Consider the following 72089-nt stretch of genomic DNA (forward strand, 5'->3'; position numbering starts at 1 on the left):
CCATACTGAAAGCTTTGTCCAGCGTAAGGTCCTTTTCTGATAGAAGCCGTTTCTGGGTTCCTTCACTTTGTAGCCCACACACAAACTTGTCCCTTAACGTGTCTGCTAGTCCCGCTCCAAACTGGCAGTATTTCGATAGCTTGCGCAGTTCCGTTAGGTACTCAGCATTGCTTTCGTCTTTGTGTTGGTTCCTTTTATGGAACTTAAATCGTTCTGCTATCAGCAGCGGTGTGGGGTTTAAGTGGTCCTGTAGGATTTCTACTATGCTTTCAAAATTCTTGTTTACCGGCTTCTCTGGGGTTATTAGATTTTGCAGTAACCCATAAGTTTTTGCACCCATGGAATTTAACAGAACCAGTGCTTTATTAGCACCTGGCACTTCATTCGCCCTGCAGTACACCTCAATACGTTCCACATATGTCGCCCAATCTTCGACTTCATTGTCGAACGTAGAGATACTGCCACTCTTCGGCATCCTTGGTTGTGCGTTAACTATCAACAATGGCGCCTCCCGCGCTTCCCCTTCTTCTCCGCTGGCACAAAATGGCGTCTCCCGTGCTTTCCTTGCTTCCCGCGCTCGCCCGTCTTCTCCGCTGTGGCTTCGCAAAATGGCGTCTCCCGCGCTCTTCCTTCTCCGCGGCTCAATGGCGCCTCCCGCGCTCTCCCTGCTTCTCCGCGGCTCAATGGCGTCTCCCGCGCTCTCCCTGCTTCTCCGCGGCTCAATGGCGTCTCCCCTTGCTTCGTCCCGCGGACCCTGATCAGCCCGTGATCCCTGGCTGTGCTCTGCACGTTCTTTTGATATTTGTCGACGCCGCTCAGTCTAGAACCCGGCTGTTTCTTACCCTCTCTCCGGTTTTGCAGTATTTTTCCTCGACGCCGCTCGGTGATCAACCCCCGGCTGCGCCCTGCTTTCTTCACCCTTTTTCTTACCCCGTCGACGCTGCCCGGCTCTCTCTCTCTGCCGTCGGTCGGCTCCAGCCGCCGCTGCTCGGGAAGGGTCTGCTCTGGACCTGTCGTCGGTCTCTTACTGCTCGTTGTGGCTGGGGAACCAAGCCCGGCTCTCCACAGCCTCCCCAGTGAAGTTGGATCTCTGCCTGACTGCTGGGCGGTTGCTCGCGGTCGACGCCCGTGTTCCTGGACTCGACAATTTTTAAATTTATTTTTTGTTTAAAATTGCAGTTAGATTCGCATCAACACTCGTCGCCACTGTTAGATCCGTGGTTCAGTGGATAAATAATTACACGGATGCTGTACATAAACAAATAACAGGTCTTTACTGGAGGAGGGCAATCTCTAGACTGGGGTACAGAGGCATGCGCACAGCTTATATACCGGTGTGGTTACTGCCGGTACTACAGTATACAGGAGCTGTAAAAAGTAGTTCTGACTTAAAGCACATACACTACAGTCCTCAGTATAGACACTGTGATCCTGACCAATCACTGTCCTCAGTGTAGACATGTCCTCTGTGTAGACTTTGTCACACTGAGCTATCACTTAACACACTGTAGACATTGTGATACTGAGCTATAACTGTACTCAGTGCAGACATTGTGATACTGAGCTATCACTGCCCTCAGTGTAGACAATGTGATACTGAGGTGTCACTGTCCTCAGTATAGACATTGTGATGTTGATCTTTCACTGTCCTCAGTGTAGACATGGCGATACTGAGATATCACTGCCTTAAGTGTTGACATTGTGATACTGAGCTATCACTGTCCTCAGTGTAGACATTGTGATACTGAGCTATCACTGTCCTCAGTGTAGACATTCTGATACTGAGCGATCACTGTCCTCAGTGTAGACATTGTGATACTGAGCTATCACTGACCTCAGTGTCGACATTGTGACACTGAGTTATCACTGTCCTCAGTGTTGACATTGTGATACTGAGCTTTCACTGTCCTCAGTGTAGACATTGTGATACTGAGCTATCACTGTCCTCAGTGTAGACATTGTTATACTGAGTTATCACTCTCCTCAGTGTAGACATTGTGATACTGAGCTATCACTGTCCTCAGTGTAGACATTGTGATACTGAGTTATCACTGACCTCAGTTTATATTTTGTCTTACTGAGCTATCACTGTCCTCAGTGTAGACATTGTGATACTGATCTATCACTGTCCTCTGTGTAGACATTGTGATACTGAGCTATCACTGTCCTCAGTGTGGGCATTGTGATACTGAGTTATCACTGACCGCAGTGTATACATTGTGATATTGAGCTATAATTGTCCTCTGTGTAGACTTTGTGATATTGAGCTATCACTTAACTCACTGTAGACATTGTGATACTCAGCTATCACTGTCCTCAGTGCAGACATTGTGATACTGAGCTATCAATGTCTTCTGTCTAGATATTGTGATGCGCAGCTAGCACTGTCCTCAGTGTAAACATTGCAATACTGAGCTATCACTGTCCTCAGTGTAGATATTGTGATACTCAGCTATCACTGCCCTCACTGTAGAAAATTGTGATACTGAGTTGTCACTGTCCTCAGTCTAGATATAGTGATGCTGAGCTATTACTGGTGTGTCCATCAGTAGTAAGACACAAGACTGCAGGAGAACGGTACAACAGGTGTTTACTCAACGTGGCTCACTCTGGAACTGAACTGTACAGATTACTACTCTGTGCTATATACAGGTGTGGTCACTGCCGGTACTACAGTATACATGAGCTGTAAAAAGTAGTTCCCCCCCCTTAAAGGTATATACAATACAATTCCTCCCCTTTTAGATTAACAGTACCATAACATTCATTTAACAATTAAATATCAAACTAATTACAATTAACACTTTTAACATACAATGTTAGCTGAAAATAGTCCATTGAAATATTCAGTCTTTGGGGAGGCTTCCTGATCCTTTCTGGATAGCACCTTTCCCAAGCGTCTCGCTCTTGGTGCGGAGGCGATTCTGGCACCCTGTCATCGGTTGGGTCATCAGCTTCCGATGCTACTGTTTCTGGGGTAGATGCGACCTGTACGTCGGGTTCCTCACCAGATACGTATGGGCGAGGCATGGGGTTGACTTGTTCCTGTGACTCTAGGATCTGGTCAGCATGGCGTCTCACGATGTTCTCCCCAACGTCCACTGTGTACATTAGTGGGCCCTGCCGTGTGCATATCGTTCCTGGCTGCCATTTTTCTGTTCGATAGTCGCGGGCCAAGACTGGTTGCCCTACATTGAAGCTCCTTGTTGGCTTCTCATGGATGTGCTTGAATTGCTTACTCTCAACATCTCTTCGTATGTTTGGTCTGAGCAAATCCAGGCGAGATCTTAACCTTCGGTTAAAGAACATCATGGCCGGGGCCTGGTTGGTGACTGCATGTGTCGCATTCTGGTGGGCGAAGAGGAAATTGTCCACCTTATGCTGCAGCGGAATGTTGTCATTGTACATAGCCTTTATTGCCTTCTTAAAGGTTTGTACGAACCTCTCAGCCAATCCATTTGTGGCTGGATGATACGGGCCGGATGTGTAATGGCTTACCCCATTCTTCTTCATAAACCTACGAAAATCTTCGGACACAAACTGTGGTCCGTTATTGGAGCAAATCTCTTCTGGCAAGCCGTTCCTGGCAAAAATGGTCTGTAGGACTGCAATAGTTTTCTCCGTGGTGGTGGAGGACATTTTGATGACCTCAGGCCATTTCGAGTGCGCATCCATGGCTATTAAAAACATTGAGTCCATGAATGGACCAGCAAAATCAATATGCACCCGTTGCCATGGAGATGAGGGCCACTCCCATGGGTGTAGAGGGGCATGTGGTGGTGCATTTTGGACTTTCTGGCATCCTGAGCAGCTCTTGGTCGGGTCCTCAATTTGTTTATCGATTCCCGGTCACCACACAAGCCCTGGCAAGGCTTTTCATTTTTACCCCTCCCAGATGACCCTCATGAAGCTCATTGAACACTCTATCCCTTAACTTGGTGGAATTACCACTCGGGATCCACACATCAAGGTCCCCCGGCACACTGACAGCTGTTCTCTTCTTGTCGAGAATGCTGGCAACAGTGAGTCGCCATGTGCTGGCCATCCCTTCACCGTCAAATCATATACCCGAGACAGTGTCGGGTCATTTCGGGTCTCCTTTTCTATACGAGCGTTAGTTACCGGTAGGTATTCAACTATAGTCGAATGAAATATTTCGACAGGATCCACTGCTGGTGCTTCCTCCGCAGTAGGCAGTGGCAGGCGTGATAGCCCATCAGCATTTCCGTGCTGTTTCATGCCCTGATGTTCAATCTCATAGTGGTGCGCCCCTAGAAAGAGTGACCATCTTTGTAGTCGTTGCGCAGTCATCACCGGAACGCCCTTCTTCGGATTAAAAATGGAGACAAGAGGCTGGTGGTCAGTCAGCAAGGTGAATTTCTGCCCGTGCAGATAGTGATTGAACTTTTTCACTCCCCACACTAGGCTGAGGGCCTCCCTGTCAATCTGGGCGTAGTTACGCTCAGCTGAGGTTCGTGATCGTGACGCAAAGGCTATTGGCCTCTCTGAGCCGTCCGAGAATTTGTGCAACAGCACTGCTCCAATGCCGTAGGGTGACGCATCACATGCCAACCGAATTGGTAGTGCTGGGTTGAAATGGGCCAATACCTCTTTCGATGTGATTAGTGTTTTGCTCTTCTGGAAAGCTCGTTTACATTCGTCACTCCACTTCCATGGCACTCCAGTTTGCAGTAGGGTGTTCAGTGGGTGTAGTATTGTAGACAAATTTGGCAAGAACTTATGGTAGTAGTTTACCAGCCCGAGGAACGACCTCAGTTGTGACACGTTTTCCGGTGCTGGAGCCTTGACTACTGCCTCAATCTTTTCTGGGGACTTATGTAACCCCTCTTTATCGATAACGTGGCCACAATACGAGATCTGTTTTTTTAAAAACTCGCATTTGGGGCGGTTAGCTCGGAGCCCATATTCCTGCAATCTAGTGAGCACCTGCTCCAGGTTGGCAAGGTGACCACTGTCATTTTTGCCCATGACCAGGATGTCGTCCAAATAACACTGGGTCCCTGGGATCCCTTGCAGGACTTGTTCCATTGCCCTTTGCCAAATAGCCGGAGCTGATGCTACCCCGAATACCAGCCGGTTGTATTGGTAGAGACCTTTATGGGTGTTGATTGTGAGGTATTTTTTTGATGCTTCTTCTACCTCCATTTGCAGATACGCCTGGGCCAGATCAATCTTAGTGAAGCGTTTCCCTCCAGATAGCGAGGCAAAAATATCTTCAATTCGCGGAAGTGGATATTGCACGCTGTGAAGGACTGGGTTCACTGTTACCTTAAAATCCCCACAGATGCGAACCTTCCTTGGTTCCCCAGGCGTGCTGCTCAACGACTTTTTCATCACAGGGACGATGGGTGTAGCCCACTCGCTCCAGTCTACCTTGGACAGTACTCCTGAACGTTCCAAACTCTCCAGCTCTGCTTCGACGGCTGGGCGGATCGCATAAGGTACCGGTCTGTCCTTAAAAAATTTTGGGCTTGCGTTTTCTTCGATTTTAATTGTTGCTGTCATGCCTTTTTGTGTTCCAAGTCCTTGCTAGAACACTTCTTGCGTGTCGGTTAGGATCTTTGACAGTCGCCCAGGTGTGACGTCGTCATCCTTTTTGGCAGCCACAGTCAGTGCTTGTATGGAATGCCAATCCAGCTGTATTTTCCAGATCCATTCACGTCCCAGTAATGGTGGTCCTCCATCTGTAAATACATACAGGTCTAGTTTTGGTGTTTCCTTACCGTTATATGTAACAGTCACCCTTATTTTTCCTTTGGGGTAGACTTTTTGCCCCGTGTACGTCTTCAAAATAATTTTTGTGTCGCTCAAGGGTATGTGTGAAAATAGCCACTCGTAGTCCCATCGGTTTATGCCTGTTAGGGCTGATCCTGTGTCCAATTCCATTTTTACCTGGACTCCTGCTATCTTGAGAGTGACCCAAATGGTTCGGTGATCATCCGTTTTGATCACATTATGTTGTTTCAGACAACTCAGCTCGGTATCACTCTTTTGTTCATCTGAACTATTCTCCGTCACCTTATGTACCTTCTTGTACTTTTCTTTTGGAGATTTCTTATTGCTGGTTTTCTTTCCCGACCTGCAGACTCGTGCTATGTGTCCTACTTTTCCACACTGTCTGCACACTTTGTCTTTGAACCAACAATCATTGTGGTCATGTGTTGTTCTGCCGCAGCGATAGCACTTCTCTGTTCTGTATGACATTTCGTTTGTGCCATATTCTTGCGGTCTCTGTTGTATCTCTGCAGCGCCCCGTGCTGCTGCTTCATACGATACCACAATGCTGAAAGCCTTGTCCAGCGTAAGGTCCTTTTCAGATAAAAGCCGTTTCTGGGTTCCTTCACTTAGAAGCCCACACACAAACTAGTCCCTTAAGGTATCTGCCAGTCCCATTCCAAACTGGCAGTGTTTCGATAGTTTGCGCAGTTCTGTTAAATATTCAGCATTGCTTTCATCCTTATGCTGGTAACGTTTGGAAACTTGAATCTTTCTGCTATCAGCAGTGGTGTGGGGTTTAAATGTTCCTGTAGTATCGTCACTGTGTCTCCAAAACTCTTTTCCACTGGCTTCGCTGGGGTTACTAGATTTCGTAATAAGCCATACGCCTTTGCACCCATTAAATTTAACAATACCGGCGCTTTCTTGTCATCTGACACCTCATTTGCCTTGCAGTTTACCTCTTCGTTCGGCAGATGTATTCCAATCTTCGACTTCATTGTCAAATGCGGTGATACTGCCACTCTTCGGCATTTTGGGTGTGGTTTAAAATGGCGTCTCCCGCGCTTTCCTTCCTCCCCCGCTGCTGCCAACGCCGCTCTCGGCGGTCCTCGTGGCAATGGCGGTGCCTCGCGGGTTTCTGCGCGTCTCTCTCCCTCTCCTCGACGTTGCTCGGCCCCTGAACACCGGCTGCGCCCTGTGCGCTCTGCCCTCTCTCTCTCCCGTCGACGCTGCTCGGCCCTTTGCTGTGCCGCTCAGTCGGGCTCTAGCCCGCCGCTGTCCGGGAAGGGTCTGCGCACTACCTGTTGCCAGCCCGTTTCGCTGGACCACCGCAACTGGAAAGCCAAGCCTGGCTCTCAACAGCCTCCCCCGCAATTCTCGAGTCTCTGCTGGATGACTGGGCGGTTGCCCGTGGTCGACGCCCATGTCTCTGGCCTTGACCTCCAATCTACTGGTCTCCAGGAACGAATCCCTGGGAGGCGATGCAGAGTTGCAGGTAGGATCGAATTTGCCTCGTCGCCAATGTTGTTTCCGTCAGTAGTAAGACACAAGACTGCAGGAGAACGGTACAACAGGTGTTTACTCAACGTGGCTCACTCTGGAACTGAACTATACAGATTATTACTCTGTGCTATATACAGGTGTGGTCACTGCCGGTACTACAGTATACATGAGCTGTAAAAAGTAGTTCCCCCCTTAAAGGTATATACATTACAATCACTATCCTCAGAGTTGATTTTGTGATACTGAGCTATCACTGTCCTCAGTGTAGACATTGTGATGCTGAGCTATCACTGTCCTCAGTGTAGACATTGTGATACTAAGCTATCACTGTCCTCAATGTAGACATTGCGAGACTGAGCTATCACTCTCCTCAGTGTAGACATTGTGATACTGAGCGATCACTGTCCTCACTCCAGATATTATGATACTGAGCTATCACTGTCCTCAGTGTTGACATTGTGATATTGAGATATCACTGTCCTCCGTGTGGTCACTGCCGGTACTACAGTATACATGAGCTGCAAAAAGTAGTTCCCCCCTTAAAGGTATATACATTACAATCACTATCCTCAGAGTTGATTTTGTGATACTGAGCTATCACTGTCCTCAGTGTAGACGTTGTGATACTGAGCTATCACTGTCCTCAGTGTAGAGATTGTGATACTGAGCTATCACTGTCCTCAATGTAGACATTGCGAGACTGAGCTATCACTCTCCTCAGTGTAGAAATTGTGATACTGAGCTATCACTGTCCTCACTCCAGATATTGTGATACTGAGCTATCACTGTCCTCAGTGTTGACATTGTGATAATGAGCTATCACTGTCCTCAGTGTGGGCATGGTGATATTGAGCTATCACTGCATTCAGTGTAGACATTGTGATACTGAGCTATCACTGTCCTCAGTCTACACATTGTGATACTGAGCTATCACTGTCCTCAGTGTAGACATTGTGATACGGAGCTATCAGTGTCCCCAGTGTAGACAATCTGATACTGAGCTATCACTGACGTCAGTGTAGACATTGTGATATTGAGCAATCACTGTCCATGTGTAGACTTTGTGATATTGAGCTATCACTTAACTCACTACAGACATTGTGATAGTGAGCTATCACTGTCCTCAGTGCAGACATTGTGATACTGAGCTATCACTGTCCTCAGTGCAGACATTGTGATACTGAGCTCTCAATGTCTTCTGTCTAGATATTGTGATACTGAGCTATCACTGTCCTCAGTGTAGACATTGTGGTAATGAACTAGCACTGTCCTCAGTGTAAACATTGCGATACTGAGCTATCACTGTCCTCATTGTAGACATTGTGATACTGACCTATCACTGTCCTCAGTGTAAACATTGTGATACAGAGCTTTCACTGTCCTCAGTGTAGACATTGGGCCAGTAATTCCGGTCCCAACGCATGAGTATGGACAGTGTACTCACGCGTGGGCCAGTTGGAAGTGCCGGATTTCAGCATGCACAGCGCATGCGCGGGAAACCGGCATTTCCTCCAAGGGTTTTAGAGGTCCAACGCGTGCGCGCAGGACTCTGCGCGCACGCGTTGAACTTCCTTCTTTTTGACAGGTTTGCCCGTGTGCAAGGGCCTGAACTTTTTAGACATATAAAAAGGAGGCGTAAGGACTGGATCCTTGAAGGTAAGTGGTCTATTATTTAAAATTATAACATTTTTTCCACAGCTTTATTGTTTTTAAGGACTTTACAGTAAGGTAAGTTTATTTTTAGACCCAATTTCTTAAAAAATTATATTTTGCAAAAATTTGATTAATTGTTTAAAATAGTTTTTAAAAATTATTTATAGTTTATATAATTATTGGGATGTTTTTTTAAATTTTATTTAAAGTTAAACTAGTCTTTTGGGCGCCCGTACTTTTCATGAGTTTGACAGTTCTTACTATCAAGCTCATGAATGAAGTTTCCCCTCCCCTGATTGGCTGCACAGTGCTCACCTCATCCCAGCCGGCACATCGCACTAACTACGCCGCTGGATCAGGCAAGCACATCGCACCGACATCTGAACCGGGCCAGTGACAGGAATTCCAAGCAGGCCCAGGCTTCAGATGTCGGCGCGGCGGGTGAGTGCACATCGGGGGCTTGCACGCGCGGCAAGCCCCCGATCATAATTTCTGGCCCAATGTGATACTGAGCTATCACTGTCCTCAGTGTAGACATTGTGATACTGATCTATCACTGTCCTCTGTGTAGACATTGTGGTACTGAGCTATCACTGTCCTCAGTGTAGACAAAGTGATACTGAGCTATTATTGCCCCAGTGTAGACATTGTGGTACTGAGCTATCAATGTCCTCAGTGTAGACATTGTGATACTGAGCTATCACTGTCCTCAGTGTAGACATTGTGATGTTGAGCTATCACTGTCCTCAGTGTAGACATTGTGATGTTGAGCTATCACTGTCCTCAGTGTAGACATTGTGATGTTGAGCTATCACTGACCTCAGTGTAGACATTGTGATGTTGAGCTATCACTGACCTCAGTGTAGACATTGTGATGTTGAGCTATCACTGTCCTCAGTGTAGACATTGTGATACTGAGCAATCACTGTCCTCAGTGTAAACATTGTGATACTGATCTATCACTGTCCTCTGTGTAGACTTTATGATACTGAGCTATCATTTAACACACTGTCGACATTGTGATACTGAGCTATAACTGTCCTCAGTGCAGACATTGTGATACTGAGCTAACAATGTCCTCTGTCTAGATATTGTGATACGCAGCTATCATTGTCCTCAGTGTAGAAAATTGTGATACTGAGTTGTCACTGTCCTCAGTCTAGATATTGTGATGCTGAGCTATCACTATCCTCAGAGTTGATTTTGTGATACTGAGCTATCACTGTCCTCAGTGTAGACATTGTGATACTGAGCTATCACTGTCCTCAGTGTAGACATTCTGATACTGAGGTATCACAGTCCTCAGTGTAGACATTGTGATACTGAGCTATCACTGAGCTCAGTGTATACATTGTCTTACTGAGCTATCACTGTCCTCAGTGTAGACATTGTGATACTGATCTATCACTGCCCTCAGTGTAGACATTGTGATACTGAGTTATCACTGACCTCACTGTATACGTTGTGATATTGAGCTATCATTGGCTTCAGTACAGCTAATATGATACTGAGCACATCACTGTCCTCAGTGCAGATATTGTGATAATGAGCTATCACTGTCCTCAGTGTTGGCATGGTGATACTGAGCTATCACTGCCTTCAGTGTTGACATTGTGATACTGAGCTATCACTGTCCTCAATGTAGACATTGCGATACTGAGCTATCACTCTCCTCAGTGTAGACATTGTGATACTGAGCTATCACTGTCCTCACTCCAGATATTATGATACTGAGCTATCACTGTCCTCAGTGTACACATTGTGATACTGAGCTATCACTGCCCTCAGTGTAGACAATGTGACACTGACGTGTCACTGTCCTCAGTATAGACATTGTGATGTTGATCTTTCACTGTCCTCAGTGTAGACATGGCGATACTGAGATATCACTGTCCTCATTGTAGACATTGTGAAGCTGAGCTATCACTGTCCTCAGTGTAGACATTGTGATACTGAATTATCACTGTCCTCAGTGTAGACATTGTGATACTGAGCTATCACTGTCCTCAGTGTAGACATTGTGATACTGAGCTATCACTGTCCTCAGTGTAGACATTGTGATACTGAGCTATCACTGTCCTCAGTGTAGACATTGTGATACTGAGCTATCACTGTCCTCATTGTAGACATTGTGATACTGAGCTATCACTGTCCTCAGTGTAGACATTGTGATACTGAGCTATCAGTGGCTTCAGTATAGCTAATATGATACTGAGCTATTACTGTCCTCAGTGTAGACATTGTGACACTGAATTATAATTGACCTCAGCGTATACATTGCGATACTGAGCTATCACTGTCCTCAGTGTAGATATTGTGATACTCAGCTATCACTGCCCTCAGTGTAGAAAATTGTGATACTGAGTTGTCACTGTCCTCAGTCTAGATATTGTGATGCTGAGCTATCACTATCCTCAGAGTTGATTTTGCGATACTGAGCTATCACTGTCCTCAGTGTTGACATTGTGATATTGAGATATCACTGTCCTCAGAGTAGAAATTGTGATACTGATCTTTCACTGTCCTCAGTGTAGACATGGCGATACTGAGCTATCACTGCCTTCAGTGTTGACATTGTGATACTGAGCTATCACTGTCCTCAGTGTAGGCATGGCAATACTGAGCTATCACTGTCCTCAGTGTAGATATTGTGATACTGAGCTATCACTGTCCTCAGTGTAGACATTTTGATACTGAGCTATCACTGTCCTCAGTGTAGACAATTTGATATTGAGCTATCACTGTCCTCAGTGTTCACATTGTGATACTGAGCTATCACTGTCCTCAGTGCAGACATTTTGATACTGAGCTATCACTGTCCTCAGTGTAGACATTTTGATACTGAGCTATCACTGTCCTCAGTGTAGACATTGTGATACTGAGCTATCACTGTCCTCAGTGTAGACATTTTGATACTGAGCTATCACTGTCCTCAGTGTAGACAATTTGATATTGAGCTATCACTGTCATCAGTGCACACATTGTGATACTGAGCTATCACTGTACTCAGTTTAGATATTGTGATACTCAGCTATCACTGCCCTCACCGTAGAAAATTGTGATACTGAGTTGTCACTGTCCTCATTCTGGATATTGTGATACTGTGCTATTACTGACCCCAGTATAGTTATTGTGATAATGACCAATCATTGCCCTCACTGTAGACATTGTGGTAATGAGCTATCACTATATTGAGTGTAGACATTGTGGTACTGAGCTATCACTGTCCTCAGTGTAGACATTGTGATATTGATCTATCACTGTCCTCTGTGTAGACTTTATGATACTGAGCTATCATTTAACACACTGTCGACATTGTGATACTGAGCTATAACTGTGCTCAGTGCAGACATTGTGATACTGAGCTATCAATGTCCTCTGTCTACATATTTTGATACGCAGCTATCATTGTCCTCAGTGTAGAAAATTGTGATACTGAGTTGTCACTGTCCTCAGTCTAGATATTGTGATGCTGAGCTATCACTATCCTCAGAGTTGATTTTGTGATACTGAGCTATAACTGTCCTCAGTGTAGACATTCTGATACTGAGCTATCACTGAGCTCAGTGTATACATTGTCTTACTGAGCTGTCCTCAGTGTAGACATTGTGATACTGATCTATCACTGCCCTCAGAGTAGACATTGTGATACTGAGTTATCACTGACCTCACTGTATACGTTGTGATATTGAGCTATCATTGGCTTCAGTACAGCTAATATGATACTGAGCACATCACTGTCCTCAGTGCAGATATTGTGATAATGAGCTATCACTGTCCTCAGTGTTGGCATGGTGATACTGAGATATCACTGCCTTCAGTGTTGACATTGTGATACTGAGCTATCACTGTCCTCAATGTCGACATTGCGATACTGAGCTATCACTCTCCTCAGTGTAGATATTGTGATACTGAGCTATCACTGTCCTCACTCCAGATATTATGATACTGAGCTATCACTGTCCTCAGTGTACACATTGTGATACTGAGCTATCACTGTCCTCAGTGCAGACATTGTTATACTGAGTTATCACTGTCCTCAGTGTAAACATTGTGATACTGAGCTATCACTCTCCTCAGTACAGACATTGTGATACTGATCTACCACTGTCTTCTGTGTAGACATTGTGATACTGAGCTATCACTGTCCTCAGTGTAGACATTGTGATACTGAGCTATCACTGACCTCAGTGTAGAAACGGTGAACCTGATCAATCAGTGTCCTCAGTGTAGACATTGTGATATTGAGCTATCATTGGCTTCAGTATAGCTAATATGATACTGAGCTATCACTGTCCTCAGTGTAGATATTGTGATGATGAGGTATCACTGTCCTCAGTGTTGGCATGGCGATACTGAGCTATCACTGTCCTCAGTGTAGACATTATGATACTGAGCTATCACTGTCCTCAGTGTAGACATTGTGATACTGAGCTATCACTGACCTCAGTGTAGACATTGTGATACTGAGCTATCACTGTCCTCAGTGTAGACATTGCGATACTGAGCTGTCACTGTCCTCAGTGTAGACATTGTGATACTGAGCTATCACTGTCCTCAGTGTAGACATTGTGATACTAAGCTATCACTGTCCTCAATGTAGACATTGCGATACTGAGCTATCACTCTCCTCAGTGTAGACATTGTGATACTGAGCGATCACTGTCCTCACTCCAGATATTATGATACTGAGCTATCACTGTCCTCAGTGTTGACATTGTGATATTGAGATATCACTGTCCTCCATGTAGATATTGTGATAATGAGCTATCACTGTCCTCAGTGTGGGCATGGCGATATTGAGCTATCACTGCATTAAGTGTAGACATTGTGATACTGAGCTATCACTGTCCTCAGTCTACACATTGTGATACTGAGCTATCACTGTCCTCAGTGTAGACATTGTGATACGGAGCTATCAGTGTCCCCAGTGTAGACAATCTGATACTGAGCTATCACTGACCTCAGTGTAGACATTGTGATATTGAGCAATCACTGTCCTCTGTGTAGACTTTGTGATATTGAGCTATCACTTAACTCACTGCAGACATTGTGATAGTGAGCTATCACTGTCCTCAGTGCAGACATTGTGATACTGAGCTCTCAATGTCTTCTGTCTAGATATTGTGATACTGAGCTATCACTGTCCTCAGTGTAGACATTGTGGTAATGAACTAGCACTGTCCTCATGTAAACATTGCGATACTGAGCTATCACTGTCCTCATTGTAGACATTGTGATACTGAGCTATCACTCTCCTCAGTGTAGACATTGCGAGACTGAGCTATCACTCTCCTCAGTGTAGACATTGTGATACTGAGCTATCACTGTCCTCACTCCAGACATTGTGATACTGAGCTATCACTGTCCTCAGTGTTGACATTGTGATATTGAGATATCACTGTCCTCCGTGTAGATATTGTGATAATGAGCTATCACTGTCCTCCGTGTGGGCATGGCGATATTGAGCTATCACTGCATTCAGTGTAGACATTGTGATACTGAGCTATCGCTGTCCTCAGTCTACACATTGTGATACTGAGCTATCACTGTCCTCAGTGTAGACATTGTGATACTGATCTATCACTGTCCTCTGTGTAGACATTGTGATACTGAGCTATCACTGTCCTCAGTGTAGACAAAGTGATACTGAGCTATTATTGCCCCAGTGTAGACATTGTGATACTGATCTATCAATGTCCTCAGTGTAGACATTGTGATACTGAGCAATCACTGTCCTCCGTGTAGACATTGTGATGTTGAGCTATCACTGTCCTCAGTGTAGACATTGTGATGTTGAGCTATCACTGACCTCAGTGTAGACATTGTGATGTTGAGCTATCACTGACCTCAGTGTAGACATTGTGATGTTGAGCTATCACTGTCCTCAGTGTAGACATTGTGATACTGAGTAATCACTGTCCTCAGTGTAAACATTGTGATACTGATCTATCACTGTCCTCTGTGTAGACTTTATGATACTGAGCTATCATTTAACACACTGTCGACATTGTGATACTGAGCTATAACTGTCCTCAGTGCAGACATTGTGATACTGAGCTAACAATGTCCTCTGTCTAGATATTGTGATACGCAGCTATCATTGTCCTCAGTGTAGAAAATTGTGATACTGAGTTGTCACTGTCCTCAGTCTAGATATTGTGATGCTGAGCTATCACTATCCTCAGAGTTGATTTTGTGATACTGAGCTATCACTGTCCTCAGTGTAGACATTGTGATACTGAGCTATCACTGTCCTCAGTGTAGACATTCTGATACTGAGGTATCACAGTCCTCAGTGTAGACATTGTGATACTGAGCTATCACTGAGCTCAGTGTATACATTGTCTTACTGAGCTATCACTGTCCTCAGTGTAGACATTGTGATACTGATCTATCACTGCCCTCAGTGTAGACATTGTGATACTGAGTTATCACTGACCTCACTGTATACGTTGTGATATCGAGCTATCATTGGCTTCAGTACAGCTAATATGATACTGAGCACATCACTGTCCTCAGTGCAGATATTGTGATAATGAGCTATCACTGTCCTCAGTGTTGGCATGGTGATACTGAGCTATCACTGCCTTCAGTGTTGACATTGTGATACTGAGCTATCACTGTCCTCAATGTAGACATTGCGATACTGAGCTATCACTCTCCTCAGTGTAGACATTGTGATACTGAGCTATCACTGTCCTCACTCCAGATATTATGATACTGAGCTATCACTGTCCTCAGTGTACACATTGTGATACTGAGCTATCACTGCCCTCAGTGTAGACAATGTGACACTGAGGTGTCACTGTCCTCAGTATAGACATTGTGATGTTGATCTTTCACTGTCCTCAGTGTAGACATGGCGATACTGAGATATCACTGTCCTCATTGTAGACATTGTGATACTGAATTATCACTGTCCTCAGTGTAGACATTGTGATACTGAGCTATCACTGTCCTCAGTGTAGACATTGTGATACTGAGCTATCACTGTCCTCAGTGTAGACATTGTGATACTGAGCTATCACTGTCCTCAGTGTAGAAATTGTGATACTGAGCTATCACTGTCCTCATTGTAGACATTGTGATACTGAGCTATCACTGTCCTCAGTGTAGACATTGTGATACTGAGCTATCAGTGGCTTCAGTATAGCTAATATGATACTGAGCTATTACTGTCCTCAGTGCAGACATTGTGACACTGAATTATAATTGACCTCAGCGTATACATTGCGATACTGAGCTATCACTGTCCTCAGTGTAGATATTGTGATACTGAGTTGTCACTGTCCTCAGTCTAGATATTGTGATGCTGAGCTATCACTATCCTCAGAGTTGATTTTGCGATACTGAGCTATCACTGTCCTCAGTGTTGACATTGTGATATTGAGATATCACTGTCCTCAGAGTAGAAATTGTGATACTGATCTTTCACTGTCCTCAGTGTAGACATGGCGATACTGAGCTATCACTGCCTTCAGTGTTGACATTGTGATACTGAGCTATCATTGGCTTCAGTATAGCTAATATGAGACTGAGCTATTACTGTCCTCAGTGTAGATATTGTGATACTGAGCTATCACTGTCCTCAGTGTAGGCATGGCAATACTGAGCTATCACTGTCCTCAGTGTAGCTATTGTGATACTGAGCTATCACTGTCCTCAGTGTAGACATTTTGATACTGAGCTATCACTGTCCTCAGTGTAGACAATTTGATATTGAGCTATCACTGTCCTCAGTGTTCACATTGTGATACTGAGCTATCACTGTCCTCAGTGTAGACATTTTGATACTGAGCTATCACTGTCCTCAGTGTAGACATTTTGATACTGAGCTATCACTGTCCTCAGTGTAGACATTGTGATACTGAGCTATCACTGTCCTCAGTGTAGACATTTTGATACTGAGCTATCACTGTCCTCAGTGTAGACAATTTGATATTGAGCTATCACTGTCATCAGTGCACACATTGTGATACTGAGCTATCACTGTACTCAGTTTAGATATTGTGATACTCAGCTATCACTGCCCTCACCGTAGAAAATTGTGATACTGAGTTGTCACTGTCCTCATTCTGGATATTGTGATACTGTGCTATTACTGACCCCAGTATAGTTATTGTGATAATGACCAATCATTGCCCTCACTGTAGACATTGTGGTAATGAGCTATCACTATATTGAGTGTAGACATTGTGGTACTGAGCTATCACTGTCCTCAGTGTAGACATTGTGATATTGATCTATCACTGTCCTCTGTGTAGACTTTATGATACTGAGCTATCATTTAACACACTGTCGACATTGTGATACTGAGCTATAACTGTCCTCAGTGTAGGCATTGTGATATTGATCTCTCACTGTCCTCTGTGTAGACTTTATGATACTGAGCTATCATTTAACACACTGTCGACATTGTGATACTGAGCTATAACTGTCCTCAGTGCAGACATTGTGATACTGAGCTATCAATGTCCTCTGTCTACATATTTTGATACGCAGCTATCATTGTCCTCAGTGTAGAAAATTGTGATACTGAGTTGTCACTGTCCTCAGTCTAGATATTGTGATGCTGAGCTATCACTATCCTCAGAGTTGATTTTGTGATACTGAGCTATCACTGTCCTCAGTGTAGACATTCTGATACTGAGCTATCACAGTCCTCAGTGTAGACATTGTGATACTGAGCTATCACTGCCTTCAGTGTTGACATTGCGATACTGAGCTATCACTCTCCTCAGTGTAGACATTGCGATACTGAGCTATCACTGTCCTCAGTGTACACATTGTGATACTGAGCTATCACTGCCCTCAGTGTAGACAATGTGACACTGAGCTGTCACTGTCCTCAGTATAGACATTGTGATGTTGATCTTTCACTGTCCTCAGTGTAGACATGGCGATACTGAGATATCACTGTCCTCATTGTAGACATTGTGAAGCTGAGCTATCACTGTCCTCAGTGTAGACATTTTGATACTGAATTATCACTGTCCTCAGTGTAGACATTGTGATACTGAGCTATCACTGTCCTCAGTGTAGACATTGTGATACTGAGCTATCACTGTCCTCAGTGTAGACATTGTGATACTGAGCTATCACTGTCCTCAGTGTAGACATTGTGATACTGAGCTATCACTGTCCTCATTGTAGACATTGTGATACTGAGCTATCAGTGGCTTCAGTATAGCTAATATGATACTGAGCTATTACTGTCCTCAGTGTAGACATTGTGACACTGAATTATAATTGACCTCAGCGTATACATTGCGATACTGAGCTATCACTGTCCTCAGTGTAGATATTGTGATACTCAGCTATCACTGCCCTCAGTGTAGAAAATTGTGATACTGAGTTGTCACTGTCCTCAGTCTAGATATTGTGATACTGATCTTTCACTGTCCTCAGTGTAGACATGGCGATACTGAGCTATCACTGCCTTCAGTGTTGACATTGTGATACTGAGCTATCATTGGCTTCAGTATAGCTAATATGATACTGAGCTATTACTGTCCTCAGTGTAGATATTGTGATAACGAGCTATCACTGTCCTCAGTGTAGGAATGGCAATACTGAGCTATCACTGTCCTCAGTGTAGATATTGTGATACTGAGCTATCACTGTCCTCAGTGTAGACATTGTGATACTGAATTATCACTGTCCTCAGTGTAGACATTGTGATACTGAGCTATCACTGTCCTCAGTGTAGACATTGTGATACTGAGCTATCACTGTCCTCAGTGTAGACATTTTGATACTGAGCTATCACTGTCCTCAGTGTAGACATTGTGATACTGAGCTATCACTGTCCTCATTGTAGACATTGTGATACTGAGCTATCACTGTCCTCAGTGTAGACATTGTGATACTGAGCTATCACTGTCCTCAGTGTAGATATTGTGATACTGAGCTATCACTGTCCTCAGTGTAGACAATTTGATATTGAGCTATCACTGTCCTCATTCTGGATATTGTGATACTGTGCTATTACTGACCCCAGTATAGTTATTGTGATAATGACCAATCATTGCCCTCACTGTAGACATTGTGGTAATGAGCTATCACTATATTGAGTGTAGACATTGTGGTACTGAGCTATCACTGTCCTCAGTGTAGGCATTGTGATATTGATCTATCACTGTCCTCTGTGTAGACCTTATGATACTGAGCTATCATTTAACACACTGTCGACATTGTGATACTGAGCTATAACTGTCCTCAGTGCAGACATTGTGATACTGAGCTATCAATGTCCTCTGTCTACATATTTTGATACGCAGCTATCATTGTCCTCAGTGTAGAAAATTGTGATACTGAGTTGTCACTGTCCTCAGTCTAGATATTGTGATGCTGAGCTATCACTATCCTCAGAGTTGATTTTGTGATACTGAGCTATCACTGTCCTCAGTGTAGACATTCTGATACTGAGCTATCACAGTCCTCAGTGTAGACATTGTGATACTGAGCTATCACTGCCTTCAGTGTTGACATTGCGATACTGAGCTATCACTCTCCTCAGTGTAGACATTGTGATACTGAGCTATCACTGTCCTCACTCCAGATATTATGATACTGAGCTATCACTGTCCTCAGTGTACACATTGTGATACTGAGCTATCACTGCCCTCAGTGTAGACAATGTGACACTGAGCTGTCACTGTCCTCAGTATAGACATTGTGATGTTGATCTTTCACTGTCCTCAGTGTAGACATGGCGATACTGAGATATCACTGTCCTCATTGTAGACATTGTGAAGCTGAGCTATCACTGTCCTCAGTGTAGACATTGTGATACTGAATTATCACTGTCCTCAGTGTAGACATTGTGATACTGAGCTATCACTGTCCTCAGTGTAGACATTGTGATACTGAGCTATCACTGTCCTCAGTGTAGACATTGTGATACTGAGCTATCACTGTCCTCATTGTAGACATTGTGATACTGAGCTATCACTGTCCTCAGTGTAGACATTGTGATACTGAGCTATCACTGTCCTCAGTATAGACATTGTGATACTGAGCTATCACTGTCCTCAGTGTAGACATGGCGATACTGAGATATCACTGTCCTCATTGTAGACATTGTGAAGCTGAGCTATCACTGTCCTCAGTGTAGACATTGTGATACTGAGCTATCACTGTCCTCATTGTAGACATTGTGATACTGAGCTATCACTGTCCTCAGTGTAGACATTGTGATACTGAGCTATCACTGTCCTCAGTGTAGACATTTTGATACTGAGCTATCACTGTCCTCAGTGTAGACAATTTGATATTGAGCTATCACTGTCCTCAGTGTTCACATTGTGATATTGAGATATCACTGTCATCAGTGTACACATTGTGATACTGAGCTATCACTGTACTCAGTTTAGATATTGTGATACTCAGCTATCACTGCCCTCACTGTAGAAAATTGTGATACTGAGTTGTCACTGTCCTCATTCTGGATATTGTGATACTGTGCTATTACTGACCCCAGTATAGTTATTGTGATAATGACCAATCATTGCCCTCACTGTAGACATTGTGGTAATGAGCTATCACTATATTGAGTGTAGACATTGTGGTACTGAGCTATCACTGTCCTCAGTGTAGACATTGTGATATTGATCTATCACTGTCCTCTGTGTAGACTTTATGATACTGAGCTATCATTTAACACACTGTCGACATTGTGATACTGAGCTATAACTGTCCTCAGTGTAGGCATTGTGATATTGATCTATCACTGTCCTCTGTGTAGACTTTGTGATACTGAGCTATCATTATCACACTGTCGACATTGTGATACTGAGCTATCACTATACTCAGTGTAGACATTGTGGTACTGAGCTATCACTGTCCTCAGTGTAGGCATTGTGATATTGATCTATCACTGTCCTCTGTGTAGACCTTATGATACTGAGCTATCATTTAACACACTGTCGACATTGTGATACTGAGCTATAACTGTCCTCAGTGCAGACATTGTGATACTGAGCTATCAATGTCCTCTGTCTACATATTTTGATACGCAGCTATCATTGTCCTCAGTGTAGAAAATTGTGATACTGAGTTGTCACTGTCCTCAGTCTAGATATTGTGATGCTGAGCTATCACTATCCTCAGAGTTGATTTTGTGATACTGAGCTATCACTGTCCTCAGTGTAGACATTCTGATACTGAGCTATCACAGTCCTCAGTGTAGACATTGTGATACTGAGCTATCACTGCCTTCAGTGTTGACATTGCGATACTGAGCTATCACTCTCCTCAGTGTAGACATTGTGATACTGAGCTATCACTGTCCTCACTCCAGATATTATGATACTGAGCTATCACTGTCCTCAGTGTACACATTGTGATACTGAGCTATCACTGCCCTCAGTGTAGACAATGTGACACTGAGCTGTCACTGTCCTCAGTATAGACATTGTGATGTTGATCTTTCACTGTCCTCAGTGTAGACATGGCGATACTGAGATATCACTGTCCTCATTGTAGACATTGTGAAGCTGAGCTATCACTGTCCTCAGTGTAGACATTGTGATACTGAATTATCACTGTCCTCAGTGTAGACATTGTGATACTGAGCTATCACTGTCCTCAGTGCAGACATTGTGATACTGAGCTATCACTGTCCTCAGTGTAGACATTGTGATACTGAGCTATCACTGTCCTCAGTGTAGACATTGTGATACTGAGCTATCACTGTCCTCATTGTAGACATTGTGATACTGAGCTATCACTGTCCTCAGTGTAGACATTGTGATACTGAGCTATCAGTGGCTTCAGTATAGCTAATATGATACTGAGCTATTACTGTCCTCAGTGTAGACATTGTGACACTGAATTATTATTGACCTCAGCGTATACATTGCGATACTGAGCTATCACTGTCCTCAGTGTAGATATTGTGATACTCAGCTATCACTGCCCTCAGTGTAGAAAATTGTGATACTGAGTTGTCACTGTCCTCAGTCTAGATATTGTGATACTGATCTTTCACTGTCCTCAGTGTAGACATGGCGATACTGAGCTATCACTGCCTTCAGTGTTGACATTGTGATACTGAGCTATCATTGGCTTCAGTATAGCTAATATGATACTGAGCTATTACTGTCCTCAGTGTAGATATTGTGATAACGAGCTATCACTGTCCTCAGTGTAGGAATGGCAATACTGAGCTATCACTGTCCTCAGTGTAGATATTGTGATACTGAGCTATCACTGTCCTCAGTGTAGACATTGTGATACTGAATTATCACTGTCCTCAGTGTAGACATTGTGATACTGAGCTATCACTGTCCTCAGTGTAGACATTGTGATACTGAGCTATCACTGTCCTCAGTGTAGACATTTTGATACTCAGCTATCACTGTCCTCAGTGTAGACATTGTGATACTGAGCTATCACTGTCCTCATTGTAGACATTGTGATACTGAGCTATCACTGTCCTCAGTGTAGACATTGTGATACTGAGCTATCACTGTCCTCAGTGTAGACATTTTGATACTGAGCTATCACTGTCCTCAGTGTAGACAATTTGATATTGAGCTATCACTGTCCTCAGTGTTCACATTGTGATATTGAGATATCACTGTCATCAGTGTACACATTGTGATACTGAGCTATCACTGTACTCAGTTTAGATATTGTGATACTCAGCTATCACTGCCCTCACTGTAGAAAATTGTGATACTGAGTTGTCACTGTCCTCATTCTGGATATTGTGATACTGTGCTATTACTGACCCCAGTATAGTTATTGTGATAATGACCAATCATTGCCCTCACTGTAGACATTGTGGTAATGAGCTATCACTATATTGAGTGTAGACATTGTGGTACTGAGCTATCACTGTCCTCAGTGTAGACATTGTGATATTGATCTATCACTGTCCTCTGTGTAGACTTTGTGATACTGAGCTATCATTATCACACTGTCGACATTGTGATACTGAGCTATCACTATACTCAGTGTAGACATTGTGGTACTGAGCTATCACTGTCCTCAGTGTAGGCATTGTGATATTGATCTATCACTGTCCTCTGTGTAGACTTTATGATACTGAGCTATCATTTAACACACTGTCGACATTGTGATACTGAGCTATAACTGTCCTCAGTGCAGACATTGTGATACTGAGCTATCAATGTCCTCTGTCTACATATTTTGATACGCAGCTATCATTGTCCTCAGTGTAGAAAATTGTGATACTGAGTTGTCACTGTCCTCAGTCTAGATATTGTGATGCTGAGCTATCACTATCCTCAGAGTTGATTTTGTGATACTGAGCTATCACTGTCCTCAGTGTAGACATTCTGATACTGAGGTATCACAGTCCTCAGTGTAGACATTGTGATACTGAGCTATCACTGCCCTCAGTGTAGACATTGTGATACTGAGTTATCACTGACCTCACTGTATACGTTGTGATATTGAGCTATCATTGGCTTCAGTACAGCTAATATGATACTGAGCACATCACTGTCCTCAGTGCAGATATTGTGATAATGAGCTAGCACTGTCCTCAGTGTTGGCATGGTGATACTGAGCTATCACTGCCTTCAGTGTTGACATTGTGATACTGAGCTATCACTGTCCTCAATGTAGACATTGCGATACTGAGCTATCACTCTCCTCAGTGTAGACATTGTGATACTGAGCTATCACTGTCCTCACTCCAGATATTATGATACTGAGCTATCACTGTCCTCAGTGTACACATTGTGATACTGAGCTATCACTGCCCTCAGTGTAGACAATGTGACACTGAGGTGTCACTGTCCTCAGCATAGACATTGTGATGTTGATCTTTCACTGTCCTCAGTGTAGACATGGCGATACTGAGATATCACTGTCCTCATTGTAGACATTGTGAAGCTGAGCTATCACTGTCCTCAGTGTAGACATTGTGATACTGAATTATCACTGTCCTCAGTGTAGACATTGTGATACTGAGCTATCACTGTCCTCAGTGTAGACATTGTGATACTGAGCTATCACTGTCCTCAGTGTAGACATTGTGATACTGAGCTATCACTGTCCTCAGTGTAGACATTGTGATACTGAGCTATCACTGTCCTCATTGTAGACATTGTGATACTGAGCTATCACTGTCCTCAGTGTAGACATTGTGATACTGAGCTATCAGTGGCTTCAGTATAGCTAATATGATACTGAGCTATTACTGTCCTCAGTGTAGACATTGTGACACTGAATTATAATTGACCTCAGCGTATACATTGCGATACTGAGCTATCACTGTCCTCAGTGTAGATATTGTGATACTCAGCTATCACTGCCTTCAGTGTAGAAAATTGTGATACTGAGTTGTCACTGTCCTCAGTCTAGATATTGTGATACTGAGCTATCACTGTCCTCAGTGTTGACATTGTGATATTGAGATATCACTGCCCTCAGAGTAGAAATTGTGATACTGATCTTTCACTGTCCTCAGTGTAGACATGGCTATACTGAGCTGTCACTGCCTTCAGTGTTGACATTGTGATACTGAGATATCATTGGCTTCAGTATAGCTAATATGATACTGAGCTATTACTGTCCTCAGTGTAGATATTGTGATAATGAGCTATCACTGTCCTCAGTGTAGGCATGGCAATACTGAGCTATCACTGTCCTCAGTGTAGATATTGTGATACTGAGCTATCACTGTCCTCAGTGTAGACATTGTGATACAGAGCTATCACTGACCTCAGTGTAGAAACGGTGAACCTGATCAATCAGTGTCCTCAGTGTAGACATTGTGATATTGAGCTATCATTGGCTTCAGTATAGCTAATATGATACTGAGCTATCACTGTCCTCAGTGTAGATATTGTGATGATGAGGTATCACTGTCCTCAGTGTTGGCATGGCGATACTGAGCTATCACTGTCCTCAGTGTAGACATTATGATACTGAGCTATCACTGTCCTCAGTGTAGACATTGTGATACTGAGCTATCACTGACCTCAGTGTAGACATTGTGATACTGAGCTATCACTGTCCTCCGTGTAGACATTGCGATACTGAGCTGTCACTGTCCTCCGTGTAGACATTGTGATACTGAGCTATCACTGTCCTCAGTGTAGACATTGTGATACTAAGTTATCACTGTCCTCAATGTAGACATTGCGATACTGAGCTATCACTCTCCTCAGTGTAGACATTGTGATACTGAGCGATCACTGTCCTCACTCCAGATATTATGATACTGAGCTATCACTGTCCTCAGTGTTGACATTGTGATACTGAGCTATCACTGAGCTCAGTGTATACATTGTCTTACTGAGCTGTCCTCAGTGTAGACATTGTGATACTGATCTATCACTGCCCTCAGAGTAGACATTGTGATACTGAGTTATCAGTGACCTCACTGTATACGTTGTGATATTGAGCTATCATTGGCTTCAGTACAGCTAATATGATACTGAGCACATCACTGTCCTCAGTGCAGATATTGTGATAATGAGCTATCACTGTCCTCAGTGTTGGCATGGTGATACTGAGATATCACTGCCTTCAGTGTTGACATTGTGATACTGAGCTATCACTGTCCTCAATGTCGACATTGCGATACTGAGCTATCACTCTCCTCAGTGTTGACATTGTGATACTGAGCTATCACTGTCCTCACTCCAGATATTATGATACTGAGCTATCACTGTCCTCAGTGTACACATTGTGATACTGAGCTATCACTGACCTCCGTGTAGACATTGTGATACTGAGCTATGACTGTGCTCAGTGTAGACATTATGATACTGAGCTATCACTGTCCTCCGTATAGACATTGTGATGTTGATCTTTCACTGTCCTCAGTGTAGGCATGGCGATACTGAGCTATCACTGTCCTCACTGTAGACATTGTGGGAATGAGCTAGCACTGTACTCAGTGTAAATATTGCGATACTGAGCTATCACTGTCCTCAGTGTAGATATTGTGATACTCAGCTATCACTGCCCTCAGTGTAGAAAATTGTGATACTGAGTTGTCACTGTCCTCATTCTAGATATTGTGATGCTGAGCTATCACTATCCTCAGAGTTGATTTTGTGATACTGAGCTATCACTGTCCTCAGTGTTGACATTGTGATATTGAGATATCACTGTCCTCAGTGTAGACATTGTGATACTGATCTTTCACTGTCCTCAGTGTAGACACGGCGATACTGAGCGATCACTGCCTTCAGTGTTGACATTGTGATACTGAGCTATCATTGGCTTCAGTATAGCTAATATGATACTGAGCTATTACTGTCCTCAGTGCAGATGTTGTGATAATGAGCTATCACTGTCCTCAGTGTAGGCATGGCGATACTGAGCTATCACTGTCCTCAGTGTAGATATTGTGATACTGAGCTATCACTGTCCTCAGTGTAGACATTGTGATACTGAATTATCACTGTCCTCAGTGTAGACATTGTGATACTGAGCTATCACTGTCCTCAGTGCAGACATTGTGATACTGAGCTATCACTGTCCTCAGTGTAGACATTGTGATACTGAGCTATCACTGTCCTCAGTGTAGACATTGTGATACTGAGCTATCACTGTCCTCAGTGTAGACATTGTGATACTGAGCTATCACTGTCCCCAGTGTAGACATTGTGATACTGAGCTATCTCTGTCCTCAGTGTAGACAATTTGATATTGAGCTATCACTGTCCTCAGTGTTGACATTGTGATATTGAGATATCACTGTCCTCAGTGTAGAAAATTGCGATACTGAGTTGTCACTGTCCTCAGTCTGGATATTGTGATACTGTGCGATTACTGACCTCAGTCTAGTTATTGTGATAATGACCAATCATTGCCCTCACTGTAGACATTGTGGTAATGAGCTATCACTATACTCAGTGTAGACATTGTAATACTGAGCTATCACTGTCCTCAGTGTAGACATTATGATACTGAGCTATCACTGTCCTCAGTGTAGACATTATGATACTGAGCTATCACTGTCCTCAGTGTAGAATTTGTGATACTGAGCTATCACTGACCTCAGTGCAGACATGGTGATACTGAGCTATCACTGTCCTCAGTGTAGACATTATGATACTGAGCTATCACTGTCCTCAGTGTAGACATTATGATACTGAGCTATCACTGTCCTCAGTGTAGACATTGTGATACTGAGCTATCACTGTCCTCAGTGTAGACATTGTGATACTGAGCTATCACTGTCCTCAGTGTGGACATTTTGATAATAAGCTATCACTGCCTTCAGTGTGGAAAATGTTGATACTTATTTGTCAGTGCCCTCCGTGTAGACATTGTGATACAGATCTACCTCTTTCCTCACTCTAGATATTATCATACTGAGCTATCACTGTCCACAATGTACTCATTCTGATACTGAGCTATCACTGTAATCAGTCTAGATATTGTGATACTGTGCTATTACTGACCTCAGTATAGTTATTGTGATAATGACCTGTCATTGCCCTCATTGTAGACATTGTGGTAATGATCTATCACTGCCCTTAGTATAGACATTGTGATACTCAGCTATCACTGTCCTCAGTGTAGATATTGTGATACTGAATTATCACTGTCCTCCGTGTAGAAATTTGTGATACTGAGTTGTCACTGTCCTCAGTCTTGTTATTGTGATGCTCAGCTATCACTATCCTCAGATTTGACTTTGTGATACTGAGCTTTCACTGTCCTCAGTGTAGACATTGTGATACTGAGTTATCACTGTCCTCAGCATAGACATTGTGATACTGATCTTTCACTGTCCTCAGTGTAGACATTGTGATACTAAATTATCACTGTCCTCAGTGTAGACATTGTGATACTGAGCTATCACTGTCCTCAGTGTAGACATTGTGATACTGAGCTATCACTGTCCTCAGTGTAGACATTGTGATATTGATCTATCACTGTCCTCTGTGTAGACTTTATGATACTGAGCTATCATTTAACACACTGTCGACATTGTGATACTGAGCTGTAACTGTCCTCAGTGCAGACATTGTGATACTCAGCTATCACTGTCCTCAATGTAGGCATTGTGATATTGATCTTTCACTGTCCTCTGTGTAGACTGTATGATACTGAGCTATCATTTAACACACTGTCGACATTGTGATACTGAGCTATAACTGTCCTCCGTGCAGACATTGTGATACTGAGCTATCAATGTCATCTGTCTAGATATTGTGATACGCAGCTATCATTGTCCTCAGTGTAGAAAATTGTGATACTGAGTTGTCACTGTCCTCATTGTAGACATTGTGACACTGAGTTTACACTGACCTCACTGTATACATTGTGATACTGAGCTATCAGTGTCCTCCGTGTAGACATTGTGATACTGAGCTATCACTGTCCTCAGTGTAGACATTCTGATACTGAGCTATCACTGTCCTCACTGCAGACATTGTGATACTGAGCTATCACTGTCCTCGGTGCAGACATTGTGATACTGAGCTATCACTGTCCTCAGTGTAGACATTCTGATACTGAGCTATCACTGCCCTCACTGTAGAAATTTGTGATACTGAGTTATCACTGTCATAGAGTCATAGAGTAATACAGCACGGATAGAGGCCCTTCGGCCCATCGTGTCCGCGCCGGCCATCAAGCCCTGTCTAATCTAATCCCATATTCCAGCATTTGGCCCGTAGCCTTGTATGCTATGGCATTTCAAGTGCACATCCAAATGCTTCTTAAATGTTGTGAGGGTTTCTGCCTCCACAACCCTTTCAGGCAGTGAGTTCCAGACTCCAACCACCCTCTGGGTGAAAAAGTTCTTTCTCAAATCCCCTCTAAACCTCCCGCCCTTTACCTTGAATCTATGCCCCCTAGTTATTGACCCCTCTACTAAGGGAAAAAGCTCCTCAGCATCCATCCTATCTATGCCCCTCATAATTTTGTACACCTCAATCATGTCCCCCCTCAGCCTCCTCTGCTCCAAGGAAAACAAACCCAATCTGCCCAGTCTCTCTTCATAGCTGAAGCGCTCCAGCCCTGGTAACATCCTGGTGAACCTCCTCTGCACCCTCTCTAACGCGATCACATCCTTCCTGTAGTGTGGCGACCAGAACTGCACACAGTATTCCAGCTGTGGCCTAACCAGTGTTATATACAGCTCCATCATAACCTCCTTGCTCTTATATTCAATGCCTCGGCTAATGAAGGCAAGTATCCCATATGCCTTTTTTACCACCTTATCCACCTGTTCCGCCGCCTTCAGGGATCTGTGTACTTGCACACCCAGATCCCTCTGACCCTCCGTCTTGCCTAGGGTCTTTCCATTCATTGTGTATTCCTTTGCCTTGTTAGTCCCCCCAAAGTGCATCACCTCGCACTTTTCCGGGTTAAATTCCATTTGCCACTGTTCCGCCCATCTGACCAACCCATCTATATCGTCCTGCAGACTGAGGCTACCCTCCTCGCTATTTACCACCCTACCAATTTTTGTATCATCCACGAACTTACTGATCATACCCTTTACATTCATATCCAAGTCATTAATGTAGACCACAAACAGCAAGGGACCCAGCACCGATCCCTGTGGTACCCCACTGGCCACAGGATTCCAGTCACAAAAACAACCTTCGACCATCACCCTCTGCCTTCTGCCACTAAGCCAGTTTTGTATCCAATGTGCCAAGGCACCCTGGATTCCATGGGCTCTTACCTTCTTGACCAGTCTCCTATGCGGGACTTTATCGAAGGCCTTACTGAAATCCATGTATACCACATCCACTGCGTTACCCTCATCCACACACCTAGTCACCCCCTCAAAAAATTCAATCAAATTAGTCAGACATGATCTTCCCTTGACAAAGCCATGTTGACTATCCCTGATTAATCCTTGCCTCTCCAAGTGGAGACAAATTTTGTCCCTCAGGATTTTTTCCAATAATTTTCCTACCACTGATGTTAGGCTCACTGGCCTGTAGTTCCCCGGTTTTTCCCTACTACCATTCTTGAATAATGGGACTACATTAGCGGTTCTCCAGTCCTCTGGCACATCCCCTGTGGCCAGAGAGGTCCTGAATATATGTGTTAGAGCCCCCGCAATCTCCTCCTTTGCCTCACACAGCAGCCTGGGATACATTTCATCCGGGCCTGGGGATTTATCCATTTTTAGGCCAGCTAAAACCGCCAATACCTCCTCCCTCTCGATGTTAATATGTTCGAGCATATCACAGTCCCCCCGCCCTATTTCTATGTCTACATCGTCCTTCTCCATAGTGAAAACAGATGCAAAAAATTCATTTAGAACCCCTCCTACATCTTCCGGCTCCACACACAGATTGCCACTTTTGTCCCTAATGGGCCCTATTTTTCCCCTAGTTATCCTCTTACCCTTAATATACTTATAAAACATCTTCGGATTTTCCTTTATTTTGCTTGCCAGTGTTATTTCATGGCCCCTCCTTGATCTCCTAATTTCTTTTTTAAGTATCCCCCTGCACTTTTTGTACTCCTCTCGGGCTTCCTCCGTCTTTAGCCTTTTGTATCTACCAAAAGCCCTCCTTTTTTTCCTAATCCATTCTCGTATATCCCCTGACATCCAAGGTTCCCTGTGGTTTTTGGAACCACCCTTGACCTTTACGGGAACATGTTGCCATTGTATGATCTCAATCTCCCTTCTGAAAGCCTCCCATTGCTCCGATGCGGATTTTCCTACAAGTAGCTGATCCCAGTCCATTTTGGCCAGATCCTGCCTTATCCTATTAAAATCGGCCTTCCCCCAATTTAGAACCTTTATTTCCGGCCCATCCCTGTCCTTTTCCATGACCACCTTAAATCTTACCATATTATGGTCACTATCACCAAAGTGCTCACCTACGAGCACTTTTTCCACTTGGCCGGCCACATTCCCTAGAATTAGGTCCAGTACCGCCCCCTCTCTTGTAGGACTTTCTACATGCTGGCTCAAAAAGCTCTCCTGGATGCACTTTAAGAATTCTACACCCTCTGAGCCTTTCACACTCTGACTATCCCAGTTAATATTGGGGAAGTTGAAATCCCCCATTATTATTACCCTATTATTTGCACATTTCTCTGAGATTTGCCTACATATCTGTTCCTCTATCTCCCCCTGACTGTTTGGAGGCCTATAGTACACTCACAGCAAAGTGCTTGCCCCCTTTTTGTTTTTAAGCTCCACCCATATGGCCTCATTAGAGGACCCTGCTAATATATCATCCCTCCTTACTGCAGTAATTGACTCCTTAATTAATATTGCGACACCCCCTCTTATACCTCCCCCTCTGTCTCGCCTGAAGATTCTGTACCCCGGAATATTGAGCTGCCAGTCTTGCCCTTCCCTCAACCATGTCTCCGTGATAGCAACAATATCATACTCCCATGTGTTTATCAACACCTTCAGTTCATCCACCTTATTTGCAAGACTCCTTGCATTAAAATAGATGCCATCCAGCCTTGCCCTTATATATTTGCCCTGTCTACCAAGCTGACTTGTTTTTTTCTCTATAATTGGCAGCACATCCCCCCCTATTTCAGCTCCCCTCTGTATCCCATCCCCCTGCCAAGTTAGTTTAAACCCCCCCCCAACAGTGCTAGCAAACCTCCCTGCAAGGATATTTGTCCCGCTCTGGTTCAGGTGCAACCCGTCCGACTTGTACAAGTCCCACCTTTCCCAGAAGCAGGCCCAGTGATCCAGGAAAGTAAAACCCTCCCCCCTACACCAACTCTTTAGCCACGCATTCATCTGCTCTATCCTCCCATTCCTATACTTACTAGCACGTGGCACTGGGAGTAATCCAGAGATTACAACCTTTGAGGTCCTGCTCTTTAATCTGTTACCTAGCTCCCTAAATTGTTGATGCAGGATCTCATCCCTCTTTTTACCTATGTCAGTGTAGACATTGTGATACTGAGCTATCACTGTCCTCAGTGTAGACATTGTGATACTGAGCTATCACTGTCCTCAGTGTGGACATTCTGATAATAAGCTATGACTGCCTTCAGTGTGGAAAATGTTGATACTTATTTGTCAGTGCCCTCCGTGTAGACATTGTGATACAGATCTATCTCTTTCCTCACTCTAGATATTATCATACTGAGCTATCACTGTCCACAATGTACTCATTCTGATACTGAGCTATCACTGTCATCAGCCTAGATATTGTGATACTCAGCTATCACTGTCCTCAGTGTAGACATTCTGATACTGAGCTATCACTGCCCTCACTGTAGAAATTTGTGATACTGAGTTGTCACTGTCCTCAGTCTTGTTATTGTGATGCTCAGCTATCACTATCCTCAGATTTGACTTTGTGATACTGAGCTTTCACTGTCCTCAGTGTAGACATTATGATACTGAGCTATCACTGTCCTCAGTGTAGACGTTGTGATACTGAGTTATCACTGTCCTCAGCATCGACATTGTGATACTGATCTTTCACTGTCCTCAGTGTAGACATTGTGATACTAAATTATCACTGTCCTCAGCGTAGACATTGTGATACTGAGCTATCCCTGTCCTCAGTGTAGACATTGTGATACTGAGCTATCACTGTCCCCAGTGTAGACATTGTGATACTGAGCTATCACTGTCCTCAGTGTAGACATTGTGATACTGAGCTATCACTGTCCTCAGTGCAGACAATTTGATATTGAGCTATCACTGTCCTCAGTGTTGACATTGTGATATTGAGATATCACTGTCCTCAGTGTGGACATGGTGATACTGTTCTTTCACTGTCCTCAGCGTAGACATTGTGATACTGAGCTATCACCGTCCTCAGTGTAGACATTCTGATACTGAGCTATCACAGTCCTCAGTGTAGACATTGTGATACTGAGCTATCACTGAGCTCAGTGTATGCATTGTCTTACCGAGCTATCACTGTCCTCAGTGTAGACATTGTGATACTGATCTATCACTGCCCTCAGTGTAGACATTGTGATACTGAGTTATCACTGACCTCACTGTATACGTTGTGATATTGAGCTATCATTGGCTTCAGTACAGCTAATATGATACTGAGCATATCACTGTTGTCAGTGCAGATACTGTGATAATGAGCTATCACTGTCCTCAGTGTTGGCATTGTGATACTGAGCTATCACTTTCCTCAATGTAGACATTGCGATACTGAGCTATCACTCTCCTCAGTGTAGACATTGTGATACTGAGCTATCACTGTCCTCAGTGTAGACATTATGATACTGAGCTATCACTGTCCTCAGTATAGACATTGTGATGCTGATCTTTCACTGTCCTCAGTGTAGACATGGCGCTACTGAGATATCAATGTCCTCAGTGTTGACATTGTGATACTGAGCTTTCACTGTCCTCAGTGTAGACATTATGATATTGAGCTATCATTGGCTTCAGTATAGCTAATATGATACTGAGCTATTACTGTCCTCAGTGTAGATATTGTGATGATGAGGTATCACTGTCCTCAGTGTTGGCATGGCGATATTGAGCTATCACTGTCCTCAGTGTAGACATTGTGATACTGAGCTATCACTGCCCTCAGTGTGGACAATGTGATACTGAGGTGTCACTGTCCTCAGTATAGACATTGTGATGTTGATCTTTCACTGTCCTCAGTGTAGGCATGGCGATACTGAGCTATCACTGTCCTCACTGTAGACATTGTGGTAATGAGCTAGCACTGTACTCAGTGTAAACATTGCGATACTGAGCTATCACTGTCCTCAGTGTAGATATTGTGATACTCAGCTATCACTGCCCTCAGTGTAGAAAATTGTGATACTGAGTTGTCACTGTCCTCATTCTAGATATTGTGATGCTGAGCTATCACTATCCTCAGAGTTGATTTTGTGATACTGAGCTATCACTGTCCTCAGTGTTGACATTGTGATATTGAGATATCACTGTCCTCAGTGTAGACATTGTGATACTGATCTTTCACTGTCCTCAGTGTAGACACGGCGATACTGAGCGATCACTGCCTTCAGTGTTGACATTGTGATACTGAGCTATCATTGGCTTCAGTATAGCTAATATGATACTGAGCTATTACTGTCCTCAGTGCAGATATTGTGATAATGAGCTATCACTGTCCTCAGTGTAGGCATGGCGATACTGAGCTATCACTGTCCTCAGTGTAGATATTGTGATACTGAGCTATCACTGTCCTCAGTGTAGACATTGTGATACTGAATTATCACTGTCCTCAGTGTGGACATTGTGATACTGAGCGATCACTGTCCTCAGTGCAGACATTGTCATACTGAGCTATCACTGTCCTCAGTGTAGACATTGTGATATTGAGATATCACTGTCCTCAGTGTAGAAAATTGTGATACTGAGTTGTCACTGTCCTCAGTCTGGATATTGTGATACTGTGCGATTACTGACCTCAGTATAGTTATTGTGATAATGACCAATCATTGCCCTCACTGTAGACATTGTGGTAATGAGCTATCACTATACTCAGTGTAGACATTGTAATACTGAGCTATCACTGTCCTCAGTGTAGACATTATGATACTGAGCTATCACTGTCCTCAGTGTCGACATTATGATACTGAGCTATCACTGTCCTCAATGTAGAATTTGCGATACTGAGCTATCACTGACCTCAGTGCAGACATGGTGATACTGAGCTATCACTGTCCTCAGTGTAGACATTATGATACTGAGCTATCACTGTCCTCAGTGTAGACATTGTGATACTGAGCTATCACTGTCCTCAGTGTAGACATTGTGATACTGAGCTATCACTGTCCTCAGTGTGGACATTTTGATAATAAGCTATCACTGCCTTCAGTGTGGAAAATGTTGATACTTATTTGTCAGTGCCCTCCGTGTAGACATTGTGATACAGATCTACCTCTTTCCTCACTCTAGATATTATCATACTGAGCTATCACTGTCCACAATGTACTCATTCTGAGACTGAGCTATCACTGTAATCAGTCTAGATATTGTGATACTGTGCTATTACTGACCTCAGTATAGTTATTGTGATAATGACCTGTCATTGCCCTCATTGTAGACATTGTGGTAATGATCTATCACTGCACTTAGTATAGACATTGTGATACTCAGCTATCACTGTCCTCAGTGTAGATATTGTGATACTGAATTATCACTGTCCTCCGTGTAGAAATTTGTGATACTGAGTTGTCACTGTCCTCAGTCTTGTTATTGTGATGCTCAGCTATCACTATCCTCAGATTTGACTTTGTGATACTGAGCTTTCACTGTCCTCAGTGTAGACATTATGATACTGAGCTATCACTGTCCTCAGTGTAGACATTGTGATACTGAGTTATCACTGTCCTCAGCATAGACATTGTGATACTGATCTTTCACTGTCCTCAGCGTAGACATTGTGATACTAAATTATCACTGTCCTCAGTGTAGACATTGTGATACTGAGCTATCACTGTCCTCAGTGTAGACATTGTGATACTGAGCTATCACTGTCCTCATTGTAGACATTGTGATACTGAGCTATCACTGTCCTCAGTGTAGACATTGTGATACTGAGCTATCACTGTCCTCAGTGTAGACATTGTGACACTGAGCTATCGCTGTCCTCAGTGTTGACAATTTGATATTGAGCTATCACTATCCTCAATGTAGACAATTTGCTATTGAGCTATCACTGTCCTCAGTGTTGACATTGTGATATTGAGATATCACTGTCCTCAGTGTAGAAAATTGTGATACTGAGTTGTCACTGTCCTCAGTCTGGATATTGTGATACTGTGCGATTACTGACCTCAGTATAGTTATTGTGATAATGACCAATCATTGCCCTCACTGTCGACATTGTGGTAATGAGCTATCACTATACTCAGTGTAGACATTGTAATACTGAGCTATCACTGTCCTCAGTGTAGACATTATGATACTGAGCTATCACTGTCCTCAGTGTAGACATTATGATACTGAGCTATCACTGTCCTCAGTGTAGACATTATGATACTGAGCTATCACTGTCCTCAGTGTAGACATTGTGATACTGAGCTATCACTGTCCTCAGTGTGGACATTCTGATAATAAGCTATCACTGCCTTCAGTGTGGAAAATGTTGATACTTATTTGTCAGTGTCCTCCGTGTAGACATTGTGATACAGATCTATCTCTTTCCTCACTCTAGATATTATCATACTGAGCTATCACTGTCCAAAATGTACTCATTCTGATACTGAGCTATCACTGTAATCAGTCTAGATATTGTGATACTGTGCTATTATTGACCTCAGTATAGTTATTGTGATAATGACCTGTCATTGCCCTCAATGTAGACATTGTGGTAATGATCTATCACTGCCCTTTGTATAGACATTGTGCTACTGAATTTTCATTGTCCTCCGTGTAGAAATTTGTGATACTGAGTTGTCACTGTCCTCAGTCTTGTTATTGTGATGCTCAGCTATCACTATCCTCAGACTTGACTTTGTGATACTGAGCTTTCACTGTCCTCAGTGTAGACATTATGATACTGAGCTATCACTGTCCTCAGTGTAGACATTGTGATACTGAGTTATCACTGTCCTCAGCATAGACATTGTGATACTGATCTTTCACTGTCCTCAGTGTAGACATTGTGATATTGTGCAATCACTATCCTCTGTGTCGACTTGGTGATATTGAGCTATCACTGTTCTCAGTGTTGACATTGTGATATTGAGATATCACTGTCCTCAGTGTAGACATTGTGATACTGATCTTTCACTGTCCTCAGTGTAGACATTGTAATACTGAGCTATCACTGTCCTCAGTGTAGACATTATGATACTGAGCTATCACTGTCCTCAGTGTAGACATTATGATACTGAGCTATCACTGTCCTCAGTGTAGACATTGTGATACTGAGCTTTCACTGTCCTCAGTGTAGACATTGTAATACTGAGCTATCATTGTCCTCAGTCTAGATATTGTGATACTGTGCTATTACTGACCTCAGTATAGTTATTGTGATAATGATCTGTCATTGCCCTCATTGTAGACATTGTGGTAATGAGCTATCACTGCCCTTAGTATAGACATTGTGACACTCAGCTATCACTGTCCTCAGTGTAGATATTGTGATACTGAACTATCACTGTCCTCCGTGTAGAAATTTGTGATATTGAGTTGTCACTGTCCTCAGTCTTGTTATTGTGATGCTCAGCTATCACTATCCTCAGATTTGACTTTGTGATACGGAGCTATCACTGTCCTCAGTGTAGACATTGTGATACTGAGCTATCACTGTTCTCAGTGTAGACATTGAGATACTGAGCTATCATTGGCTTCAGTATATCTAATATGATACTGAGCTATTACTGTCCTCAGTGTAGATATTGTGATAATGAGCTATCACTGTCCTCAGTGTAGGCATGGCGATACTGAGCTATCACTGCATTCAGTGTAGACAGTCTGATACTGAGCTATCATTGACCCCCGTGTAGACATTGTGATATTGTGCAATCACTATCCTCTGTGTAGACTTTGTGATATTGAGCTATCACTTAACTCACTGTAGACATTGTGATACTAAGCTATCAGTGTCCTCAGTGTAGACATTGTGATACTGAGCTATCACTGTTCTCAGTGTAGACTTTGTGATACTGAGCTATCACTTAACTCACTGTAGACATTGTGATACTGACCTATCACTGTCCTCAGTGTAGACATCGTGACACTGAGCTATCACTGTCCTCAGTGTAGACATTGTGATACTGAGTTATGACTAACCTCAGTGTATACATCGTGTTATTGAGCTATCACTGTCCTCAGTGTCAACATTGTGATACTGATCTACCACTGTCCTCTGTGTAGACATTGTGATACTGAGCTATCACTGTCCTCAATGTAGACATTGTAATACTGAGCTATCACTGTCCTCAGTGTAGACATTGTGATACTGATCTACCACTGTCCTCTGTGTAGACATTGTGATACTGAGCTATCACTGTCCTCAGTGTAGACATTGTGATACTGAGCTATCACTGTCCTCAGTGTAGACAATGTGCTACTGAGCTATCACTGACCACAGTGTAGACATTGTGATACTGAGCTATCATTGCCCTCAGTGTAGACATTGTGGTAATGAGCTATCACTGCCCTTAGTATAGACATTGTGATACTGAGCTATCACTGTCCTCAGTGTAGACATTGTGATACTGAGCTATCACTGTCCTCGGTGTAGACCATGTGATACTGAGCTATCACTGACCTCAGTGTAGCCACTGTGATCCTGACCAATCACTGTCCTCAGTGTAGATATTGTGATATTGAGCTATCATTGGCTTCAGTATAACTAATATGATACTGAGCTATAACTGTCCTCAGTGTAGATATTGTGATAATGAGCTATCACTGTCCTCAGTGTAGGCATGGCGATACTCAGCTATCATTGCCCTCACTGTTATGTCTGTGTGTTCTAGTTGTAATTACTAACACAGACTACAAGATTAAAGTTCAACAGGTGTTTACTGGTTGGAGGTCAGGACTATACTAAATACAATATTACTACGCAGTGCTTATATACCGGTGGTCACCACCGGTATTACGTATACAGCAGCCAGAGAAAGTAGTACATCTCTTAAGGTGGAACAGGCTTAAGTTCTCTTAAGGTGGAACAGGTTACATACACCACAATCCTCCCTTTTTAGCTTAACAGTCATATCCCCATTTAACATAACATAATAACATATATATATCTATGTATAACTTCAGGTATAAACAGCTCAAAGGTTCAGTCTCTCAGGAGGCCTTCTGATTCGGTTTGGATAACGCCTGTCAGTGGTGTCTGATTCCTGTTGCTGAGGTGACTCCTCTAGTTGGTCTCCCATGCATTGGGTGTTATCATCATCAGGTACATTCCCTGCCAAGGTAGATGCTTCAGGTTCATTAACGTCTTCCACAGTTGTCTCTGTCGCAACCATGGGTTCGACCCTTGCTCTCGATTCTACCAGTTGATCCGCATGACGCCTTATCACATTGTTACCAATATCTACTGTGTACATCAGAGGTCCTTGTCTGGCCCGAATTGTTCCGGACTGCCATTTTTCGTTTCCATAGCCCCTTGCCAACACTGGTTGTCCTACGTCGAAACTTCAAGTGGTCTTGTTATTAATATGCCGGAACTGTTTGTTTTCCACTTCCCTCTGCACATTTGGTTTTAACAAGTCCAACCTGGACCGCAACCTCCTGTTATAAAACATCATGGCAGGACTTTGGTTAGTCACTGCATGAGCGGCGTTTCGATATGCCATTAGGAAATTGTCCACCTTGTGCTGTAGCGGAATCTGATCATCGTTCATGGCCTTTATTGCCTTTTTGAATGTTTGGACAAATCTCTCGGCCAACCCGTTTGTCGCCGGATGATATGGGGCAGAGGTATAATGTTTCACCCCATTCTTCTTTAAGAATTTTTGGAATTCTTCCGACACGAACTGTGGTCCGTTGTCCGAACAAATCTGTTCTGGCAATCCGTTCCTTGCGAATATTGTTCTTAACACCGCAATTGTCTTTTCTGAAGTAGTGGTATTCATCTTGATCACTTCTGGCCATTTGGAATGTGCGTCCACCGCAATTAGGAACATGGAGTCCATGAATGGACCAGCAAAGTCAATATGTACGCGTTGCCATGGGGCTGAAGGCCATTCCCATGGGTGTAGTGGTGCGATCAGAGGTGCATTTTGCACTTTTTGGCACCCAGCGCAGCTTTTCATCAACTCCTCTGTCTGTTGGTCAATACCCGGCCACCATACATAAGCCCTAGCAAGACTTTTCATCTTAACTCCCCCCAGATGACCTTCATGCAGTTCTTTTAGAACTCTTTCTCTTAACTTGGGAGGAATAATCACTCTTGTCCCGTACATCAAAGTACCATGGCAGACGGACAGCTGGTCTCGCCTTGCCGAGAATGCCGGTAACAGAGGATCACCACGTGTTGGCCATCCTTTCACTGTCACCTCGTAGACTCTGGACAGTGTCGGGTCGTTCCTGGTTTCTCTTTCAATACTTGCATTGGTGACTGGTAAACACTCGATGATGGTCGAATGAAATAACTCAACAGGGTCAACTTTCGTCGTTTCTTCTGCTTCAGGTAGTGGCAGGCGCGACAGCCCATCAGCATTGCCATGCTGCTTCGTACCTTTGAATTCTATTTGATATTGATGTGCCCCTAGGAAAAGGGACCATCTCTGGAGACGCTGTGCTGTCATCACTGAAACACCCTTCTTAGGGTTAAAAATGGATACCAACGGCTGATGGTCTGTCAGAAGTGTGAATTTTTGGCCCTGCAGGTAATGATTAAACTTCTTCACTCCCCATACAAGGCTGAGAGCCTCCCTATCAATCTGCGCATAGTTGCGCTCAGCGGAGGTCAATGATCTGGATGCAAACGCGACTGGCCTTTCCGTGCCATTTGGCAACTTGTGTGAGAGTACAGCCCCAATACCATATAGAGAAGCATCACAAGCCAACCAAATAGGCAGTGTCGGGTTGAAGTGAGCCAACACTTCCTCTGAGGTGATCAATTCTTTGCTTTTGCGAAATGCCTTCTTACAGTTTTCGCTCCATTCCCATGGTACCCCCTTCTGTAAAAGAGCATTTAGCGGGTGCAATACCGTGGATAGATTTGGTAGAAATTTATGGTAATAGTTAATCAATCCTAGAAACGACCTCAACTGAGAGACATTATCTGGAGCGAGAGCCTTTACAACTGCCTCTATCTTGTCAGGAGACTTATGAAGCCCCTCCCAGTCAATGACATGACCACAGTACGAGATCCGCTTCTGGAAGAACTCACATTTCTGCCGAATAACTCTAAGTCCATACTCTTTCAGTCTGTTGAGCACCAGTTCCAAGTTTGCGAGGTGTTCTTCATCACCATCACCTGTAATCAGAATATCGTCCAGGTAACATTGTGTGTCTGGAATTCCCTGTAATACCTGCTCCATGGCCCTCTGCCAAATTGCTGGAGCCGATGCCACTCCAAAAACCAGCCTGTTGTACCGGTACAAACCTCGATGCGTGTTGATCGTGAGGTATTGGCGTGACTCTTCTTCAACCTCCATCTGCAAGTACGCCTGCGCCAGGTCTATCTTGGTGAAGTGTTTCCCGCCAGACAACGAAGCAAAAATATCCTCAATCCGCGGAAGCGGATACTGCACCGTGTGAAGCACCGGATTAACGGTGATTTTGAAATCTCCACAGATGCGAACCTTCCCTGGTTCTCCTGGCTTGTTGCTCGAAGGACGTTTCATAACGGGAACAATGGGCGTAGCCCACTCACTCCAATCTACCTTAGACAGTACACCTGAACGTTCTAGCGCTTCCAGTTCCGCTTCTACAGTAGGTCGTATTGCATAGGGTACCGGTCTGGCTTTGAAAAATTTTGGTTGTGCATGTTCATCCATCTTGATGTTTGCCGTAATTCCTCTCAGTGTTCCCAGTCCCTGCTGGAACACCTCTTTAGCATCATCCAATATTTTGGACAATCGTTTAGGTTTGACATCTGTTTCCCCGGAATCTACCGTTAGTGCCTTCAAGGAGTGCCAGTCCATATTCATTTTCCTAATCCACTCCCGTCCCAGTAGTGGTGGACCTCCTTCAGGTAGCACATATATGTCCATTACTTGGCTTTCTTCGCCCTTGTGGACCACTTTTACCTCTATCTTTCCGATGGGGTACACTCTTTGCCCCGTGTATGTTTTCAATATAATCTCCGCATCCCGTAGGGGAATATGTTGGAATAACCTTTTGTAATCTTTCTTAATCATGACCGTCAATGCCGATCCAGTGTCCAATTCCATCTTTACTTGGACTCCTGCTATCTGAAGGGTGACCCAAATTGTCTGGAGATCTGCATCCTTACCAACGTTGTGTACTCTTAAGCTACCCAGTTCATTACTGCTAGCGTCTGAATCTGACTTCTGTTCGGTCGAACTGTTCTTTGTCACCTTGTGTACCTTTATGTATTTTCCTTGCGGTGACTTTTTGTTGCTGGTCTTCTTTCCTGACCGGCATACTTTAGCTATGTGGCCAAGCCTGCCACACGTTCTGCATTCTTGGTCTTTAAACCAGCACTGGTTCTGATCGTGCGTTGTCTTTCCACAACGATAACATTTTACAGTACTCAAACCCAATTTATTTGTACTGAGTTCCGGTGACCGTAGCTGCATTACTGCCGTGCCTCTCGCTGCGGCTTCGTGTGCTGCTGCCACAGTGACCGCTTTCTCAAGCGTCAGCTCATTCTCCTCGAGCAGTCGCTTTTGTGTATCTTCTTTTAATAAACCGCACACAAATTTATCTCGTAGCGCCTCTGTCAGTCTCGTTCCAAACTGACAGTACTTTGCTAGCTTACGCAATTCCATTAAATATTCAGCATTGCTTTCATCCTTCAGCTGCCTTCTGCTGTAAAATTTAAATCGTTCCGCTAGCATCAGCGGCGTGGGGTTTAGATGATTTTTCAGGACAGTAACAATCTCCTCGAACGTCTTATCCGCCGGTTCATCTGGTGATACAAGGTGTTTCAATTGCCCGTATGTCTTCGCACCCATTAAGTTTAATAATGTTAGTGCTTTCTCTTCATCTGGGATTTTATTTGCTTTACAATAATTTTGTATGCGTTCTACATACATGGCCCAATCTTCGATGTTGCTATCAAAGGTATTAATGTTCCCATGTTTAGGCATCGTTGCAATTTAATTTATTTTTATATTTATCCAAGATGGCGGCTTCCTGCTCTTGTCTTCGTCCTCCGCCTACAAAATGGCGGTTTTCCCGCGCTTGGCGGTCTTCACCCGTCCCCCGACGCTGTCTCCGCTTCGCCGCGGCTCTCGCGCCTTCAGTTGCCCCAGACGCTGCGCCTTTTTAGCCCGAATGCGGCCCGGCCCTTATCACCAGCCGCGATCGATGTCCCCGCGCTGCGCCTTTCGGCCCGAATGCGGCCCGGCCCTTATCTCCGGTCGCGATCGATCTCACCGCCCTTATTCCTCTGTCTTCCCTCCCCGTCTGTACAGCCAACGCGGCCGACTTTCTGGTCACGTCGCTGCCCGGCTTACCCACCACCGAGGTAGAAAGAAGATAGCTGACAGCCGCTGATGGAGGCTTCGAGTTCAGGATGTCTTCTGCACTCTGGTTTCTCGATGTCTGCCGCGCGACGTGTCTTCCAGCAGGGTGATGAGGGTGGAAGCCTCTCTTCGACGTCCGTTCTGTGGACGAAGCCGCCGTGGATATAAACTGCCGCAGGGTAAGAATCGGACTCGTCGCCACTGTTAAGTCTGTGTGTTCTAGTTGTAATTACTAGCACAGACTACAAGATTAAAGTTCAACAGGTCTTTACTGGTTGGAGGTCAGGACTATACTAAATACAATATTACTACACAGTGCTTATATACCGGTGGTCACCACCGGTATTACGTATACAGCAGCCAGAGAAAGTAGTACATCTCTTAAGGTGGAACAGGCTTAAGTTCTCTTAAGGTGGAACAGGTTACATACACCACACTCACTGTAGAAAATTGTGATACTGAGTTGTCACTGTCCTCAGTCGAGATATTGTGATGCTGACCTATCACTATCCTCAGAGTTGATTTTGTGAAACTGAGCTATCACTGTCCTCAGTGTAGACATTGGGATACTGAGTTATCACTGACCTCACTGTATACATTGTGATACTGAGCTATCAGTGTAGACATTGTGATACTGAGCTATCACTGTCCTCCGTGTAGACATTGTGATACTGAGCTATCACTGTCCTCAATGTAGACATTGTGATACAGAGCTATAACTGTCCTCAGTGTAGACAATGTGATACTGAGCTACCACTGACATCAGTGTAGACACTGTGATCCTGACCAATCACTGTCCTCAGTGTAGATATTGTGATATTGAGCTATCATTGGCTTCCGTATAGCTAATATGATACTGAGCTATCACTGTCCTCAATGTAGACATTGTGATAGAGCTATCACTGCCTTCAGTGTTGACATTGTGATACTGAGCTATCACTGTCCTCAGTGTAGACAATGTGATCCTCACCAATCACTGTCCTCAGTGTAGACATTGTGATAATAAGCAATCACTGTCCTCTGTGTAGACTTTGTGATATTGAGCTATCACTTAACTCACTGTCCTCAGTGCAGACATTGTGGTAATAAGCTAGCACTGTCCTCAGTGTAAACATTGCGATACTGAGCTATCACTGTCCTCAGTGTAGACATTGTGATACTGACCTATCACTGTCCTCAGTGTAGACATCGTGACACTGAGCTATCACTGTCCTCAGTGTAGACATTGTGATACTGAGTTATCACTGACCTCAGTGTATACATGTGTTATTGAGCTATCACTGTCCTCAGTGTCGACATTGTGATACTGATCTACCACTGTCCTCTGTGTAGACATTCTGATACTGAGCTATCACTGTCCTCAGTGTGGACATTCTGATAATAAGCTATCACTGCCTTCAGTGTGGAAAATGTTGATACTTATTTGTCAGTGCTCAGTTTAGATATTGTGATAATCAGCTACCACTGCAGAAAATTGTGATACTGAGTTGTCACTGTCCTCAGTCTAGATATTGTGAAACTGTGCTATTACTGACCTCAGTATAGTTATTGTGATAATGACCTATCATTGCCCTCTTTGTAGACATTGTGGTAATGAGCTGTCACTGTACTCAGTGTAGACATTGTGGTACTGAGTTATCACTGTCCTCAGTGTAGACATTGTGATACTGAGCTATCACTAACCTCAGAGTAGACATTGTGATACTGAGCTATCACTGTCCTCAGTGTAGACATTGTGATACTGAGTTATCACTGTCCTCAGTGTAGACAATTTGCTACTGAGCTATCACTGACCTCAGAGTAGACATTGTTATACTGAGCTATCACTGTCCTCAGTGTAGACATTGTGATACTGAGCTATCACTGTCCTCAGTGTAGACATTGTGATACTGAGCTATCACTGTCCTCAGTGTAGACATTGTTATACTGAGCTATCACTATCCTCAGTGTAGACATTGTGATACTGAGCTATCACGTTCATCACCGAATCACAGAACAGAATCACAGAAACCCCACAGTGCAGATAGAGGCTATTTCGGCCCATCGAGCCTGCACCGACACATATCCCACCCAATCCCTGTAACCCCTACACCAACACATATCCCACCCTATCCCCGCGTATTTAATCCCCCTAACACTAAGGGTCAGTTTATCATAGCCAATCAACCTAACCCGCACATGGTTGGACTGTGGGAGGAAACCAGAGCACCCGGAGAAAACCCACGCAAACACGGGGAGAATGTGCAAACTCCACACAGACAGTCACCCGAGGCCGGATTCGAACCCGGGTCCCTGGCGCTGTGAGGCAACAGTGCTAACCACTATGCCGCCGTGCTGCCCCTTGTCATCAGTGTAGACATTGTGATACTGAGCTATCACGGTCCTCAGTGTAGACATGTTTGTAATGAGCTATCACTGCCCTCAGTGTAGATATTGTGATACTGAGTTATCACTGACCTCACTGTATACATTGTGATACTGAGCTATCAGTGTCCTCCGTGTAGACATTGTGATACTGAGCTATCACTGTCCTCAGTGTAGACAATTTGATACTGAGCTATCACTGTCCTCAGTGTAGACAATGTGATACTGAGCTATCACTGACCTCACTGTATACATTGTGATACTGAGCTATCAGTGTCCTCTGTGTAGACATTGTGATACTGAGCTATCACTGTCCTCAGTGTAGACATTGTGATCCTGACCAATCACTGTCCTCAGTGTAGATATTGTGATATTGAGCTATCATTGGCTTCAGTATAGCGAATATGATACTGAGCTATAACTGTCCTCAGTGTAGATATTGTGATAATGAGCTATCACTGTCCTCAGTGTAGGCATGGCGATACTCAGCTATCATTGCCCTCACTGTAGAAAATTGTGATACTGAGTTGTCACTGTCCTCAGTCTAGATATTGTGATGCTGACCTATCACTATCCTCAGAGTTGATTTTGTGTAACTGAGCTATCACTGTCCTCAGTGTAGACATTGTGATACTGAGCTATCAGTGTAGACATTGTGATACTGAGCTATCACTGTCCTCTGTGTAGACATTGTGATACTGAGCTATCACTGTCTTCAGTGTAGACATTCTGATACTGAGCTTTCACTGTCCTCAGTGTAGACATTGCGATATTGAGCTATCACTGTCCTCAGTGTAGACATTGTGAAACTGAGTTATCACTGACCTTAGTGTTGACACTGTGATACTGAGTTATCACTGACCTCACTGTATACATTGTGATACTGAGCTATCAGTGTAGACATTGTGATACTGAGCTATCACTGTCCTCCGTGTAAACATTGTGATACTGAGCTATCACTGTCCTCAATGTAGACATTGTGATACAGAGCTATCACTGTCCTCAGTGTAGACATTGTGATCCTGACCAATCACTGTCCTCAGTGTAGATATTGTGATATTGAGCTATCATTGGCTTCCGTATAGCTAATATGATACTGAGCTATCACTGTCCTCAATGTAGACATTGTGATAGAGCTATTGTGGTGTATGTAACCTGTTCCACCTTAAGAGAACTTAAGCCTGTTCCACCTTAAGAGATGTACTACTTTCTCTGGCTGCTGTATACGTAATACCGGTGGTGACCACCGGTATATAAGTACTGTGTAGTGATATTGTATTTAGTATAGTCCTGACCTCCAACCAGCAAAGACCTGTTGAACTTTATTCTTGTAGTCTGTGTCAGTAAGTAATCTTAACACAACTGGAACACACAGACTTAACAGTGGCGACGAGTCCGATTCTTACCCTGCGGCAGTTTATATCCACGGCGGCTTCGTCCACAGAACGGGCGTCGAAGAGAGGCATCCAGCCTCATCACCCTGCTGGAAGACACGTCGCGCGGCAGGCATCGAGAACCTGGAGTGCAGAAGACATCCTGAACTCGAAGCCTCCATCAGCGGCTGTCAGCTATCTTCTTTCTACCTCGGTGGTGGGTAAGCCGGTCAGCGACACGAGCAGAAAGTCGGCCGCGTTGGCTGTACAGACGGGGGGAGGAAGACGGAGGAATAAGGGCGGTGAGATCAATCGCGACCGGAGATAAGGGCCGGGCCGCATTCGGGCCGAAAGGCGCAGCGCGGGGACATCGATCGCGGCTGGTGATAAGGGCCGGGCCGCTTTCGGGCCAAAAAGGCGCAGCTTCTGGGGCGACTGAAGGCGCGAGAGCCGCGGTGAAGGCGAACGCAACCGGTGCTAATAACCGGGCTGCAAGAAGGGCTGCGAGGCGCGACATCAGGGAAGCGCGAATGCCCGAGGGAGCCGCGGTGAAATGGAGACAGCGTCGGGGGAGTTACTAACCGTTGGGAAAGGGGAGCAGCAGCGGCATGCCAAACGCCATTGCAGCCAATGGGTGAAGACCGCCAAGCGCGGGAAAACCGCCATTTTGTAGGCGGAGGACGAAGACAAGAGCGGGAAGCCGCCATCTTGGGATAAAATAAATTGCAACGATGCCTAAACATGGGAACATTAATACCTTTGATAGCGACATCGAAGATTGGGCCATGTATGTAGAACGCATACAAAATTATTGTAAAGCAAATAAAACCCCAGATGCAGAGAAAGCACTAACTTTATTAAACTTAATGGGTGCGAAGACATACGGGCAATTGAAACACCTTTTATCACCAGATGAACCGGCGGATAAGACGTTCGAGGAGATTGTTACTGTCCTGAAAAATCATCTAAACCCCACGCCGCTGATGCTCGCGGAACGATTTAAATTTTACAGCAGAAGGCAGCTGAAGGATGAAAGCAATGCTGAATATTTAATGGAGTTGCGTAAGCTAGCAAAGTACTGTCAGTTTGGAACGGGACTAACAGAAGCGCTAAGAGATAAATTTGTGTGTGGATTATTAAAAGAGACACAAAAGCGACTGCTCGAGGAGAATGAGCTGACGCTTGAGAAAGCGGTCACTATGGCAGCAGCACACGAAGCCGCAGCGAGAGGCACGGCAGTAATGCAGCTACGGTCACCGGAACTCAGTACAAATAAATTGGGTTTGAGTACTGTAAAATGTTATCGTTGTGGAAAGACAACACATGATCAGAACCAGTGTTGGTTTAAAAACCAATAATGCAGAACGTGTGGCAGGCTTGGCCACATAGCTAAAGTATGCCGGTCAGGAAAGAAGACCAGCAACAAAAAGTCACCGCAAGGAAAATACATAAAGGTGCACAAGGTGACAAAGACCAGTTCGAACGAACAGAAGTCAGATTCAGACGCTAGCAGTAATGAACTGGGTAGCTTAAGAGTACACAACGTTGGTAAGGATGCAGATCTCCAGACAATTTGGGTCACTCTCCAGATAGCAGGAGTCCAAGTAAAGATGGAATTGGACACTGGATCGGCATTGACGGTCATGAATAAGAAAGATTACAAAAGGTTATTCCAACATATTCCCCTACAGGATACGGAGATTATATTGAAAACATACACGGGGCAAAGAGTGTACCCCATCGGAAAGATAGAGGTAAAAGTGGTCCACAAGGGCGAAGAAAGCCAAGTAATGGACTTATCTGTGCTACCTGAAGGAGGTCCACCACTACTGGGACGGGAGTGGATTAGTAAAATGAATATGGACTGGCACTCCTTAAAAGCACTAACGGTAGATTCCGGGGAAACAGATGTCAAACCTAAACGATTGTCCAAAATATTGGATGATGCTAAAGAGGTGTTCCAGCAAGGACTGGGAACACTGAAAGGAATTACGGCAAACATCAAGATGGATGAACATGCACAACCAACATTTTTCAAAGCCAGACCAGTACCCTATGCAATACGACCTACTGTAGAAGCGGAACTGGAAGCGCTAGAACGTTCAGGTGTACTGTCTAAGGTAGATTGGAGTGAGTGGGCTATGCCCATTGTTCCCTTTATGAAACGTCCTTCGAGCAACAAGCCAGGAGAACCAGGGAAGGTTCGCATCTGTGGAGATTTCAAGATCACCGTTAATCCGGTGCTTCACACGGTGCAGTATCCGCTTCCGCGGATTGAGGATATTTTTGCTTCGTTGTCTGGCGGGAAACACTTCACCAAGATAGACCTGGCGCAGGCGTACTTGCAGATGGAGGTTGAAGAAGAGTCACGCCAGTACCTCACGATCAACACGCATAGAAGTTTGTACCGGTATAATAGGCTGGTTTTTGGAGTGGCATCGGCTCCGGCAATTTGGCAGAGGGCCATGGAGCAGGTATTACAGGGAATTCCAGGCACACAATGTTACCTGGACGATATTCTGATTACAGGTGATGGTGATGAAGAACACCTCACAAACTTGGAACTGGTGCTCAACAGACTGAAAAAGTATGGACTTAGAGTTAATCGGCAGAAATGTGAGTTCTTTCAGTTGTAAAGGCTCCCGCTCCGGATAATGTCTCTCAGTTGAGGTCGTTTCTGGGATTGATGAACTATTACCATAAGTTTCTACCGAATCTATCCACGGTACTGCACCCGCTGAACGCTCTTTTACAGAAGGGGGTACCATGGGAATGGAGCGAAAACTGTAAGAAGGCATTTCGCAAAAGCAAAGAATTGATCACCTCAGAGGAAGTGTTGGCTCACTTCAACCCGACACTGCCTATTTGGTTGGCTTGTGATGCTTCTCCATATGGTATTGGGGCAGTACTCTCACACAAGTTGCCAAATGGCACGGAAAGGCCAGTCGCGTTTGCATCCAGATCATTGACCTCCACTGAGCGCAACTATGCGCAGATCGATAGGGAGGCTCTCAGCCTTGTATGGGGAGTGAAGAAGTTTAATCATTACCTGCAGGGCCAAAAATTCACACTTCTGACAGACCATCAGCCGTTGGTATCCATTTTTAACCCTAAGAAGGGTGATTCGGTGATGACAGCACAGCGACTCCAGAGATGGTCCCTTTTCCTAGGGGCACATCAATATCAAATAGAATTCAAAGGTACAAAGCAGCATGGCAATGCTGATGGGCTGTCGCGCCTGCCACTACCTGAAGCAGAAGAGACGACGAAAGTTGACCCTGTTGAGTTATTTCATTCGACCATCATCGAGTGTTTACCAGTCACCAATGCAAGTATTGAAAGAGAAACCAGGAACGACCCGACACTCTCCCGAGTTTACGAGGTGACAGTGAAGGGATGGCCAACACATGGTGATCCTCTGTTACCGGCATTCTCGGCAAGGCGAGACCAGCTGTCCGTCTGCCATGGTACTTTGATGTACGGGACAAGAATGATTATTCCTCCCAAGTTACGGGAAAGAGTTCGAAAGGAACTGCATGAAGGTCATCTGGGGGGAGTTAAGATGAAAAGTATTGCTAGGGCTTATGTATGGTAGCCGGGCATTGACCAACAGATAGAGGAGTTGACAAAAATCTTCGCTGGGTGCCAAAAAGTGCAAAATGCACCTTCGATCGCACCGCTACACCCATGGGAATGGCCTTCAGCCCCATGGCAACGCGTACATATTGACTTTGCTGGTCCATTCATGGACTCCATGTTCCTAATTGCGGTGGACGCACATTCCAAATGGCCAGAAGTGATCAAGATGAATACCACTACTTCAGAAAAGACAATTGCGGTGTTAAGAACAATATTCGCAAGGAACGGATTGCCAGAACAGATATGTTCAGACAACGGACCACAGTTCGTGTCGGAAGAATTCCAAAAATCCTTAAAGAAGAATGGGGTGAAACATTATACCTCTGCCCCATATCATCCGGCGACAAACGGGTTGGCCGAGAGATTTGTCCAAACATTCAAAAAGGCAATAAAGGCCATGAACAATGATCAGATTCCGTTACAGCACAAGGTGGACAATTTCCTAATGGCATATCGAAACGCCGCTCATGCAGTGACTAACCAAAGTCCTGCCATGATGTTTTATAACAGGAGGTTGCGGTCCAGGTTGGACTTGTTAAAACCAAATGTGCGGAGGGAAGTGGAAAACAAACAGTTCCGGCATATTAATAACAAGTCCACTCGAAGTTTCGACGTAGGACAACCAGTGTTGGCAAGGGGCTATGGAAACGAAAAATGGCAGTCCGGAACAATTCGGGCCAGACAAGGACCTCTGATGTACACAGGAGATATTGGTAACAATGTGATAAGGCGTCATGCGGATCAACTGGTAGAATCAAGAGCAAGGGTCGAACCCATGGTTGTGACAGAGACAACTGTGGAAGACGCTAATGAACCTGAAGCATCTACCTCGGCAGGGACTGTACCTGATGATGACGTCCAGTACATAGGAAACCAACAAGAAGAGTCACCTCAGCAACAAGAATCAGAGACCACTGAAAGGCGTTATCCAAACCGAATCAGAAGGCCTCCTGAGAGACTGAACCTTTGAACTGTTTATACCTGAAGTTATATATGTATATATGTTATTATGTTATGTTAAATGGGGATATGACTGTTAAGCTAAAAAGGGAGGATTGTGGTGTATGTAACCTGTTCCACCTTAAGAGAACTTAAGCCTGTTCCACCTTAAGAGATGTACTACTTTCTCTGGCTGCTGTATACGTAATACCGGTGGTGACCACCGGTATATAAGTACTGTGTAGTGATATTATATTTAGTATAGTCCTGACCACCAAACAGTAAAGACCTGTTGAACTTTATTCTTGTAGTCTGTGTCAGTAATTAATCTTAATACAACTGGAACACACAGACTTAACAGCTATCACTGCCTTCAGTGTTGACATTGTGATACTGAGCTATCACTGTCCTCAGTGTAGACACTGTGATCCTCACCAATCACTGTCCTCAGTGTAGGCATTGTGATAATAAGCAATCACTGTCCTCTGTGTAGACTTTGTGATATTGAGCTATCAATTAACTCACTGTAGACATTGTGATACTGAGCTATCACTGTCCTCAGTGCAGACATTGTGGTAATAAGCTAGCACTGTCCTCAGTGTAAACATTGCGATACTGAGCTATCACTGTCCTCAGTGTAGACATTGTGCTACTGAGTTATCACTGACCTCAGTGTATACATCGTGTTATTGAACTATCACTGTCCTCAGTGTTGACATTGTGATACTGATCTACCACTGTCCTCAGTGTAGACAATGAGATACTGAGCTATCACTGACCACAGTGTAGACATTGTGATACTGAGCTATCATTGCCCTCAGTGTAGACATTGTGGTAATGAGCTATCACTGCCTTTAGTATAGACATTGTGGTCCTGAGCTATCACTGTCCTCAGTGTAGACATTGTGATACTGAGCTATCAGTGTCCTCCGTGTAGACATTGTGATACTGAGCTATCACTGTCCTCAACGTAGACATTGTGATAGAGCTATCACTGCCTTCAGTGTTGACATTGTGATACTGAGCTATCACTGTCCTCAGTGTAGACAATCTGATCCTCACCAATCACAGTCCTCAGTGTAGACATTGTGATAATAAGCAATCACTGTCCTCTGTGTAGACTTTGTGATATTGAGCTATCACTTAACTCACTGTAGACATTGTGATACTGAGCTATCACTGTCCTCAGTGCAGACATTGTGGTAGTCAGCTAGCACTGTCCTCAGTGTAAACATTGTGATACTGACCTATCACTGTCCTCAGTGTAGACATCGTGACACTGAGCTATCACTGTCCTCAGTGTAGACATTGTGATACTGAGTTATCACTGGCCTCAGTGTAGACACTGTGATCCTGACCAATCACTGTCCTCAGTGTAGAGATTGTGATATTGAGCAATCACTGTCCTCTGTGTAGACATTGTGATACAGAGCTATCACTGTCCTCAGTGTAGACATTGTGATACTGACCTATCACTGTCCTCAGTGTAGACATCGTGACACTGAGCTATCACTGTCCTCAGTGTAGACATTGTGATACTGAGTTATCACTGACCTCAGTGTATACATCGTGTTTTTGAGCTATCACTGTCCTCAGTGTCGACATTGTGATACTGATCTACCACTGTCCTCTGTGTAGACATTGTGATACTGAGCTATCACTGTCCTCAGTGTAGACATTGTGATACACAGCTATCACTGTCCTCAGTGTAGACATTGTGGTAATGAGCTATCACTGCCCTTAGTATAGACATTGTGGTCCTGAGCTATCACTGTCCTCAGTGTAGACATTATGATACTGAGCTATCACTGTCCTCAGTGTAGACATTGTGATACTGACCTATCACTGTCCTCAGTGTCGACATTGTGATACAGAGCTATTACTATCCTCAGTGCAGACATTGTGATACTGAGCTATCACTGTCCTCAGTGTAGACATTGTGATACTGAGCTATCACTGCCCTCAGTGTAGATATTGTGATATTCAGCTATCACTGTCCTCAGTTTAGACATTGTGATACTGAATTATCACTGTCCTCAGTCTAGATATTGTGATATGTTGCGATCACTGTCCTCAGTGTATACATTGTGATACTGAGCTATCACTGACCTAAGATTAGACATTGTGATACTGAGCTATCACTGTCCTCAGTGTAGACATTGTGAAACTCAGCTATCACTGTCCTCAGTGTAGACATTGTGATACTGAGCTATCACTGTCCTCAGTGTAGACATTGTGACACTGAGCTATCACTGTACTCAGTTTAGATATTGTGATACTCAGGTACCACTGTCCCACTGCAGAAAATTGTGATACTGAGTTATCACTGTCCTCAGTCTAGATATTGTGATACTGTGCTATTACTGACCTCAGTATAGTTATTGTGATAATGACCTATCATTGCCCTCATTGTAGACATTGTGGTAATGAGCTATCACAGCACTCAGTGTAGACATTGTGGTACTGAGCTATCACTGTCCTCAGTGTAGACATTGTGATACTGAGCTATCACTAACCTCAGAGTAGACATTGTGATACTGAGCTATCACTGTCCTCAGTGAAGACATTGTGATACCGAGCTATCACTGTCCTCAGTGTAGACATTGTTATACTGAGCTATCACTGTCCTCAGTCTTGTTATTTTGATGCTCAGCTATCACTATCCTCAGATTTGATTTTGTGATACTGAGCTATCACTATCCTCAGTGTAAACATTGTGATACTGAGCTATCACCGTCCTCAGTGTAGACATTTTGATACTGAGTTATCACTGTCCTCAGTGTTGACATTGTGAAACTGAGCTATCACTGTCCTCAGTGTAGACATTGTGATACTGAGGTATCACTGTCCTCAGTGTAGATATTGTGATACTCAGCTATCACTGCGCTCACTGCAGAAATATGTGATACAGGTACTGATTTGTCACTGTCCTCAGTCTAGATATTGTGATGCTGACCTATCCCTATCCTCAGAGTTGATTTTGTGATACTGAGTTTTCACTGTCCTCAGTGTAGACATCGTGACACTGAGCTATCACTGTCCTCAGTGTAGACATTGTGATACTGAGCTATCATTGCTCTCAGTGTAGACATTGTGGTAATGAGCTATCACTGCCCTTAGTACAGACATTGTGGTCCTGAGCTATCACTGTCCTCAGTGTAGACATTATGATACTGAGCTATCACTGTCCTCAGTGTAGACATTGTGATACTGACCTATCACTGTCCTCAGTGTCGACATTGTGATACTGAGCTATCACTGTCCTCAGTGTAGATATTGTGATACTGAGGTATCACTGTCCTCAGTGTAGATATTGTGATACTCAGCTATCACTGCGCTCACTGTAGAAATATGTGATACAGGTACTGATTTGTCACTGTCCTCAGTCTAGATATTGTGATGCTGACCTATCCCTATCCTCAGAGTTGATTTTGTGATACTGAGTTTTCACTGTCCTCAGTGTAGACCTTGTGAAACTGAGCTATCACTGTCCTCCGTGTAGACATTGTGATACTGAGCTATCACTGTCCTCAGTGTAGACATTGTGATACTGAGCTATCAGTGTAGACATTGTGATACTGAGCTATCACTGACCTAAGTGTAGGCACTGTGATCTTGACCAATCACTGTCCTCGGTATCGATATTGTGATATTGCGCTATCATTGGCTTCAGTATAGCTAATATGATACTGAGCTATTACTGTCCTCAGTGTAGATATTGTGATAATGAGCTATCACTGTCCTCAGTGTAGGCATGGCGATACTGAGCTATCACTGCCTTCAGTGTTGACATTGTGATCCTGACCAATCACTGTCCTCAGTGTAGAGATTGTGATATTCAGCAATCACTGTCCTCTGTGTAGACGTTGTGATACAGAGCTATCACTGTCCTCAGTGTAGACATTGTGATACTGAGCTTTCCCTGTCCTCAGTGTAGACATTGTGATACAGAGCTATCACTGTCCTCAGTGTAGACAATGTGATACTGAGCTATCACTGACCTCAGTGTATACATTGTGATACTGAGCTATCATTGCCCTCAGTGTAGACATTGCGGTAATGAGCTATCACTGCCCGTAGTATAGACATTGTGGTCCTGAGCTATCACTGTCCTCAGTGTAGACATTATGATACTGAGCTATCACTGTCCTCAGTGTAGACATTGTGACACTGAGCTATCACTGTACTCAGTTTAGATATTGTGATACTCAGTTACCACTGCCGTCACTGCAGAAAATTGTGATACTGAGTTGTCACTGTCCTCAGTCTAGATATTGTGAAACTGTGCTATTACTGACCTCAGTATAGTTTTTGTGATAATGACGTATCATTGCCCTCATTGTAGACATTGTGGTAATGAGCTGTCACTGTACTCAGTGTAGACACTGTGGTACTGAGCTATCACTGTCCTCAGTGTAGACATTGTGATACTGAGCTATCACTAACCTCAGAGTAGACATTGTGATACTGAGCTATCACTGTCCTCCGTGTAGACATTGTGATACTGAGCTATCACTGTCCTCAGTGTAGACATTGTTATACTGAGCTATCACTATCCTCAGTGTAGACATTGTGATACTGAGCTATCACGGTCATCAGTGTAGATATTGTGATACTGAGCGATCACTGTCCTCAGTGTAGACATTGTGATACTGAGTTGTCACTGTCCTCAGTCTAGATATTGTGATACTGAGCTATCACTGTCCTCAGTGTAGACATTGTGATACTGAGCTTTCACTGTCCTCATTGTAGACATTGTGATACTGAGTTTACACTGACCTCACTGTATGCATTGTGATACTGAGCTATCAGTGTCCTCCGTGTAGACAATGTGATACTGAGCTATCACTGTCCTCAGTGCAGACAATGTGATACTGGGCTATCACTGTCCTCAGTGTAGACAATGTGATACTGAGCTATCACTGACCTCACTGTATATATTGTGATACTGAGCTATCAGTGTCCTCCGTGTAGACATTGTGATACTGAGCTATCACTGTCCTCAGTGTAGACATTTTGATACTGAGCTATCACTGTCCTCAGTGTAGACAATGTGATACTGAGCTATCACTGACCTCAGTGTAGACACTGTGATCCTGACCAATCACTGTCCTCAGTGTAGATATTGTGATATTGAGCTATTATTGGCTTCAGTATAGCTAATATGATACTGAGCTATAACTGTCCTCAGTGTAGATATTGTGATAATGAGCTATCACTGTCCTCAGTGTAGGCATGGCGATACTCAGCTATCATTGCCCTCACTGTAGAAAATTGTGATACTGAGTTGTCACTGTCCTCAGTCTAGATATTGTGATGCTGACCTATCACTATCCTCAGAGTTGATTTTGTGAAACTGAGCTATCACTGTCCTCAGTGTAGACATTGTGATACTGAGTTATCACTGACCTCACTGTATACATTGTGATACTGAGCTATCAATGTAGACATTGTGATACTGAGCTATCACTGTCCTCCGTGTAGTCATTGTGATACTGAGCTATCACTGTCTTCAGTGTAGACATTGCGATACTGAGCTGTCACTGTCCTCAGTTTAGACATTGTGATACTGAGCTATCACTGTACTCAGTTTAGATATTGTAATACTCAGCTATCACTGCCCTCACTGTAGAAAATTGTCATACTGAGTTATCACTGTCCTCAGTCTGGATATTGTGATACTGTGCTATTACTGACCTCAGTATAGTTATTGTGATAATGACCTATCATTGCCCTCATTGTAGACATTGTGGTAATGAGCTATCACTGTACTTAGTGTAGACATTGAGATACTGAGCTATCACTGTACTTAGCTTATTATCAGAATGTCTGCACTAAGTACAGTGATAGCTCAGTATCTCAATGTCTACACTAAGTACAGTGATAGCTCATTACCACAATGTCTACAATGAGGGCAATGATAGGTCATTATCACAATAACTATACTGAGGTCAGTAATAGCACAGTATCACAATATCCAGACTGAGGACAGTGACAACTCAGTATGACAATTTTCTACACTGAAGGCAGGGATAGCTTATTATCAGAATGTCTACACTATCACTGCCTTCAGTGTAGAAAATTTTGATACTGATTTGTCACTGCCCTCCGTGTAGACATTGTGATACAGAGCTATCTCTGTCCTCACTCTAGATATTATCATACTGAGCTATCACTGACCTCAGTGCAGACATTGTGATACTGAGCTATCAATGTCTTCTGTCTTGATAATGTGATACGCAGGTATCACTGTCCTCAGTGTAGAAATTGTGCTACTGACCTATCACTGTCCTCAGTGTAGACATTGTGATACAGAGCTTTCACTGTCCTCAGTGTAGACATTGTGATACTGAGCTATTACTATCCTCAGTGTAGACATTGTGATACTGAGCTATCACTGTCCTCAGTGTAGACATTGTGATACTGAGCTATCACTGCCCTCAGTGTAGATATTGTGATATTCAGCTATCACTGTCCTCAGTTTAGACATTGTGATACTGAATTATCACTGTCCTCAGTCTAGATATTGTGATATGTTGCGATCACTGTCCTCAGTGTATACATTGTGATACTGAGCTATCACTGACCTAAGATTAGACATTGTGATACTGAGCTATCACTGTCCTCAGTGTAGACATTGTGACACTGAGCTATCACTGTACTCAGTTTAGATATTGTGATACTCAGCTACCAGTGCCCCCACTGCATAAAATTGTGATACTGAGTTGTCACTGTCCTCAGTCTCGATATTGTGAAACTGTGCTATTACTGACCTCAGTATAGTTTTTGTGATAATGACCTATCATTGCCCTCATTGTAGACATTGTGGTAATGAGCTGTCACTCTCCTCAGTGTAGACATTGTGATACTGAGCTATCACTGTCCTCAGTGTAGACAATGTGATACTGAGCTATCACTGACCTCAGTGTAGACACTGTGATCCTGACCAATCACTGTCCTCAGTGTAGATATTGTGATATTGAGCTATTATTGGCTTCAGTATAGCTAATATGATACTGAGCTATAACTGTCCTCAGTGTAGATATTGTGATAATGAGCTATCACTGTCCTCAGTGTAGGCATGGTGATACTCAGCTATCATTGCCCTCACTGTAGAAAATTGTGATACTGAGTTGTCACTGTCCTCAGTCTAGATATTGTGATGCTGACCTATCACTATCTTCAGAGTTGATTTTGTGAAACTGAGTTATCACTGTCCTCAGTGTAGACATTGTGATACTGAGCTATCACTGTCCTCAGTGTAGACATTGTGATACTGAGCTATCACTGTCCTCAGTGTAGACATTTTGATACTGAGCTGTCATGGCCCTCACTGTAGACACTGTGATGCTGAGCTGTCAGTGCCCTCAGTGTAGATATTGCGACAATGATATTGTGGTCCTGAGCTATCACTGTCCTCAGTCTTGATATTATGATACTGATCTATCACTGTCCTCAGTGTAGATATTGTGATAATGAGCTATCATTGTCCTCAGTATAAATATAGTGGATCTGACCTATCACTGTCCTCAGTCTAGATATTGTGATGCTGAGCTATCACTATCCTCAGTGTAGAGATTGTGATTCTGAGCTATCACTCTCCACAGTGTAGGCATTGTGATACTGAGCTAACACTCTCCTCACTGTAGACATTGTGATACTGAGCTATCACTGTCCTCAGTGTAGACATTGTGACACTGAGCTATCACTCTCCACAGTGTAAACATTGTGATACTGAGCTATCACTGTCCTCAGTGTAGACATTGAGATACACAGCTATCTCCATCCTCACTCTAGATGTTATCAAACTGATCTATCACTGTCCTCAATGTAGACATTCTGATACTGAACTATCACTGTCCTCAGTGTAGATATTGTGATACTCAGCTATCACTGCACTCACTGTAGAAAATTGTGATACTGAGTTCTCACTGTCCTCAGTCGAAATGTTGTGATGATGAGCTATCACAATCCTCAGAGTTGACTTTTTGATACTGAGCTTTCACTGTCCTCAGTGTAGGCATTGCGATACTGAGCTGCCACTGCCTTTAGTGTAGAAAATTTTGATACTGAGTTGTCACTGCCCTCAGTGCAGACATTGTGATACTGAGCTATCACTCTCCTCCTCAGTGTAGACGTTGTTGTACTGAGCTATCACTGTCCTCAGTGTGGACGTTGTGGTACTGAGCTATCACTGTCCTAAGTGTAGACATTTTGCTACTGAGCTGTCACTATCCTCAGTGTAGACATTGCGATGCCGAGCTATCGCTGCCCTCATTGTAGACATTGTGATACTGAGCTGCCACTGTCCTCTGCCTAGATATTGTGATATGTTGCGATCACTGTCCTCAGTGTAAATATTGTGATATTAAGCTATCACACTCCTCAGTGCAGACATTGTGATACTGAGCTATCAATGTCTTCTGTCTTGATAATGTGATACGCAGGTATCACTGTCCTCAGTGTAGAAATTGTGCTACTGACCTATCACTGTCCTCAGTGTAGACATTGTGATACAGAGCTTTCACTGTCCTCAGTGTAGACATTGTGATACTGAGCTATCACTGTCCTCAGTGTAGACATTGTGATACTGAGCTATCACTGTCCTCAGTGTAGACATTGTGATGCTGAGCTATCACTGCCCTCAGTGTAGATATTGTGATATTCAGCTATCACTGACCTAAGATTAGACATTGTGATACTGAGCTATCACTGTCCTCAGTGTAGACATTGTGATACTGGGCTATCTCTGTCCTCAGTGTACACATTGTGATACTGAGCTCTCAATGCCCTCGGTGTAGACATTGTGGTCCTGAGCTATCACTGTCCTCAGTCTTGATATTATGATACTGATCTATCACTGCCCTCAGTCTAGATATTGTGATGCTGAGCTATCACTATCCTCAGTGTAGGCATTGTGATACTGAGCTATCAATGTCCTCAGTGTAGACACTGTGATACTGAGCTATCACTGATCTCAGTGTAGACATTGTGATACTGAGCTATCACTGTCCTCAGTGTAGACATTGAGATACACAGCTATCTCCGTCCTCACTCTAGATATTATCAAACTGAACTATCACTGTCCTCAATGTAGACATTCTGATACTGAACTATCACTGTCCTCAGTGTAGACATTGTGATACTGAGCTATCACTGTCCTCAGTGTAGACATTTTGATACTGAGCTGTCATGGCCCTCACTGTAGACACTGTGATGCTGAGCTGTCAGTGCCCTCAGTGTAGATATTGCGACAATGATATTGTGGTCCTGAGCTATCACTGTCCTCAGTCTTGATATTATGATACTGATCTATCACTGTCCTCAGTGTAGATATTGTGATAATGAGCTATCATTGTCCTCAGTATAAATATAGTGGATCTGACCTATCACTGTCCTCAGTCTAGATATTGTGATGCTGAGCTATCACTATCCTCAGTGTAGAGATTGTGATTCTGAGCTATCACTCTCCACAGTGTAGGCATTGTGATACTGAGCTAACACTCTCCTCACTGTAGACATTGTGATACTGAGCTATCACTGTCCTCAGTGTAGACATTGTGACACTGAGCTATCACTCTCCACAGTGTAAACATTGTGATACTGAGCTATCACTGTCCTCAGTGTAGACATTGAGATACACAGCTATCTCCATCCTCACTCTAGATGTTATCAAACTGATCTATCACTGTCCTCAATGTAGACATTCTGATACTGAACTATCACTGTCCTCAGTGTAGATATTGTGATACTCAGCTATCACTGCACTCACTGTAGAAAATTGTGATACTGAGTTCTCACTGTCCTCAGTCGAAATGTTGTGATGATGAGCTATCACAATCCTCAGAGTTGACTTTTTGATACTGAGCTTTCACTGTCCTCAGTGTAGGCATTGCGATACTGAGCTGCCACTGCCTTTAGTGTAGAAAATTTTGATACTGAGTTGTCACTGCCCTCAGTGCAGACATTGTGATACTGAGCTATCACTCTCCTCCTCAGTGTAGACGTTGTTGTACTGAGCTATCACTGTCCTCAGTGTGGACGTTGTGGTACTGAGCTATCACTGTCCTAAGTGTAGACATTTTGCTACTGAGTTGTCACTATCCTCAGTGTAGACATTGCGATGCCGAGCTATCGCTGCCCTCATTGTAGACATTGTGATACTGAGCTGCCACTGTCCTCTGCCTAGATATTGTGATATGTTGCGATCACTGTCCTCAGTGTAAATATTGTGATATTAAGCTATCACACTCCTCAGTGCAGACATTGTGATACTGAGCTATCAATGTCTTCTGTCTTGATAATGTGATACGCAGGTATCACTGTCCTCAGTGTAGAAATTGTGCTACTGACCTATCACTGTCCTCAGTGTAGACATTGTGATACAGAGCTTTCACTGTCCTCAGTGTAGACATTGTGATACTGAGCTATCACTGTCCTCAGTGTAGACATTGTGATACTGAGCTATCACTGTCCTCAGTGTAGACATTGTGATGCTGAGCTATCACTGCCCTCAGTGTAGATATTGTGATATTCAGCTATCACTGACCTAAGATTAGACATTGTGATACTGAGCTATCACTGTCCTCAGTGTAGACATTGTGATACTGGGCTATCTCTGTCCTCAGTGTACACATTGTGATACTGAGCTCTCAATGCCCTCGGTGTAGACATTGTGGTCCTGAGCTATCACTGTCCTCAGTCTTGATATTATGATACTGATCTATCACTGTCCTCAGTCTAGATATTGTGATGCTGAGCTATCACTATCCTCAGTGTAGGCATTGTGATACTGAGCTATCAATGTCCTCAGTGTAGACACTGTGATACTGAGCTATCACTGATCTCAGTGTAGACATTGTGATACTGAGCTATCACTGTCCTCAGTGTAGACATTGAGATACACAGCTATCTCCGTCCTCACTCTAGATATTATCAAACTGAACTATCACTGTCCTCAATGTAGACATTCTGATACTGAACTATCACTGTCCTCAGTGTAGATATTGTGATACTCAGCTATCACTACACTCACTGTAAAAAATTGTGATACTGAGTTCTCACTGTCCTCAGTCTAGATATTGTGATGATGAGCTATCACAATCCTTTGAGTTGACTTTTTGATACTGAGCTATCACTGTCCTCAATGTAGACATTGAGATACACAGCTATCTCCGTCCTCACTCTAGATATTATCAAACTGAACTATCACTGTCCTCAATGTAGACATTCTGATACTGAACTATCACTATCCTCAGAGTTGACTTTGTGATACTGAGCTATCACTGTCCTCAGTGGAGACAATGTGATACTGAGTTCTCACTGTCCTCAGTCTAGATATTGTGATGATGAGCTATCACAATCCTTTGAGTTGACTTTTTGACACTGAGCTTTCACTGTCCTCAGTGTAGGCATTGCGATACTGAGCTGCCACTGCCTTTAGTGTAGAAAATTTTGATACTGAGTTGTCACTGCCCTCAGTGCAGACATTGTGATACTGAGCTATCACTCTCCTCCTCAGTGTAGACGTTGTTGTACTGAGCTGTCACTGTCCTCAGTGTGGACGTTGTGGTACTGAGCTATCACTGTCCTAAGTGTAGACATTTTGCTACTGAGTTGTCACTATCCTCAGTGTAGACATTGCGATGCCAAGCTATCGCTGCCCTCATTGTAGACATTGTGATACTGAGCTGCCACTGTCCTCTGTCTAGATATTGTGATATGTTGCGATCACTGTCCTCAGTTTAAATATTGTGATATTAAGCTATCACTGTCCTCAGTGTAGACATTGTGATACTGAGCTATCACTGACCTCAGATTAGACATTGTGATACTGAGTTATCACTGTCCTTAGTGTAGAAATTGTGATAATGAACTATCACTGTACTCAGTGTAGACATTGTCATACTGAGCTATCATTGGCTTCAGTGTAGATAATATGATACTGAGCTATCACTGTCCTCAGTCTAGATATTTTGATATGTTGCTATTACTGACCTCAGTGCAGACATTGTGAAACTGAGCTATCACTTTACTCAGTCTAGATATTGTGATACTGAGCTATCACTGTCTTCAGTGTAGATATTGTGATACTGAGTTATCACTGTCCTCAGTGTAGACATTCTGATAATGAGCTATCACTGCTTTCAGTATAGAAAATGTTGATACTGAGTTGTCACTGCCCTCAGTGTAGGCATTGTGATACAGAGCTATGTCTGTCCTCACTCTAGATATCATCATACTGAGCTATCACTGTCCTCAGTCTAGATATTGTGAGACTGTGCTATTACTGACCTCAGTCTAGTTATTGTGATAATGACCTATCCTTGCCCTCAGTGTAGACATTGTGGTACTGAGCTATCACTGTCCTCAGTGTAGGTGTTGTAATACTGAGCTATCACTGACCTCAGGGTAGACATTGTGATATTGAAATATCACTGTCCTCAGTGCAGAGAATGTGATACTGAGGTGTCACTGTCTTCAGTCTAGATATTGTGATGCTGAGCTTTCACTATCCTCAGAGTTGACTTTGTGATACTCAGCTATCACTGTCCTCAGTGGAGACATGTGATACTGAGTTGTCACTGCCCTCAATGTAGGCATTGTGATACTGAGGTATCACTGTCCTCAGTGTAGACGTTGTGATACTGAGCTATCACTGTCCTTCGTCTAGACATTGTGATACTGAGCTATCACTGTCCTCAGTCTAGACATTGTGATACTGAGCTAACACTTCCCTCAGTGTAGACATTGTGATAGTGAGTTATCAATGTGCTCAGTGTAGTCATTGTGATGCTGAGCTATCATATCCTCAGTGTAGATATTCTGATACTGAACTACTACTCTCCTCTGTGTAGACATTGTCATACTAAGCTATCACGATCCTCAGTGTAGATATGATACTGAGCTATCACTATCTACAGTGTACACATTGTGATACTGAGCTATCACTCTCCTCAGTCTAGACATTGTGATGCTGAACTATCATGTCCTTAGTGTAGACATTGTGATACTAAGCTGTTACTGTCCTCAGTGTAGACATTGCGATACTGAGCTATCACTGTCCTCAGTGTAGACATTGTGATACTGAGCTATCACTTTCCTCAGTGTAGATGTTGTGATACTGAGCTATCACTGTCCTCAGTGTAGACATTTTGATACTGAGCTATCACGGCCCTCACTGTAGACACTGTGATGCTGAGCTATCAGTGCCCTCAGTGTATATATTGCGATAATGATATTGTGGTCCTGAGCTATCACGGTCTTCGGTCTAGATATTATGATACTGAGCTATCACTGTCCTCAGCGTAGACATTGTGATGCTGTGCTATAAGAACATAAGAACATAAGAAATAGGAGCAGGAGTAGGCCAATCGGCCCCTCGAGCCTGCTCCGCCATTCAATAAGATCATGGCTGATCTGATCCTAACCGCCAATCCACTATCACAGAACCATCTCCTGAATCTAACAGAATTAGACACACGAAATAGGAGCAGGATCAGGCTACACGGCCCCTGGGCCCGCTCCGCTACCCACAGGGCCATGACCGTTCCGAACCTAGACTCATGTCCAAATTCCTGCCCGCTCCCTGTAACCTTTAATTCCATTTACTTCTAGGAAACTGTCTATTTCTGTTTTAAATTTATGTAGTGATGTAGCTTCTACAGCTTTTTGGGGCAGCATATTCCATGGACCTACCACCCTCTGAGTGAAGTAGTTCCTCCTCATCTCAGTTTTGAAAGAGCAGCCCCTTATTCTAAGACTATGCCCCCTAGTTCTAATTTCACCCATCATCGGGAACATCTTCCCCGCATCCACCCGATCCAACCCCTTCACAATCTTATATGTTTCAATAAGAGTGCCTCTCATTCTTCTGAACTCCAATGAGTAGAGTCCCAATCTACTCAACCTCTCCTCATATGTCCATCCCCTCATCCCCGGGATTAACCGAGTGAACCTTCTTTGTACTGACTCGAGAGCAAGTATGTCCTTTCTTAAATATGGACACCAAAACTGTACGCAGTATTCCAGGTGCGGTCTCACCAATACCTTGTACAACTGAAGCAATACCTTCCTATTTTTATATTCTATCCCCCTAGCAATGAAAGCCAACATTCCATTGGCCTTCTTAATCACTTGCTGCACCTGCATACTAACCTTTTGAGTTTCGTGCACCAGGACCCCCAGATCCCTTTGTACTTCAGTACTTTCCAGTTTCTTGCCATTAAGATAATAACTTGCTCTACAATTTTTCCTGCCAAAGTGCATAACCTCACACTTTCCAGTATTGTATTCCATCTGCCAAATCTCAGCCCACTTACTTAGCCTGTCTATGTCCCCTTGCAGGTTTTTTATGTCCTCCTCACTCACTACTTTCCCTCCCATCTTAGTATCATCTGCAAACTTTGATATGTTACACTTGGTCCCCTCCTCCAAATCGTTAATATAGATTGTAAAGAGTTGGGGACCCAGCACTGACCCCTGCGGAACACCACTAGTTACTGATTGCCAGTCTGAGAATGAACTATTTATCCCAACTCTCTGCCTTCTGTTAGATAGCCAATCCTCTATCCATGCCAGAATATTACCCCCAATCCCGTGATTTTTTATCTTAAGCAATAATCTTTTGTGTGGCACCTTGTCAAATGCCTTTTGGAAGTCTAAATACACTACATCCACTGGTTCCCCTTTATCCTCCCTATACGTTACTTCCTCAAAAAACTCCAGCAAATTTGTCAAACATGACTTCCCCTTCATAAAACCATGCTGACTTTGTCCTATTAAATTATGATTATCGAAATGTCCTGTTACTGTCTCCTTAATAATGGACTCCAAAATTTTACCTACCACAGATGTTAGGCTAACCGGTCTATAGTTTCCAGCCTTCTGTCTACTGCCCTTTTTAAATAAGGGTGTTACATTTGCAGTTTTCCAGTCTGCCGGGACCTTTGCCGAGTCCAGGGAGTTTTGGAAAATTATTACCAATGCATCCACAATCCCTACCGCCACTTCCCTCAAGACCCTAGGATGTAAGCCATCAGGTCCAGGTGATTTATCCACCTTGAGTCCCATTATTTTACCGAGTACCACTTCCTTAGTGATTTTGATCGTGTTTAGCTCCTCCCCCCCCTTTAGCCCCCTGTTTGTCCAGTGTTGGGATATTCTTAGTGTCTTCTACTGTAAAGACTGATGTAAAATATTCATTCAGTGTTTTTGCCATCTCCATATTTCCCACCATTAATTTCCCAGTCTCATCCTCTAAGGGACCAACATTTACTTTAGCCACCCTTTTTCTTTTTATATAACTATAAAAACTCTTACTATCTGTTTTTATATTTTTTGCTCTCAGTGTAGACAATGTGCTACTGAGCTATCACTGTCCTCAGTGTAGATATTGTGATACTGAGCTATCACTGTCCTCAGTGTAGACATTGTGATACTGAGCTATCACTGTCCTCAGTGTAGACATTGTGATACTGAGCTGTCAGTGTCATCAGTGTAGACATTGTGATACTGAGCTGTCACTGTCCTCAGAGTAGACAGAGTGATACTGACTGTAAAGGTTTGAGGCAGATAGATTGTTTGAAGTGGTACCCCAATATAGAATGATGCAAAATCAAACACTGCTTTTTGCTCTTGCTGCCTCTTCACCATTACTAATGTCGTCACACGAAGGAGTGACATTTTGAATCGAAGAGATTTGAATTTATTGGTGCTGTGTGGGTTTGGATATCATTTGAACTGAATCATCGTTTCAGAGATCCAAAAGGATAGAGAGGAAGGAAATGGCATGTGCAGTGAGTGTCTGGACTGTGGATCGGCATTAGTTCAGCTCATTAATGCTTTTTGTAGAATATTTCAGCGGTTCCAATCGGAAATCATTTAAGCCATAGGTCGTCTCAGAATGTGAAAAGCCAATCCAAACTGCATGTTTTGTTGCTAGACAGGAAGCATTCTCTACAGAAGCAAAAGGATAAAGAAATTCAGCAGAAAAGAAACGCTATCACTGGCCTAGTTCACCGTCAGCTATTCCAGGGCCGTTCTCATCCCCAAAGGTCAGTCCTCAGTGGCTGTGTTTCAACACTGCAGTGTGTGTGAATAATCTCCTGACAGGGTTCAACTTTGAACTGGAAAAGTGCCGTGTCCTGTGCCATGTGCTGTGCCGTGTCCTGTGCCATGTGCCGTGCGCTGTGCAGTGTGTTGTGCTGTGCCATGTGCCCTGTGCCGTGCCATCTATTGTGCCGTATGTTGTGGGATGCCATGCACCATGCTGCAGTGTAGCCTGTGCAGAACAAGATATGGTTGTGTGATAGAGATTGAACCCCTTCCTCCAAGTAGTTGTGCTAACTGCCAAATAGGTCAGTTATGTCAGGAGCTTTTAATAAGAACATAAGAAGTCGGAGCAGGAGTAGGCCATATGGCCCCTCGGGCCTGCTCCGCCATTCAATAGGATCATGGCTGATCCGAATCTAGACTCACGTCCACTTCCCTGCCCTCTCCCCGTAACCCCTAATTCCCTTATCTGCTAGGAAACTGTCTATCTCCATTTTAAATTTATTTAATGTTGCAGCTCTCTGGGGTAGCAAATTCCATAGGTTTACTACCCTCTGAGTGAAGAAGTTTCTCCTCATCTCAGTTTTGAAAGGGCAGCCCCTTATTCTTAGATTATGCCCCCTAGTTCTAGTCTCACCCTTCAGTGGAAACATCCTCACCGCATCCACCCGATCAAGCCCCCTCACAATCTTATATGTTTCGATAAGATCGCCTCTCATTCTTCTGAACTCCAATGAGTAGAGTCCCAACCTACTCAACCTTTCCTCATACGTCAACCCCATTCAAAAGGCCAATAGGACAACAGATGTCCATGTGTCACTACTACACCATAGCACAATGTGCAAGAAGACTCATCAAATCTGCAATAATATGTCTAGACAGATGCCCACTCTCTGTCTTCCTTACAATGAGTATAACTAAGACTGCACTGTCTTGGACAACACTGGTTCTCTGGCCTCTTATCGACTGTATTACACAACTGAATTTACCCTGTGCGGCTGATTCATTCCAGTGGCTTTCAAAAGGGAATTGGACAAGTAGCTGAAGGAAAAAAATTGGCAGGACAATGGGGAAAGGGTGGGGGAGTGGGACGAGCTGAAGTGCTTTTGCAGGGAGCCGACATAGGCTTGACAGGCCGAAAGGCCTACTTCTGTGCTGTAACCGTTCTATAATTCTAGGATTCAATGAGTAAGCTCCAAATCTGTTTCTGTATGCGCCTTGCTCAGATCCACCCTATATCCACATTGTGGAATTCAATGCAAACCTGAAGAAAACGTCTCCTTTGGTGAGAAGACCAGGTGTTTGCTGTTCTGTCCATCATGAAGGGCAGCAGGTTCCATCCCTGGTCAATGATAACATCACCCAGCTCTGTCCCTGATCAATGATAACATCACCCAGCTCTGTCCCTGGTCAATTATAACATCACGCAGCTCTGTCCCTGGTCAATGATAACATCATCCAGCTCTGCCCATGGGCAATGATAACATCATCCAGTGCTGTCCCTGCTCAATGATAACATTATCCAGCTCTGTCCATGGTCAATGGTAACATCACCCAGCTCTGTCCCTGGTCAATGTTAATATCACCCAACTCTGTCCCTGGTCAATGATAACATAGAAACATAGAAGATAGGAGCAGGAGTAGGCCATTCGGCCCCTCGAGCCTGCTCCGCCATTCAATTCGATCATAGCTGATCATCCAAATTCAGTACCCGGTCCCTGCTTTCTCCCCATAACCCTTGATCCCTTTAGCCTTAAGAAATATATCCAACTCCTTCTTGAATATATTTAATGAACTGGCCTCCACCGCCTTCTGTGGTAGAGAGTTCCACAGGTTCACCACTCTCTGGGTGAAGAAATTCCTCCTCATTTCTGTCCTAAATGGCCTACCTTTATCCTTAGACTGTGTCCCCTGGTTCTGGACTCCACGACCATCGGGAACACCCTTCCTGCATCTAGTCTGTCCAGTCCTGTCAGAATTTTATAAGTTTCAATGAGATCACCTCTCATTCTTCTAAACTCCAGCGAGTACAAGCCCAGTCGACCCAATCTCTCCTCATACGTCATTCCTGCCATCCCAGGTATCAGCCTGGTGAATCTTCGCTGAACTCCCTCCATGGCAAGAACAACCTTCCTCAGATAAGGCGACCAAAACTGCACACAATACTCAAGATGTGGTCTCACCAAGGCCCTGTACAACTGTAGCAAGACATCTTTGTTCCTGTACTCAAAACCCTCTCGCTACGAAGGCCAACATACCATTTGCCTTCTTAACCGCCTGCTGCACCTGCATGCTTACCTTCAGCGACTGGTGCACAAGGACACCCAGGTCTCGTTGCACTTCCCCTTCTCCCAATCTATTGCCATTTAGATAATAATCTGCCTTCCTGTTTTTGCAACCAAAGTGGACAACCTCACATTTATCCACGTTATCTTGCATCTGCCATGTTTCTGCCCAATCACCCAACATGTCCAAATCATCCTGGAGTTTCTCGACATCCTCCTCACAGCACACATGCCCACGCAGCTTTGAGTCATTTGCAAATTTGGAGATATTACATGTAGTTCCCTTGTCTAGATCATTAATATATATTGTGAATAGCTGGGGTCCAAGGACCGATCCCTGCGGTACCCCACTAGTCACTGCCTGCCACTCAGAAAAAGACCCGTTTATTCCAACTCTTTGCTTTCTGTCTGCCAACCAGTTCTCTATCCAAGTCAATACCTTGCCCCCAATCCCATGTGCCTTAACTTTACACGCTAATCTCTTATGCGGGACCTTATCAAAGGCCTTGTGAAAGTCCAGATACACCACATCCACTGGTTCTCCCTTATCTATTTTGCCAGTTACATCCTCAAAAAATTCCAGTAGCTTAGTCAAGCACGATTTACCTTTTGTGAATCCATGTTGACTTTGTCCGATCCTGTCACTGTTTTCCAAGTGCTCTGCTATTACATCTTTTATAATGGACTGTAGGATTTTCCCACTACTGATGTCAGGCTTACCGGTCTGTAATTCCCCATTTTCTCTCTACCACCTTTGTTGAATAGTGGGGTAACATTAGCTACATCACCCAGCTCTGTCAGTGGTCAATGATAACATCACCCAGCTCTGTCAGTGGTCAATGATAACATCACCCAGCTCTGTCAGTGGTCAATGATAACATCACCCAGCTCTGTCCATGGTCAATGATAAAGTCATCCAGCTCTGTCCATGGTCAATGATAAAGTCATCCAGCTCTGTCCCTTGTCAATGATAACATCATCCAGCTCTGTCCATGGTCAATGATAACATCACCCAGCTCTGTCCACGGTCAATGATAACATCACCCAGCTCTGTCCCTGGTGAATGATAACATCACCCAGCTCTGTCCATGGTCAATGATAATGTCACCCAGCTCTGTCCCTGGTCAATGATAACGTCACCCAGTTCTGTCCCTGGTCAATGATAATATCACCCAGCTCTGTCCATGGTCAATGATAACATCACTCAGCTTTGTACCTGGTCAATGATAACATCATCCAGCGCTGTCCCTGGTCAATGATAACATCATCCAGCTCTGTCCATGGTCAATGATAACATCACCCAGCTCTGTCCCTGGTCAATGATAATATCACCCAGCTCTGTCCCTGGTCAATGATAACATCATCCAGCTCTGTCCATGGTCAATGATAACATCACCCAGCTCTGTCCCTGGTCAATGATAAGATCACTCAGCTCTGTCCATGGTCAATGATAACATCACCCAGCTCTGTCCATGGTCAATGATAACATCATTCAGCTCTGTCCATGTTCATGAAGGTATGAGAGCGGAATTGATTAGAGTGGACTGGGATAATAGATTAAAGGGTAAGATGGTACATGATCAGTGGTGTACATTTAAGGAGTTATTTTACAACTTCCAAAAAATATATATTCCACTGAGGAAAAAAGGGTGTAAAAGAAAAGATAGCCATCCGTGGCTAAGTAAAGTAAAGTAATTAAGGATAGCATCCGAATAAAAACAAGGGCATATAACGTAGCCAAATCTAGTGGGAGGATAGAAGATTGGGAAGTCTTTAAAAGACAGCAAAAAATAACTAAAAGATTGAGTAAGAAAGGGAAGATGGATTATGAAAGTAAATTAGCAAAAAATATAAAAACAGATAGCAAAAGTTTCTATAGTTATATAAAAAGAAAAAGGGTGGCTAAAGTAAATGTTGGTCCCTTAGAGGATGAGACCAGGAAATTAATGGTGGGAAACATGGAGATGGCAAAAACGCTGAACAAATATTTTGTATCAGTCTTTACGGTAGAGGATACTAAGAATATCCCAACACTGGACAAACAGGGGGCTAAAGTGGGGGAGGAGCTAAATACAATTAAAATCACTAAGGAAGTGGTACTTGGTAAAATAATGGGACTCAAGGCGGATAAATCCCCTGGACCTGATGGCTTCCATCCTAAGGTCTTGAGGGAAGTGGCGGTAGTGATTGTGGATGCACTGGTAATAATTTTCCAAAACTCCCTGGACTCAGCAAAGGTCCCGGCAGATTGGAAAACTGCTAATGTAACACCCTTATTTAAAAAGGGTAGTAGGCAGAAGGCTGGAAACTATAGACCTGTTAGCCTAACATCTGTGGTTGGTAAAATTTTAGAGTACGTTATTAAGGAGACAGTAACGGGACATTTGGATAAACATAATTTAATAGGACAAACTCAGCATGGTTTCATGAAGGGGAAGTCATGTTTGACAAATTTGCTTGAGTTCTTTGAGGAAGTAACATACAGGGTGGATAAAGGGGAACCAATGGATGTAGTGTATTTAGACTTCCAAAAGGCATTTGACAAGGTGCCACACAAAAG

Source organism: Somniosus microcephalus, chromosome 13, assembly GCF_052327205.1.
Source record: "Somniosus microcephalus isolate GS21.2 chromosome 13, FLI_Smic_1.0, whole genome shotgun sequence".
Lineage (NCBI taxonomy): Eukaryota > Metazoa > Chordata > Chondrichthyes > Squaliformes > Somniosidae > Somniosus > Somniosus microcephalus.